The sequence below is a fragment of the Pelodiscus sinensis genome, chromosome 2, assembly GCF_052426305.1.
Source record: "Pelodiscus sinensis isolate ZL-2025 chromosome 2, ASM5242630v1, whole genome shotgun sequence".
NCBI classification, from domain to species: Eukaryota; Metazoa; Chordata; order Testudines; family Trionychidae; genus Pelodiscus; species Pelodiscus sinensis.
In genome coordinates, this window is record NC_143053.1 from 237,672,405 (window position 1) to 237,744,493 (window position 72,089).

Consider the following 72,089-nt stretch of genomic DNA (forward strand, 5'->3'; position numbering starts at 1 on the left):
TTTTTCTTTTCAATATTGTCAATTAAGTCATCATAATATTTTGTAGAGAGGCACTTTCAATGGTCAGTATTGCTGAACTTGTCAAATGTTCCTCCCTACTCTCTTGATCCTCTCACCGACCTCTCTTCAGAGGAACTGTCCTCCCCCAGACTGACCTTCCTGTGTGGGGGCAAGGAGGGGTGTTGTCAGACCCAGTGCTGGACTGCCCAGCCTGGTGGCTTCATGTCGTAGAGGGGACCCCATGTCAGGACACGGTATGTTTCATTGTAAATCTGCCCCTGCTTATGCAAGAGCCTAACTTTATGGGATTCCTCACATGCTTAAAGTTTGGCACAAAGAGGAAAAAGTAATTCATACCTAAAGTTGCATCAGTCAGCCTGCTAAGTTGTTCGAAATGCAAATGAAAAAGCTACAAAAGAAGACAAAAGCCATTGAATCTATAATCCAAGTTCATAGTCAGGCTTTATACAAAAAGCAATACAGCAGGTTAAACTTAAACTTTTTTCTAAGGAAACTTCAAGTTTCCTCCCTCTCTTTTGATATTGAATTTTTTAAAATAATGTCCACTTTAGCCTTTCTATGAACTGGAAAAGAACAAATGACTATAGAGCAGTAATTTGGGGGCCAATTTTCCTTAAATACATGTTCTGTTAGATATTGAACCGTTTTGATATTTGGAAGCTTCATGACTCAGTTCTCTGAAAGAAGCTGCATAAATTGAGGAATTCTGACAATACAGTTTGGCCTAATAGCTACTTGATCATGATTCCTCAGTGGATCACACTGTTCTGGCTGATTGGAATGCTCTCAGTTAGATACTGTATTACGGAGATGCCATTCAAACTGCCATGGTTAGGGTTGTGCATGCATTTTCATTATTAAACCCTATTGTCAGGGGCTTCATAATTTGGCTTTAAAATCACTCCAAGATGAGGCTTGGTATACAAGCCTGTGAGCACATTCACTTCTTTATTTTTACATAATTTTCAGAGTCTATTCATTTCTGCTGTCCTTTTTTCTTAAGGAGATCTCTTCTCAAAACTCAGTGTTCAAAGTGATTGGGAAGATTAGGTGACTTCGTAAACCAGTTCATTTCCCTCTCTGGATGCTGCAAAACTACCCCTCTCTGTGGTAGCTTTTATTCCCACCCTCTAAAAAAATTCTGAAGAATAACATGATTTTTTTTCTTTGTTATAAACTAGATGGTACCAAGTAGAAGGCATTTTCAAAACATTTCTGTGATGAAGGATGTCTGCAGCCATTTCATATAGGGTGTGTGTCTAGACTACAGGGTTTTTTAGAAAAAAGTGGCCTTTTTTCAAAAAAACTTCCCCTGCATCTAGACTGCCGCCATGTTCTTTTGAAAGTAAATCGAAAGAACACGGCAGTTTTTTTGATCACAGAAAACCTCATTTTACAAGGAATAAGGCCTTTTTTCAAAAGAACACTTTTGAAAAAAGGCATTATTGAACACAAACTATGCTTTTTCAACGGAGAGCATCCAGACTGCCTGGGTGTTCTCTTTTGAAAAAGCGGCTTGCTTTTTCGAAAGTATGGCTGTCCTCTAGATGCTCTCTTTCGAAAGAGGTTTTTTCAAAAGATTATTTCGAACAGCAGTTGTCATGGTCCCCTCCTCTGCAAATGCCTTAAGGACAAGTTGTTCCACTTGTGATCATGCTTAATCGTATCTTATTAATGACGTGATCGTGTTGAAATCAATGGGACTGTCTGCAGAATGTTACTCACCATGAATAAGGGTAGCACAAATGGGCCCTTAACTTGAACACTACTAACCATAAAGAAATTTGAATTTTTCCTAATTTTTTGTCAGTTGAAGCTGGTTTTGTTTTTTTTAAAGAAATTTTGCATCATTTTAGCTAGTTACTTTTGGTGTTGTTGCATAAAGAAAATTTCTGTTAACATTACCTGAGGCATGTGAGTTAGGGATGGGCTAAATTTGAAATAAAACTAAATACAAGTCATTTGTATTTTTCCTTGCCATTCACAGAGTGTCTTCCCCTCGTAGTATAATATTTTGGTCACTGCTTTATATTAAGGTTCCATTTATAAATATTTTACAAGGAGTTAATAAATAATTAACATATGGTTAAATATATAGTTAGTCTCTTGTTATACGTACCTAGAGTCCAACAAGTCACTATATTGCTTATAGTGATCTGTAGCACCTCTTTATAATGTTCTTGTACCCTTCTGAATAACACATACTGCCAATGTTTCCCCTAATTTTTTTCCACCCATGGGCAGAATCAATTTTGTTTTATGCACTGAGGCATGTGCAGATGTGTACCACCAGTAGAAATACATGTTGCTGGCTGTGGGCACTGTGGGAAGCATTTGAATCTCTCCTGAGTGCTGCAAAGCACACACCTTATAGAGAACATTGCCCTGTAACATGTTTATAACAGGAATTCATGTTTATGAAAGATTGATAAATGATTACCTTAATATAAAGTCTGACTACTTATTATTTTGAATTTGGATCTGCAGGTGCTAAGAAGGAAATCATGACCATTCCAATCTTAGGAGAGGTGGGGGAAGAAATCTCTGTATTCTGTACTCAAACATCTCCCCTTTATGGCTGACTATTTCATTATTCAAGAGCAACGTAGCTGCCACGGGAGGTCCTGGTCACAAAGATAGAGAAAGTGTTTCACTCAGCTGTCTTTATCTAGAAACATGAAAGACTTTGAATGTCAGGAACAAAACCATGGTTTGACTTTGACTTTATCAAAAGGGAGAGCCAATTCAAACAGTGATGTCCCAGGGTGTTTACATTGCTGCTTACGTGGGCTGCTGCTTTCTGACCCAACCTTACTGTCCTCTTTTTCAGTGTAGGCTTCTGAGAGCAGTAATTAATGTAGGAGGCTTTGTATGCCTGTGACAGTACGTTCTTTGCTTGCTTTGGTATGGAAGATATCTCCTATTAATAGAGAAAGACCATAGGTGAATTGTGGTAGCACTCAGGAGGTGCAATAACCCCTGTGCCTCTGCCAAAATTTTAATAGCAAAGTGTGGTGCTTCAACATGCCCCTCCCTGCCCCTTTGGGTGGCCATCCCTGTACCCCCTCCCAGACAGGCACCAGTTGCCTAAGAGTAAGATCATTCATAGAAGCTGCAACTATCCACTTTCTGATATCAACTCAGCTGACCTTTCTTCTCCTCCTTCAGTATAGATATACACACTCACATGAAAGAGCTCCTTCCAGCTACTACTTGCAGTCTCCACTCATGGCATCCCTAGCTCCACAGTTTGTTTTTGTAATACACGAGTTATGCAAAATGTTATGGGATATGTATTTTAGCAGGGAAATTATGTAGACTGTGTGTACATGATACAGCATAACTGGCGGTGCTTGGAGGACACAGCCTGAAATACCTGGCGTATTATTATACATCACATTCCTTACTGCTGGAACTGGGTGAGGGAATTCTTGCAACCCCTAGTTACAGACAATGATTTGCTTGTTAAATTCATTAATTTTAGAAGGCCAAAGATTCACAGAAATCTTCTCTCCAGTTTTTCAACAGGCCAATGTGCAGTAGTGAGGCTATGCGGCTAATTTAACTAAGATTATTTGAAAGGGGGAAAAAAGAATTAGATGCATAGGCTATTGTTCAATGATCCTGTTGGTAGGGTTTTCCCCAAATAGCTGTTTACTTTGACAAGGTGGAATCCTAATCCGGAGCTGATATCATTTTGTGACCATTCCCACTGAGGAAGTATTCCAGACCAATCAGTAAATTTACTTTCCATTTTTTCAGGATAGGCACAAAGGTCTTCCTGATTTATGGTATTTCCTAATAGGTCCTCTCTCCAGGCCATTTCTTCTCTCTCCAGCTGCTCACAGTCCTGTCTCTTTTCCTGCACAGGCTTCTTAGATGTTCACGTTTTCAATTTCACACTTCCTGCTGATACTGACTTTTCATGCAATGTGTATCTTCCAGGAGAAGAGTAGTGGTTTCTTCGTGGTGGTCTCAGCATGCTACATTAACTGTTCTGAGTGCATAGACCAGTGATGAAAATAGAAAGCAACACCAAGATGGCAGAAATTGGCTGAAAGTAAAACTTTGACTCCAAACCTAATTGAATGTTTAATGGATTTAAATTCACAGATCTAAACCTGACTTTACAGTTCCAGTTTATGGTTTCAGACCCTGAAGAAGCCTATTTTCAAGTTCTAGTTCAAATACAGTTAACATCTCTGGAAAGCTTCAGCTCTATTGACAAAAACAAATTCCAGACCATGTTTTACTTCAAACCTACATTTCAACCATACCCCTCTCAAACCTTCTCTGAACACACATTTACTGCTTCCTCAGCCCCTCACTATATAATACCCAAAATGGATGCCACACTTTCACAAAGAATTTCACTGGTATAACTTTATTTGCAACAGTTAGTAGCTGCCTGGGAGGAATGTGCTTTGACTGTGTCATTCCTCCTTGCATCCTCCCCCACCCTTGACCTCCCAGTCAGTTTTTACAGTGCTGGAATCTATACAAAATCTTTTTTAAAAAGTGTTCTACTAATCTGTGTAACTTACTTTTAGAAAGATTCCACTATCACAGAAATAGCTGATAGAAAGAACTAAAAGATACTGGTTATGTTATCAGACCAGGCTTGTAAAATGGCACTTAATAAAGTGTCACAAGAAGACTTACTAGAAAGTAAGGATTTATGAATTATATGGAAAAGGAGTGACTTAAAAATGCAACGAGAAGATGGACTGTGGAGATATGATTTGTCATTGTGACTGACAGTAAAAAAAAACCCAGTATTCCTGATTTTGGTAGAGTGCAGCGATGTCCCATGGAGATAATTTTTAAGGCTATTTATCTGTTATATTCAGTGCAGTGCATTGAAAAAAATATACGGGGATGAGGAACCTTGCAATAGGACAAAGGAATATTCTAAAGAAGGAGAGCAACCTACTGACTAACAAAATCTAGCTCCATATAATCTTGGTGGAAAATTCAGACAGCCTGGATAAATTCATCATCTTTTTCAGCAACACATTCATGAAGTCTTACATATCTACTGCCTTGTCGCAATACATCCAGTTTAAGCAGTGGCACCCATACACTGAAAAGGAAAATGATAGGATTAATGTCAAAAGAATTCCTTGCAATTAGAATCATGCTGTAGCAAAAGCTGCCTAACGGAAAATGTCAAAGAGCAAAATTCAGATGTAGGTGAAGCCAGTGGAATAGCATTTACTTATGCAATATTTGAATGAGATCCAGAATGTTCAGAAAATATAATAGTCAAAACCGAATAGAAGAAAACCTGATTAATGCTCATTTAATTTAAAACTAACTCTCTTTGGGTATGTCTACACTACCCTGCTAGTTCGAACTAGCGGGGTAATGTATGCATACCGAACTTGCTAATGAAGCCCGGGATTTGAATTTCCCGGGCTTCATTAGCATAAAGCCGGCGCCGCCATTTTTAAAAGGCGGCTAGTGCGAACCCCGTGCCGCGCGGCTACACGCGGCACGGGCTAGATAGTTCGAACTACGTAGCCATTCCGAACTATCTGTACTCCTCCTACTTCACAGCTATTGAAGCAGCTCGTTATTTTGAAATAGATTTCAAAATAATGGGCAGCTTATTCTGACACCCCGGTAACCCTCGTTCCATGAGAGCTAAGGGGAATTTTGGAATAGCGCATTATGTTGAAATTTGGCACTGGGTAGACAGTGCCAAATTACAAAATAAGCTATGTTGAAATACGTTGAAATATGTTGAAATTGAAATAAGCTACATGATGTGCATTGTGCAAATTGTATAACTTATTTTGAGCTAAGGGTGCTGTATAGACACACCCTAGCTGACCAATATACAGTTGTGTGTGTGACTTTTAAGATAAAAGAATGAGCAAAAGCATGAGAATTACTAGAACAAGGACTTAGGTATCTAGCTCCTTTTGGGCCTTTATCCTTTAAAAACATAGTCATGAGATGATACATTCTAGACATAGGGCCAGACTAAGGGGTGGGCTAGCTGGGCAGCAGCTCAGGGTGCCAACCTATGGGGGGTGCCTGGCTCCCAACGGGCTGCAGCGGCCGCCCGGGGCAGGAGCCGTGTTAACCCCTACAGAACCGGCCAGCAGCGCCCTTCCCCCTGCGGCCTCAGGGCTCTGCATGGGCAGGCGCAGCCCGTCCCGGGTGGCCCCGGGTTGCGTGCCATCGGTGGTGGCCGGGCCAACTGGGCAGTGCATGCGCCGTGCATCCGCCCACGTGCCCCAGGGGCGGGCCTGCGCATGCGTCGTGTGCCTGGAGGTGGGGCCGCATGCCCCAGGGGCGGTACCACATGCCTGGGGCCCGGAGTGCCAAAATGGCTTGGGTTGGTCCTGTCTAGACATTACCTTGCTTGCTGAAACTTGAGCCTGAGCATAACATTTTCTAATACATTTTTATAACATATGTTGGTTCCTTTCTTCTGTGAAAATGTGCATCAATAAAGTAAGGGATCTGTAAAATCTCTGATTGTACCTTCTTTTTCTTTTTCTTTTTCTTTTTCTTTTTCTTTTTCTTTTTCTTTTTCTTTTTCTTTACAGTACATATCGGCTACATCCTTTCCTTTGTCCCTCCCTCAATAAAGCCTTCCATTAATAGTGATATATGCCCCAACAGCTCAAATCTTTTTTATTTAACCTGAGTTTGAAAGCACTATTTTTAAAATATTTGATATTACCAAGATCTGCTCTTTTTGTTTGGTTAGCGTTCCTGTTGGCAAATAACTAAACAAGCTCAAGTCCCCACTCAGAAGCCTGGGAAAATCAAGTGCACCATGCTTTATTAGGTAGAACTTCACCATTCAGAAGCTGTTTACAAAAAGGAAATCTATACCAGGGAAAACGTGATAACATGGGAAAAACACAACAGCAGCATATATGGAAATAAATAGTAAAATGCCTACAACCTTCCAGCAACTTTGGCAGTAGTCCCTCTAACTCCTTTCTAATCTTCTTGTGAGGCTGTCCCAGTAGTGATAGTCAATTGTCTGCACCATTCGCCAAATCCCAGTCACAGTTTGGATGAGCAAATGGCAGTAGCTTGAAGGCGCTGTGTAGATCCGTCTACTATCTCAGGGGAGCTCCTTGCCAGGTCACCATCTAACCCCATTTGGAGATTCACCATTACTAAGGCACAGGTGCCCACTGGTGTCCATTCAGCTATGCTACTGTCCTTTACACCGTCTAAGAACAAAACCCTCAAAGAAGGGGAGCTAAGAACATAAAGGTTCCTCAAACACAACCCCAACTACTTGAATAAGCTTTTTACCATAATCTAAGAACACTTTTGCACTTTTTGAGCAGCTCTGGGATCCCACTTCTCCTAAAAATCCTGTTACATATGTCGTTATGGTGTCACTAGAGGAATTTTGGGTGGCTAGCCTATGCAAATGAAGCTTTCTATGGCAGCACTTTTGCCTTTTCAAAAACAAAGGAAGTAGAAAGATCTTGCAGGTTAGATAGACATCTATCAGGGATAGTCTAGACAGTACTGGGTCCTGCCATGAAGGCAGGGGACTAGACTCAATGGCCTCTCGAGGTCCCTTCCAGTTCTAGTGTTCTATGATTCTATGATACCCTTTGGAGCCTTTGCATAAGGCTTCCACATATATTCACAGACAGGTCAGTGGTTAAATCCTAACTTCCTTGAAATTAGCAACAGCTTTGCCACTGAAATATCTTTGGTGGGCCAAGATTTCACCCCAGATCTCTATCCATGCAGAAGTACACTGATATTTTAGTGCCCGATGAATTATTGCCTCTCCAACCATTGCATTGCTGAGAGATTGTCAGGCTAGAACAGTGGTTCCCAACCTTTCCAAGCATCTGGATCCCTTTTTGATCTATTAAAATTTCACAGGCTCCTCTTCCCTGGGGGGAAAAAGGAAGAGAAAAAAGAAAAGTAAGGATCAGGTCCACCTTAAACTTTCAAAGAAGCCCTGACAGTACTGTCTCCGATAACCAGAGGTCTGCAGACCACAGGTTGGGAACCACTGGGCTAGAAAACCACAACTTGTTGCCCAAAAAAGCTTTACCAGTTCAGTAAAGATTAGCAGGCAAAAAAGTAGCAATCATTGTAGGGAAGAGCAGTGATGTTGACAAAGAAATATTGTGAGCGTTTATGGCAGTTGTGGTAGCTGCACAGTATGTTCTAGTTAAATAGTGTTGTCAGCTGCTTTTCTTGTAACCATTGGCTATGCCATAGTCCTGTATAAACCTTTACAGGAGACAGAATTAGCCGTAATGAAATTTGAGTAGTTGGCATAATAGACAATGCAGTATATTGAAAGAAATGTGGCATGATATTTTTCCAAGGGACTGTTTTTCGACTGTGATCACTTTTTTCTCCTCACTATGCATGATGTCACCAAAGACTATAAGAAACTAATTATTCTGACATTGCTTATAAAACAAATAATTTAAGAGCATATGAAACTGTTTAGAGAAAGTGCTTTTTTCTCTATCATCTGGTACAAAGCACTGCAAGTGACAGCAATTAGCAAAGGTAGTGTGTCACAACTATTGTGCCACAAAGTTATACCCCATGGTCTCTCTCATTTTGACTGTGATAGGTTCAAAATTCTCAGTCCTAGAAAAGCCTTTTGAAAGAAACAGGGGTCATAAGATGACTGCTTCATATATATTGAATGATTGGGCAACAAAATGGCAAATTAAATTTAATGTGGATAAGTGTAAAAAGTGGAAAAAATAACCCCAACTATACGTACAGTATGATGGGGGCTAATCTGGCTACAACAAATCAGGAAAGGGATCTTGGAGTTATCATGGATAGTTCTCTGAAAACTTCCACATAGTGTGCAGTGGCAGTCAAAAAAGCAAATAGGATGCTAGTAATTATTAAGAAAGGGATAGAAAATAAGACACAGAATATCTTATTGCCCCTGTATAAAGCTATGGTATGCCCACATCTTGAATTCTGTGTACAGATGTGGTCTCTTCACCTCAAAAAAGATATTTTGGCCTTGGAAAGGGTTCAGAAAAGGGCAACTAAAATGATTAGGGGTTTGGAACAGGTCCCATATGAAGAGAGGCTAACGTGACTTGGGACTTTTCAGTTTAGAAAAGAGGATACTGAGGGGGGATGTGATAGAGGTATATAAAATCATGAGTGGTGTGGAGAGGGTGAATAAAGAAAAGTTATTTATTAGTTCCCATAATAGAAGAACTAGAGGACATCAAATAAAATTAATGGGTAGCAGGCTTAAAACTAATAAAAGAAAGTTTTTCTTCACACAGTACATAGTCAACCTGTGGAACTCCTTGCCACAGGAGTCTGTGAAGGCTAGAACTATAACAGAGTTTAAAGAGAAGCTAGATAATTTTATGGAGATTAGGCCCATAAAAGGCTATTAGCCAGGGGATAGAAATGGTGTCCCTGGCATCTGTTTGTCAGAGGCTGGAGATGAATGGCACGAGACAAATCGCTTGATCATTGTTTCCAGTCCACCCCCTCTGGGGCATCTGGTGATGGCCGCTGTCGGCAGACAGGCTACTGGGCTAGATGGACCTTTGGTCTGACCCAGTTTGGCCATTCTTATATTCTTAAGTTCTTATATTCAAGAAAATACCCATGAAAAAAACAGTCTTAAATAGCCTTGGGTTACCAAACTCACTTTCAGCCAAAGATCTTAAATTGTGCTCTCAAAAATGACTTCAGTTCCTAAAGGTCAGATTTTCACAGGTGTTAAAGCACCTAAAGATGCAGATATGTGCCTTGTAGAATTTTCAAAAGCTCCTAAACAGATTAGGGATTTAACTCCCATTTGAAGTCTGTGGGATTTAGGAGCATAGAAAGTGAGATGTAGGATCCAAGTCACATAGGCACTTGAGAATGTTATCTGCTGCTTATTGTGCATTTAATTTGATGTATTTGTCCAAGTTATATAAAAATGGAACTTAAAATTAGTTTCCTAAGTCTCCATGGATATGTCTACACTACAAAGTTAATTTGAACTAACAGCCGTTAATTCAAATTAACTTTCATAGGCGCTACACATACAAACTGCTAGTTGGAACTTAATTCGAACTAGCGGAGTGCTTAATTTGAACTAGGTAAACCACATTCTACGAGGACTAACGCCTAGTTCGAATTACATAATTCGAATTAAGGGCTGTGTAGCCACTTAATTCGAACTAGTGGGAGGCTAGCCCTTCCCAGCTTGCCCTGGTGGCCACTCTGGGCAAACCAGGGAAACTCTTCTGCCTCCCTCCCAGCCCCGGAGCCCTTAAAGGGCCACGGTCTGGCTACAGTGCTTGTGCCAGGTGCAAGCCTGCCAGCACCTAGCCAGCAGACCCTGCACCTGGCAAGGCATGAACGAGCCACCCACTGCCACCCAGCCCTCCGCCTCTTCCCAGGACCAGGCTGGTGGCTCCCAGGAGCCTGCCCAGGGCCACAAGAGGCAGGCGCCCGCCTGGTCTAGTGCGGAGATCGTGGACCTCATCCAGGTTTGGGGGGAGGCCTCTAACGTCCACGACCTCCGCACTAGGCACAGGAAAGTGGCTGTCTAGGGCAGGATAGCTGCCAGCCTGGCCACCAAAGGCCACATGTTAACCCAGGAGCAGGTTTGCATGAAAATCAAGTTGGTCCAGTGAGACCCCCGACCCTGAGCCCTGAGCTTAGAACATAAGAACGGCCGTACTGGGTCAGACCAAAGGTCCATCTAGCCCAGTAGCCTGTCTGCCGACAGCGGCCAACACCAGCTACCCCGGAGGGGATGGACTGAAGACAATGAACAAGCCATTTGTCTCGTGCCATCCATCTTCAGCCTTCCACAAACAGAGGCCTGGAACCCATTTCTACCCCCTGGCTAATACTACTCCATGGACCCAACCTCTATGACTTTATCTAATTTCTCTTTAAACTTTGTTATAGTTCTAGCCTTCACAGCCTCCTGTGGCAAAGAGTTCCACAGGTTGACTATTTGCTTTGTGAAGAAGAACTTTCTTTTATTAGTTTGAAGCCTGCTACCCATTCATTTCATTTGATGTCCTCTAGTCCTTCTATTATGGGAACTTAATGAAGAACTTTTTTTTATGCATCCTCTCCACACCACTCATGATTTTATAGATCTCTATCATATCCCCCCTCAGTCTCCTCTTTTCTAAGCTGAAAAGTCCCAGTCTTTTTAGCCTCTCTTCATATGGGACCTGTTCCAAACCCCTAATCATTTTAGTTGCCCTTTTCTGAACCCTTTCCAAGGCCAAAACATCTCTTTTGAGAAGTCTTGTACCTTCTTTCTGAGAAAGTAAGATGTTTTGCCTCTTCAATTTAGGGTATATTATGGGGCATGCTACTCTTAAACTCAGACAATTATGTCATAACACCTACACCTACAAACTGAGATTGTCATCAGATGCCAGGTTTGATCATTCTATTTTCAGGATTTAGACTGTCTGAACATTGTTGTTATCATTGGTATATGGCTTTTGTGGTAGCACCTGTCTCATCCCAATGTGCCAGATCCAGCACATTAAAATACCCACTATATATCTATATCTATATCTATATCTATATCTATATCTATATCTATATCTATATCTATATCTATATCTATATCTATATCTATATCTATATCTCTTAACTTCATACCATATTTCAACAAAGAAAGGAAAATCTTATATCTTATCTCTACTATATTTTGTATCTACCATATCATATCTTATCTCTACTGCCGAAGCTCACATCTTATGGGATAACATCCCCCTGCAGGCCTTGCATTATTGCTAAGATAGAATAGTGAAAAGTGAAAAGTTTATTAAAAATATATTGGTTTGCAAGAATGGTTAACAGGTGATGTTGGACTTATAGTCTACATAGCTCAGCACTATTTTGATGGACATAAGCTCTTTTTGAATTTCTATTCCGAAATACCTTATTCCAAAATAAGTGTGCAGTATAGCTGTACCCTTGAGAAATATTGTTTAGATCTAAAATGTGAAAGCTTTGAGATCTAAATAACCAATTTCTTGGATTTTTATAGGGATCCTATTCCACTGGGTTATATTTTTCTCTCATAAACACAGGTGCATTAAATAGGTGAGTTACAGACACTTATTTCATTGAATTCTGCCTCTGTTTCTTTTTCTATGTAATGAATTGCTCCAAATACAATCCCATCTAAGACACAGGTGCCTACTCATGGCAGCTAGCCTCTTCTGTCACTTTTCCTGCTGCGGCTGCACTCTGACTGAGTTTGTGCACTAAAAATAAAGCTAGCATGGGTATGACTCCTCCTCCTGGCTCTGGGAATTATATCCATAGCTCAAAGGACAAACCTACCCTAAGGCAGGACCCCAATTTTAAGCAGTTGGCTAATAACATAACATATGGATTTCATTGATTATGAAACTCTAAGAATGACAAAAGCTTTCCTCCTAGAACTCCCCCTAGATACATATGACCTAGCAGTGTGGGCCAATGAGTTGAGATTCTTGGTTCTGGTCAATCTCTGCTTGCCTCAGGACATGAGTAGAGGAAGTACAAGATTATGGTATGCCACTTTTACACAGTACAACACAGTAGAAATTCAGATACATTTGTAAACTCTGAAATATTCTCCCTCCAAGGGCTACGGCTAGACTACATGCCTCTGTCACCAGAGGCATGTAGATTAGGCTACCAGGCATAGGAAAATGAAGCGGCGATTTAAATAATCGCCGCTTCATTTAAATTTACATGGCTGCCGCGCTGAGCCGATCAGCTGTTTGTCGGCTCAGCGCGGTAGTCTGGATGCACGGGTGTCGACATCAAAGGCATTTGTCGACCACCCAGGTATGCCTCCTGGAATGATATGGGTGGTCAACAAATGCCTTTGATGTTGACACCCGCGCGTCCAGACTACCGCGCTGAGCCGACAAACAGCTGATTGGCTCAGCGCGGCAGCCATGTAAATTTAAATGAAGCGGCGATTATTTAAATTACTGCTTCATTTTCCTATGCCTGGTAGCCTAATCTACATGCCTCTGGCGACAGAGGCATGTAGTCTAGACATAAGTGAGATTATTGAACACTGTGGATGGAAAAAATTAAGTTTGTGGCAGGGAAGAAGAAACCTGCGCAAAGAACAATTTTATTTGGTCATGTAAAGATGCTGTGAAATAGTATTTGTTGGACAAAAAGGTGAAAACTGGAGATGACATGGCTGCTTTAGCTGATGATTTTGAGCAAACACAGACATCCATAACAAATAAACCACAAATTTTACCTTAGACCTTAGTCCAATGGCTCCCAACCTTTTTCAGCATATGGACCTTTTTTTCAATCTATTAAAATTTTTACAGACCCCCCCTCCCCAAACAATATAGATACTCCATCACTTGATAATAATTTGAAATGTATAATAGTTTGTGTTATCTAAAAACAAATATAGTAGTATTGAGATACTTAATGAGATGGCTGGTGCTGAGCGGATGACAATTTCTATTTTAAACATTCCACAGACCTCCTACAGTACTGTCATGGACCACTAGGGTCCGCAGACCACAGGTTGGGAACCACTGTCTTAGTCCACCCCATACTTTTCAGCACATTGGGCTACCCACATTCTCTGAGCTTGTTTATGAGCTGCCACGTGACCTAAGTTCTCCCATTTCAAATTATGTTTTTCTATGTTGTAGATAATTGTACATGACACTCTAGGTTTACCCCTTTTTCTTGGATTTTCTGGCTTGCTTGTGTATGAAACCTTGGTGGTCTGTTTATACTGTTTAACAGGGTGAGACACTTCTTAATTCAAATCCTATCTACTATATTGGGCTTAGGTTGTGTTTTTATTTATGTGCCAGATTATCTACTTTTATCTGTTTTCTATCATTTATAATCACTTAAAACATATTTTTGTAGTTAATAAATCTGTTTTTTATTTTACCTAAAACAGTATAGTTTGACTAAAGTGCTTGGGGGAAAATCTCAGCTCCAGAAGAAGAGTTGGTTCATGCTACTTCTCTTGGTAGATATGGATAATAATTTGTATCATGGTCTGGCTTTTGACCAGGGCAGGATGGTACAGCTCTGGGGTCCTAGGCTGGTGAGTGGAAGGTATTTAGGCTGGAGCCTCACTCTCTTGTTAGTTCTTGAGTGGCTTAGGAGAAGCATTTATGTAACTGCAGCTGGATGTGTCCTTGCTTGTGTGAATGTAGGATTGGGAGTGGTCTGCGTCTTATCTCAGGAGCACGGTGTGAAAGGGAGTCCAGATTGGTGAGACAGAGGATTTAGTGGTACCCAAATCTCAGGTTGCACCCTGGGGGGAACTGTCCCAAGCTGTAGGTATGTATTTTGCAGGTATCCTGGTCAGATACCCAATATTTCTAAATCTGGATGCTCTTTTTAAAACAGAATGAGTAGCACAAGCTGACTGTCTTAGCTTTAATTACAGAGGACTCATTCATTCAGCCATCCATGCTCTACAGTTCTTCTACAAGGATACAGCACATTGCAAGCTTCTCAGCAACACCTCACTGTGTAAGTCACCTTGCACCTTGCAGCAAATCACTACATTTTATCACATACGCATCCTGTTATTCTGCAAATAGCGGTCGAACTTGGGACTTGCATGGGGAACCCAAAGTTGTAGTTCTGCCATTTCAGCTCCAATAGCTTGAAGTATTGGTATTGCTTGCTGTTATCGGCTTTCAGGCCTTGAACTGTTAGAGGGCAGACTATCATACCGCTGAATAGCAATGTGCTTAGTCTGAGCAGTGCTATTATAATACACTAGAAGTCTTAGGGGAGATATTTTCTGCCCTACTTTGAAGTAAATAAGTCACAGCAGCAGTCCAAGGACAGGTGATGCAGTATTTTGTAGCAGAGTGTTGCTACCTTCATCTTATTCCAAACATAGATACTGTAGCGCCAGGATTTGCTTTAGCAACACTTGTGTAAAGCCCATGCAACCCCATTTATTAGAAAGGATGCTGCATTCAGTTCCTTAGCAACCCTAAAATGGCAATTGAAATCCATTGCACCAGGAACTCATTGGTAAGGGTTCATATACTGTCAAGTTAGCCGTCATTTATCTCTTTTCTTTTTTGGTTAAGGAGAGAGAATGTGGGAGCTAAACCCATGATTAATTGTTCACTACTAAATGCAGGGAATAAAAATTAAAGAGGCTGGGGAAGGAGAGCTGTTATAACCTTCGTAATAGAGAATTTAGAATAGTGAGCTACAGAATTATGCAATTTCTTACATGTCTATATGTGGCCACGAGTGACCGGAAACAAAAGGATGCATACAATTATTGCTAGTTAAGGAGATGCCTCATGGCTCAAGAGGCAGAGGCCTGTGGGTTTTGAAAGAGCTTAGATTTAGTTCTACAGCACTTACATACGTAATATGCAACTAACCCTATAATGGTTGTAAACAGGGTTCATGGCCAGGGATCAATTATAACAGTGTTCCCAGCTCTTACAATTAATTTGAATGAACAGAATTAGCCTTGAAATTCATATTTGTATATGATGATCCTCTAAGGAGTTTAAATATTTTAGTAAAAGGTTGATCCTTTAAAGTCATCCACATTTGGGAACTGTAGGTCTTTAAAATTTAGACCTAGAAAGGAACCATTTTAATTCTCTCTATGCAGATAGTCCTGTAATAACTGAATCTCAAGCTAGTTTGAAGACTGATGTGGATAAACTTTTTAAAATGAAAAACAGTTGAAAATGAACACATTGCAGAAATTACAGCTTTCAAGCTACCCAGAGCCTCAATTACACCATCCAATGGAAGCTATGTAAAAAAAAAATATTTTAATGTTAGTTCTCTTAAATCCTAGTGAAATTGTGATAGCAAAGAAAGACTTATGTTCTTTAGCTAGTTATCCCTACTATTGCAAATTTGAAATTGTGGGCTGAAACTGAGAGGAAATAGGAAATATGACTGGATCCTGAGAATCACTAAATTAACTTATAATTTCTCTACCTCTGCAGTAAGCCAGCTCTTACTTTCCCAAACTCTGTTCTTTTTCTTTCCTGTGCTTAATTCAGAACTTGTGGGATCAGAGTGGTGAGTGGTAACAGAACTACCTTGTTTGCAAAATAAATAATTTTGTGACTCATCCACCTTCCATGCACCTTTCCCATTGGCTTCTGGATGTGAATCTTATTAGCTGCTGTGGCAAGGGCTCCTCTTCCCCAAGCCACCACTGGGTAGGCCTCCTCCCCATAGCCCCCAAGTTTGGGTTTTTTTCAGCAGGTCTCAATGGTAGGGAGCCCGGCCAGGGGCCCACAGGCTCTCTCCCTAGCTGCCTTTACCTAATGCTGGTCAAAATTATTCTCTCCGATTTCTTCCTTTCTGTTTCTCTACCAACTTCCTTTCATCCTCTCACTCTCTCCCCCACCCCCAGCCTCCAACTGCTGAGGCTTTTAAAGGCCCTCAGACAGACAGCAGAGAAGTCAGCTGGCCCCAATTTGCATGAGCCAGCTCTCTCCCAGATGCATCTAATTGGGCTGCTGTTCTCCACTTCTTCTCAAAGGATTTTTCCTTTTTGGGCTGCCTTTTCCCTTCTCTGCAGCAGCTCCCTGGCATGACCCTGTCACACATCCCCCCCCTCTGCTCAACCCCATGGGGTTGGGTTACTTGGGTCAGACAACAATGCACCCTTGACAACCCGTCTGCATTCCCATGCTGGGTTCCTGATCTGTGTTGCACATGGAAGTGGAAGGGCTGCAGGGACAGGAACCACTGGGTAACCCTCAAATTTCTGTCCTTGTTTTGGTGCATCCACTGCAGAAGTGCATGATCGGTGACCAGGGTAAACTTCCGCCCAAGGAGGTAGTAGCGAAGGCTTTCCATGGCCCACTTTACCGCGAGACATTCCCTTTCTACTACAGCGTAGTTTTGTTCCCTTGGCAGAAGCTTCCTGCTGAGGTACAGGACTGGGTGCTCCTCTTCTCCAACCATTTAAGACAATACAGCCCCCAGTCCTACCTCAGAGGCATCGGTCTGCAGGATAAACTCCTTCTTATAATCAGGGGCTATGAGAACTGGATCGCCGCAGAGGGCATTCTTGAGATCTTTAAAAGCTTCTTCCGTCTCCGTGGTCCACTTTACAATGTCGGGATCACGAGCTCTAGTCAGGTTAGTCAGAGGGCAGGCCCTGGAGATGAAGTTGGGGATGAATCTGCGGTAAAATCCAACCAACCCTAAGAATGCCCTGACCTGCTTCTTTCGGGTTGGTCAGGGCCAATTCTGTATTGCATCCACTTTGTTGATCTGGGGCCTCACTACACCCCTTCCCACAATATACCCGAGATATTTGGCCTCGGCCAGCCCAATCGTATACTTTGCGGGGTTCGCCGTAAGTCCTGCTCTCCTTAATGTCTCCAACTCTGCCGCTACTTTTTCAAGGTGTGTGTCCCAGTCAGGACTGTGGACAACAACATCGTCCAAATAGGCAGCCGCGTACTTGGCATGGGGCTGCAACAGCTTGTCCATGAGCCTTTGAAACATTGCAGGAGCCCCAAGCAAACCAAAAGGGAGGACTGTGTATTGAAAGAGACCCTCTGGAATCAAAAAGGCTGTCTTTTCTTTCGCCCCCGGTGCTAGGGGGATCTGCCAGTAGCCCTTGGTCAAATCAAGGGTGAATAGAAATCGGGTCTTGCCCAGTTGGTCAATGAGTTCATCCACCCTTGGCATGGGATAGGCATTGAATTTGGATACTTCGTTTAACTTTCGAAAGTCATTGCAAAAGTGAAGGCTTCCATCTGGCTTGGACACCATAACAATAGGGCTAGACCACTTGCTATGGGACTCTTCAATGACTCCAAGCTTCATCATTTTCTCAACTTCACCTTGGACCTCTTTTCGTTTTGCCCCGGGTATCCAGTATGGCTTAATGTGCACCTTCACCCCGGGGTCTGTGATGATGTCATGGTAAACCTCCATAATTCTACCAGGTTCTGTCGAAAATTCATCCTGATTCCACTCAGTCATGTCGGCTGCTTCGGCCTGTTGGTCCGGAGTGAGCTCGGGAGATATTCCCACTTGCCTTGGTGGGTTTTCCCCTTGGGGTGGTGGCCCTAGTGCAACCAATGCCACTTCTCTGTCTTGCCAAGGTTTCAGCAGGTTGACATGATATACTTGCTCAGGCTTTCACCGTCCAGGCTGGCAAACCTTATAGTTTACCTCTCCCACTGCTTCTATTATTTCATATGGCCCCTGCCACTGGGCTAGGAGCTTACTTTCCACAGTCGGCACTAGCACCATCACCCGGTCTCCCACCTGGAACTTCCGGGAGGTTGCTCGCTGGTTGTAATAGACCTGTTGGGCCTCCTGTGCCTTTTCTAGGTGCTCCCGCACTACGGGGGTGACTCTGGTTATCCTGTCCCTCATTTGGAGCACATGATCAACTACATTTCTCCCCAGGTTGGGTTGTTCCTCCCAGGCCTCTTTAGCAACGTCTAATATGCCCAGTGGGTTACGCCCATACAAAAGTTCAAACGGGGAGAAGCCAGTTGAAGCTTGGGGAACTTCCCTTACCGCGAACATGAGGTAGGGCAGTAGCATATCCCAATCTCTGCCATCCTGGCTTACCACTTTCTTCAGCATACTTTTTAGGGTCCTGTTAAACCGATCAACTAGACCATCCGTTTGAGGATGGTATACCGAGGTCCTCAGGTCCCATATGCAGAGCATGGTACACAAGTCTTTCATGAGCTTGGACACAAAGGGGGTCCCTTGGTCCGTTCTTTAGGAATCCCTACCCTAGAAAAAATTTGAATTAGTTCCTTAGCGATGGTCTTGGATAGGGTGCTGCGTATGGGCACTGCTTCTGGGTATCGAGTAGCATAGTCCACTACAACTAGTATGGTCTGATGGCCCAGGGCAGACTTCTCTAGTGGGCCAACTATGTCCATAGCAATCCGTTCAAAGGGGACTTCAATGATTGGTAGGGGTACTAGTGGGGCCCTCAGGTGTGGTTGGGGCCCATGTAATTGGCACTTCGGGCAGGAAGCACAATACCTCTGGACTTCTACATATATCCCAGGCCAAAAGAACCTCTGAAGAATGCGGTCCAGGGTCTTATCCGCTCCTAGATGCCCTCCAAATAAATGACTGTGTGCCAATTCCAGTACTGCCCTCCAGTGCTTTCGGGGTACCAAGAGTTGTTCCACCTCTTGGCCCTGGATATGGGCTACCCTATATAGAAGATCCCCCTTGATTATATAGTAGGTTCCACTGCCTTTGTTCCTCCCCTCCATTGAGACCCCATTAACTTCAACCACCTCCTGACGGATATTCTGATATATTGGATCATTGGCTTGATCCTGCCCAAAGGTCTCATTTGGGGATCTCACCTGCTCAGGCTCCAGGGAACCTACCCCCCTTTCCTCCCCTGATGAGCTGGGTCCTGCTTCAGGTTCATCCTATCTCAGGGCTTCTGCCCTAGTAGTAGGGTAGGCCTCCCCCTCTACCAGTGCCTGCTTCCGACCTTGGGCCAAGATTCTTCTCCCCAATTTTTTTGCAGCTCTCCTCTCCTGTTGGGTTTTCTGGGGTTCCCCAGGCACCAAGAACAGGTCCTGGGAGAACTCATGGAAGGCCGAGAGGGAGCTATCTTCCTCCACCCAGTCCCGTGGTAGCAGGTCACTAAACCCGAGGAAGTCTCATCCAATGACCACCGGGTAGGGGCCTTGGGACCACCCCCACAGTTACCTCTGTGACCTGCCCTTGTACTTCTATTTCAACAGGGATAGTGGAGTAATAATTAGTATCCCCATGTACAAGAGATACCCCAGTGTATTTGGCTTGAGTCAGCTGGTCCTGCCCACTAGCTTCCCTGAGACCAATGTAACTGCGCTTCTGGAATCTACTAAGGCAGTGGTTTCCACCCCCATTAATTTTCACGGGCTGGGTATACTGATGGGGGCCCACTGCTACCCCTGCAAGGTTGACTAGGACACTTTGTAGGTTCCCCAGTGTGATGGGGCTGGCCTGCCCCGCACTGAACAGGGGGGAGGAGAGCCTATCTATTGGGGAGAATATGCCCCTCCCCCACATCCCTGCTGGGTATGCTCACAGTGCAGCCCCAGTATAAAAGGCTGCCGGGCTGCTCAGTTGGGGCTGACCTTTGGGGAGGAAGGAGCTCCGGCCCAAACCGTAGAGCCACAGCTGGACCTGCTTCTGGAACCAAAGCCGTTGCTGCTACCGTCCCTGGGTCGAGGACGCCCACAACGCCGACTCCGAGGGGCCCCCCGCCCCACTGAAGTGGACAACCCCTTCGCTGCTGCCCCAGACACGGACCTGCTGACATTGCTGCCGCCGCCGCCAGACCAGCGTCGCCAGGTGGGGTCTCCGTCGGCCACAGGGCTGGGGTAGGAAGCAACCCAGGGCAAGGGGCAGGAAACTCCCCAGTGGGCTCAGCGCGTTTTGGGAAGAACTCCCCGCCGAGCCGGTGGTGGGTACCACCCACCACTAATAGGGCCCTAGGTTGGGGTCCGGTGGAGAGGGAGGGCCCGTACCCCCGTACCCCATCCCCTCAGGGCACAGACTAGGCCTCAGGGCCTGTGAATTGTGCTGGACTAGGCCTCAGGGCCTGCTTTAACCACAGACTAGGCCTAAGGGCCCCGCCACACCCAGGTTGCATTGCATAGTCTCGTCTACATTGCGGCACTGAACCGCTATATGCCCTATCTCCCCACAGGCATAACACCTACAACCTGGACGGGACGGCCCCTTTCATTTTGGGCTGTTGGGTCTTGATCTCTGGCCCTCTCCAGGCCAGCCCCCAAGGTCTTTTGCCTGTTCTGGTCGTTCTTCTACCTCCTTTCTTCCTGTCTGGACTCGGTCAGAAACTTCAGGGGCACGGGTCCTCGGGGTGAAGGTGGACCTTCTGCTCCACTGCACCTCGACCCTGGGGATGCAGGAGAATCCCTTAGCAGTCAATCGTCTCTCGACGAGAGCCACTAGCTCATCAAATGTCATGGGGTCATTCTGGCCCACCCATTCCCTAAGGTCTGGGGGTAAATCCTTCATGTACCGGTCAAGGATGATCACCTCAATAATCTTTTCGGGGCTGTGGATGTCAGGCCGCAGCCACTTCCGGGCCAGATGGACCAGATCAAACAACTGTGTTCTGGGGCCCTGGTCATCTCAATATCTCCAGTCATGAAATCTCTGGGCTCTCACTGCGACCGTGACCCCAGCCCGTGCCAGGATCTCAGCTTTCAGCTGGGGGTAGTCGGATGCAGCCTCCTCTGCCATGTTGAGGTATGCCTTCTGGGCTTCCCCGCTCAGAAAAGGGGCCAAAATGCTGGCCCACTGAGCTTGAGGCCAGGCGTCCCGTAAAGCTGTCCTTTTGAAGGTCAAGAGATAGGCCTCAACCTCATCATCTCTTGTCATTTTGTGTAAGTAGAAATTGGCCCGTAAGGGTCGGGCCCCTTCTTGATCACGGACCTGGACTGTCAGGGCTTTCATCTGGTTCACCACCTCCTGCAGGGTGGCCCTGTCCTAGGCTACCTGGCTCATCAACAACTGGTTGGTTTCTTGTTGGATCCGCACTGTCTCCTGCTGGGCGGCTGCTTGCACCCAAGTAGCCTCTTGTTGGGCAGCTGTGGCCTGCACCAGTGCTTTTACCAGGTCCTCCATGGGTACTTTTCCTTTGCGAGGGGGCAACTTGGCTAGATTTAGGGTTGCTGCGAGGCCTCACAGCCATAGATCCCACTCCTGGCACCACATGTGGCAAGGGTCCCTCTTCCCCAAGCCACCACTGGGTAGGCTTCCTCCCCTTAGGAAGTTTGGGGGGTTTTCAGCAGGTCTCAATGGTATGGAGCCCAGCCAGGGGCCCACAGGCTCCCTGCCTAGCTACCTTTACCTGGTCAAAATTATTCTCTCCGATTTCTTCCTCTCTGTCTTTCCACCACCTTCCTTTTGTCCTCTCACTCTCCCCCCCAGCCTCCAACTGCTGAGGCTTTTAAAGGCCCTCAGACAGACAGCAGAGAAGTCAGCTGGCCCCAATTTTCCTGAGCCAGCTCCCTCCCAGCTGCATTGGGCTGCAGTTCTCTGCTTCTTCTCCCAGGCTATGTCTAGACTGCAAGCCTCTTTCGAAAGAGAGCGTCTAGACTGCACGCGGAATTTCGAAAAAGCAAGCCGCTTTTTCGAAAGAAAGCACCCAGTGAGTCTGGATGCTCTCTTTCTAAAAAGCCTGTTTGCTTTCAAGAACGCCTTCTTTCGAAAGAGCAATTTCGAAAGAAGGCGTTCTTCCTCGTGGAATTAGGTTTACCACCATCGAAAGAAAAGCCGCATTCTTTCGATTTAATTTCGAAAGAACGCGGCTGCAGTCTAGACGCAGGTGAAGTTTTTTCGAAAAAAGGCTACTTTTTTCGAAAAAACCCCTGAGTCTGGACACAGCCCCAGGGTTTTTCCCTTTTGGGCTGCCTTTTCCCTTCTCTGCAGCAGCTCCCTGGCCTGACCCTGTCACACTGGGCATTGCCCATTAAAACTGAAACTTCCACAAAAGTGCTGTACCCTGATCATGGGTATGAAGTTAATTTTCTTACGCCATTATGCACTTAGCCATAATCAACAACTTGGTCTCACCTAAATCCTACATTGTGAGGGCTGCTGATGCTAAATAACATTGCACTTTCTCTTCTTGTTGCAGAAAGATCCATTTTGTTGTCTTGCACTTTTTTAACGGTTGCACTTGTAAATGCTTTTCAAAATGTTTCTTTAAACAGTGATCTTACCACTCTTAATTGTAGCAGATTTATGCAAAGCATTCATCCTCCAGATCCCAAATTTCAGTCTGCTAGTAGTATGTTAGAAAACAAAACAACTATTCTAGTGGGGGAGGGAGAAGCAGCAGAGCAGCACGGAAAGAGCTTTGCGTTTGCAGCATGAGTAGGGCCATCCTTACCCACATGCAGAATATGCAACTGTGTAGGGTTTGGGGCACCCCTCAGGTCGTAATGTCCACCCACCTGCCTCTTCCTATCCCTGTTTTGTGGCTCTGTTTCCTATGGAGAGTGTTCAGTTAACATAAAAGTGAAAAAGTCTGCCAGAGCTATTAGCAGAACACTGAATCTGTGAAAGAGCATTCAAGCCATTTAACAGGCATTTGCAAACCCCAGATAGAGACTGACAATTTCTGAATTTACTGTGTTAGTCTACACAGGACCTTAGTTTACAATTTTCTATAAAAATGCATCATTAATGTGTTGCTGAAAATTATAAAATCACATCTCTGAAAAATCTCTGAAAAATCCTCCTCTTCCCCCACTCATGGGCATAGGGACACCAGTTTACTAGTATTACCCAGGGCCCCATAAATCCTAAGGAATTCCTTTAGTGTGGGTCTGGTCTTTCCCATGTATCCACAGAGTCTGTACAACTCAGAGGCAGTACCCCTTGTTTGTTTGTAATCTTCCAAGTCCATTTTATCAGAGTGGCATTTCCCTGGCCCTCATGGTATTTCCTGGCTCTATTCCCTCTGCCAGGAATTTCTTCACTATGGTTTTAAATAAGCTAGTGCCTAATAAAGTCTTGACCCAACTTCCACTGAAGTAAATGGGAAGTCAATGGGCATCTACGAGGCTCTCAGTATGGTGGACAAAGTATGGCTTGGAGGTTCTGGTTACCATAAGGCAAGGCAGTATGGAATACATAGATCTTTATAGCTTTCAACTACATTCCCAGATAGGAACACAATAGAATATCAATAATTCCCAAAACATCCAGTTATAAAGGGATCATCCCAATGCCTAAAGGTAAATCTGAAAAAGATAAAAAATGTAGAGATAAAAATAGAACCAAGATGATTTCTACAAATACAAAGTGACCTGTGAACTCACTGTGGAATTGTATCATTCATTGAGAACCAAGTTCAAAGATTGTAATAGCAAATAAGATTACCAGTGTTCAGCTTCATTTTTAATAAAGATAAATCTGTAATGGTGGCATAACCAAAGCCAAGGGATATGGCTTATTGTTCTTACTGTGGACGAGCTAATGGAGACAAGTAACAAAAAGTAAAAAAAACCCCCACTCTCTAACATCCCCCCAAAACAAACCTCCCAACTAGCAGCGTAGGCAGCTCAACATCATATGATCAAGAAAACCCATCCACAACCACACATCTTGAGTATGTCAGGGAAATGTTCTTACATACTGAGTGAAATCTCTTGGGAAGGTAATAAATCCTAAGCAACAAATTATATACTAACAGGTTCTTAGGGGAATTCAAATAAATCCTCACTACCGCTTAGTGGGTAATCTCCAGATCAGATTCCCATTCTTCTTTAGAGGAAAATAATATATTGCTTCTTATACTCTCGGTCAGCTAAATGCTATATATCAAAGATATGAATGTACTTGAAATATTGATCTTGAGCCAAAATGAAACTAAAGTTTAATATATTCCATTGTACATAAAAGAAGGAATGTGATGGAGAAAATATTGATAATACAGTGCAGCATTTAGTTAATGGCAACTAGGTGAGAAAGGAAAGTAAAACAGGAAATATACAAGACTCCCCATCCTATTTTAATATTCTTTGTCTACAACAAGGGTGGGCAATAAGCCAGATTTGTTTGATGCTTTGTTTACTTGCGCCTCTGCAGGTAGGCTGCTTGAAGTTTCCATTGGCTGTGGATCCCCCTTCCCAGCCACTGGCAGCTACAGGAAGCAGTGTCCCTGTTCATAATGCTTCCTGTAGCTCCCATTGGCTGGGAACAACAATCTGTGGCCAACAGCAGCGTCAAATGGCCATATCTTCAGAGGCAAAGGTAAATAAAGTGCCGGTGGCCCACCAGGGGGCTAACTCTGGTGAACGGCGCCAGGCCTGTAGGCCAGTTAATGTCCACCACTGTTCTACACCAAGCAAAAATGAAGAAACAAGGCTGCAAGCTAGTATTTTCCACACCAGGCAACAGCAAATAAGAATGAAAACTTTTAGAAGAGATTTCTACAAGGATAAAATAAGTTAATGCTGTGTACAAATGTGTATCATGAGGAATTTATTGCATAGCAAGATGGAAGACTACAAGTAAGTGGCTATTGTATAAGCTGGCAAAGACAAAAACTGACAGGGAGTAGTATAGACTCTGGAAGACAGGCTCCAAAAGGGACTGATGCAAGAGGAATTTCTGGTGAGTAAAGTTTGTTAGTTCAGCCAGAAGGAAAAACTTTCCTGTCAGAGTTTTTGGGGGAGGCATTTGAAGGTTCTACTACAAGTCTCAGATGCTGTGGTTTGCAGATAATACATGCATCCTTTAGACAGGCCATCCATTAATTGGCTAGGTCTGCCTACTGCTTTGTAGAGTCTGTGCCTGACTTTTACTTGCACTCCTGCACTCGAGCCTGGGGCAACAGAAGCATAAAGGTCTGCAAGCCACATCTGTGCTCCCTGCAATCTAGAGCTGTTCAGGGGCCTTACCCATAGTGCAAGTCAGATATCTGCTCTTCCATATCTCGTGCTTCCATTAATACCCTGCAAACTCTGGCAACCAGATAACTGTAGGGTTTGACACCATCTCACTTTCTCACCAGTGTTGGAGATTAGCCACATCCATTCTGGTTTAATTTAATTAGCTCTTTCTTTCTTTCTTTCTTTCTTTCTTTCTTTCTTTCTTTCTTTCTTTCTTTCTTTCTTTCTTTCTTTCTTTCTTTCTTTCTTTCTTTCTTTCTTTCTTTCTTTCTTTCTTTCTTTCTTTCTTTCTTCAGCAGAGAGCTGGAGCTCACAAAAGCTTATACTCTGATATCCTAATAAATGTATTAGTCTTAAAGTGCCACCGAACTCTTTGTTGTTCTTGTACAGATGGCTGGTCAGTAGCATTGACCTGTGACATTGGGGCAACTGGAGGGACACTAAATTAAAAATAAATAAATCTTTTTCTCAGCCATGGCAATTGTTCATACAATAAAGCCATTCATTCCTGTCATCATAGCTCAGATTTAAAAGCCCTAAAACCACTGAAACAGCATTTTTGTGATTAGGTTGATGGGTATTTGCAGTCCTTAATGAAACATTATATAGTCATTTGTGCAAAGCATGAGCATATTGCATTCCCAAGTTGTCACATAGCCAAGCTAAAATTATATTCAATACAGACAGCATCACAGCAGTGAGCCACTGTATGCAAAAAAAAAAAAAAAAAAAAAAAACTTTCAAAAGATCTAATGTCTTTATTTATTGTTTCTGTCATTCTCATTTGTCATATATAAACTTGTATAAAAATATTTTTTCAAGTGGTTTTTTCAGAGTAACCTTACATGGATTGATTTTTTTTCTCCATGCATGTGTAACGTGAGGAAAGCTGTAGTTTCATTCATAGCAATGCAAGTCTGTGATAGGTGTCAGTGTAGCTCCATATGAGGAGCTGCCCCATGGAAATAATGGTGCAGGGATAACAGATTTTTTTGGCTCCAGTCCTACAGTCTGATGTATCTGGGCAGAATCCATTTGGCCTCAGTGAGTACTCTGTGCATAACTGGAATCTGTGTCTCCATAATATGCGAAACTAGATTTTGTATTTGTATGGAATAAGTATTGAGTTTTATCCATTTGAATAGGTTGGGAGCTCTCTAGCTGGCTGCGCTATCTTCTGTTGAAAAATGAAATCTGGACAATATATACTCAAAATAAGAGGCATGTAAGTCTCCTTGGATATGACTGAGTTTTAAAAGCCCTCAAAAGTCACTGATTACTAAAAGCCTTTCAGTGTAATATCAAATCCTTTCCTAACCAATTGAAAATATCTTGGTGAAAAATACTGGACCAAATCCTTAGCCGATATGAGCTCAACTGATTGCAGTGGTGTTACATCAATTTACAATTGCTAAGGATGTAGTCCTCTATTCATGGCTATTGAGAGCTAACCTGGGAAGTAAGGCTAAAGCTTACCAGTTACCACATGCGTGTGGTTGAATGGTTTACGGCTTTTATGTTGCTTGAGGAGTTTTCTACTGAGCTAATTCCCAAATAGACTAAAGATTGGCAACAACAGCATTACTTAGAAAAATAACAACATTTAGTGCTCTGCTCCCTGAAGTAATTTTACCAGTCTGTAAGAACGGAGAGATGCCTCAGTAAAAGCTTTGCCAGGCCTTTAGTTTTGTAAGCACATCAGTGGCAAATTAAACCCACTGCTCCTCTACAGTGAGAGTGCTTCAGTGCTGCACTTTATGACTTGAACTGCCTGCTTAATGGGCTGTGAGATCCTTCCCATTTGCTCTGCACAAAAGAGAAAGAGAGAGAGAGAGAGAGACTGGTTCTAGTTAAATCCCTGGCTGCATTGAAAATTAAGAAATTTCTTAATCTATCTTTATGAATATGTAAAGGGAGCACACCCTGGCATTTCAGCTGAAGAGAGGCATCAGGACTGAAATGGTCGGCGCGCTCATTAGAAAACAATTCTTTTGCATCACTGCTTGTCTTATGGCTAGAGAAGGCATGCTCTGGCATTTCCATGGAAGAATTGCACAGAAGTGAAATTGTTTGACCTCTCATTAGAAAATAACCCTGTTGCATCATAGCCTGTCTTAGAGAAGACAAATGGAATTTAGAGTCTTGAGTGTAACACGGCTACATGACAGACTGACCTGCTCCCCAGTGAGTTTTTTTAAATGAAGGACAAGAAAAAGGGGAACTGGAAAAGTAGGAGGTTGATGAGGAATGTGAGGGAGCATGGCAGAGCCAAGCTAGAACAGCTAAACATGATGTTTTGTGTCTTCTAATGCATGAGGTGAAGTAAGCTGAAGGGAGCACGCCCACTAGACATTTCAACTGAGAATAACACCGTGCCATTGCCCAATACATTGTCATAAAAGACCCAGCAGTGGGTGATTTTTTTGTAGCATTTAATGGTCACTTTTGCCCAGAAATAAATGACAGTATGAGCATGAGGCAGTAGAATCAGGACCGTTTCCTTCTTAGACATATCAATGGCAGTATCTGGTCCCAGTTGCTGTCCAAGTGCTTTCCTTCTATGCTAGTTCTCAAGTACATTCTAATAAGCCAGGCAGCTATTGTATCTGAAAATTCTCTAAATGGCATTCTCTGCTCTAAATCAACCCCTCCCTGCTATGGAAGGGCTATGGAATGCCACTCGGGGGCAGTTAATTGCCATAGTTGTCCACTGAGCTATGTGGTCCTCTCCACTTTGTACTGGATGAGGCTTAAAGCTCAACCAGAAACTTTGACGATACCAGGGGATGCACAAGCAGCCAGGAATGCTGGGCTGGTAATGCAGAAGTTGTGATGAGGGGTTTTTTCCTCACTTGTAGCCAGCTAGGAAGGATTTGGTTGCTGCTGTCTCCCCTCATGCTTTACCCATTTGAGATTGGAATTTTTTGTGGGGGAGGGTTGGTTTTGTGGGGAGAGTGGGATTTCAAAGGCCTGATTCTGCATGACACTGAACACCAAATTCAAGGCAGTACATGTGCACCAGTTGAAGGTGCTGAGTACCTCATTGGAGACACTCAAGATCTCCCTGGACTGGGACCTCAACAGTATGGTACACATGGTCCTGAGGGCCATCTTCAAGACACAGGAACCCTCAATTCCTATTGAAATCAAGAGTTGTTGAGGGTACTTATAATGTTATAGTTTGTGCTTGGCTCACTGTAGGATCAGTCCTATGAGAGAACATGGGACATACAAAGGAATGATTCAGTCTGTTGAAAATCACCATGGGGAAAATGCAATTGGCAGAATGTGCAATATAACCGATAAGGCCTCTTTTTTTGACAAGTTTATTCATAGACATCCATCCTCACATTTGCAGCTGTATCATATGTCCTGGAGATCCACAGAATCTCTTTTGATTAAATATTTGAGGCAAAATCAAACGTCTTGCAACAGATTTAGTGGAGCATTCTGGGATAGCAAATTATATTTAATGGAAAATATTTAAAATAAATATTAACGTTAACACTATGGGGAATATGTATGCATATTTTTCATATATGAAAGAAGCTGAATTATCTATACATTCTAAAGATTTACTCTTTGTAAAGAACTAGGGTTTAACTTGGTAGCAAGCTGGACATAGTGAGCTGTGAGAAGTTCATAAGTGTTCAATTTCTCTGATTTTTAATTTTTAGAATGTGATTGCAGATTTTTCTTCCAAGGTCACCATTGTGAAGCACTATCAAAAAAATCATCACTTTAATTTTACACATTGAGTATGTCGACACTGCCGAGTTTTTCCAGAAAAATGGCTGGTTTTCCAGAAAAAGTACCGTTACATCCACACTACAATTGCGTTCTTTGACAGAAAGTCAAAAGAATGTGGGGGGTTTTCTGAGAGTGGTAAATCACTTTCTACAAGAACGAAACCTTTTTCTGAAAGAGCTCTTTTGGAAAAAGGCATGTGTGGAAGAAGAAGAGTGGTTTTTTTTTCGAAAGAAGAGGCCTCCAGGAAAAAGCACGGGTGCTCTGGTGGCCACTCTGTCTATAGTAATCACAACTTAAATTCAAGATAGTGTCCTATCAATATGGATGCTATCTTTCGAAAAAGCAGATCACTTTTTTGATGCGCTTTTGTGTGTGGACATTCTCTTTTGAAAGAAGCTTTTCCAGAAGATCTCTTCCAGAAAAGCTTCTTCCAAAAGAAGCCTGCAGTCTAGACATAGCCATTGTATTTATTAGCGAAATGTTGTTTTCACTATGAATTCACCAATAAAAGTTTCCAGACTTTTGAATGTATAAGTATCTCAAAATTTAACTAAGCATCACAACACCCCTTTTGGGTAGGTTAATATTACAGATGTCCTAAATCAAGGCTGTGGTTTTTGGGAAACATTTAGATCAATAAGACAGTCTGTCACTTCCTACTCTGTAACTTTGAAGCTCCATGCAGCTATGATTCAGATGCCTGACACCAGCTGCTACAAGCCTAAGGTACCTCAGTGTTACAGGGCAAATGACAACAGAACCTATTAACTGTCTGGGTGGTTCCCAAAATGTCACAGTGCCATAGTCATTACAGAAACGGCACCCCCTTCCAGTACCAGCAAAATGAGATTCATACTCCAAACATTTGTGAAGCTGACCTGAATGGATTCTAAAGTGAGGGAGCAAAGTCCAAGCTCATGGTGTGTTATTTCTTCTGTTCCTTTATTTTGGGTAAGGAAACAGAAAAAATAAAAAGATAGTTTAAGATGAAGAAAGCTGCAGAAAAGGCTGGCTGAGCAAAGAAATGTATGCTAAGCTCCCCAAGAAGCCGTTAGAACAGCAATGAGCACAGCAAGGGCAGAAGAAGAAACTGGAGAGCTGATCAGAAGAAATTGGAGTGCTCATGTACCATGAAGCAGAATGGGACTTTTGTTCCAAGTGGGGAAGGGAGGCAGCAGGATCATTTTTTCTTCTACCAGGTACTCAGGTGACCTAGCAAAAGGGTCTCCAGGTAATTAGCAGCAATAGCGGTGAAGTCAAGAGGTCCAGAGCTATGGAGAGTGGAGTAGAATAACCAGAGTGTGTAAGAGAGAAAGGTGCAGCCAGCGCAGTAGAAGCTTGCTGATTATAACAAATGAGGCAGCTGGAGGAGAAGAGGGTCAAGCCACACACATGGCACTCAGGAAAAAGGACATAGGGGTATGCTTGGTTAGGGGCTGGCAGAGAAACAGCTTGTGGGTATGTCAGACCCCATCATTCTGTCTGTAACCTGAGTCATTATGAACACTACAGCTTATTCTGAAATTTTGACTGACTACGTGGGCAGTTATTTTTCTTCGTATGTTATTTTTTGTAATGATACAACAGGGTTTCACACCTGAGGCATATGATAAGGAACATAAGAGTGGCCACAATGGATCAAATCAGTCGTCCATCTATCCCACTATGCTGTCTTCTGACAGTGACCTGTGCCAGATGCTTCAGAGAGAAAGAAAAGAACGGCAATTTTGAGTGATTAATCCTCTGCTGTCCAGTCCTAGCTTCACTCAGGTGAAAGTCCAGGGACATCCCTAACATGGGGCTGCAACCCCAATTATTAGATTTGCCAGACACCATGTTTTCAATAGAAATGCCTGGTTGAAAAGGAACCCTGCTGACTGGGCCCTTAAAAGTCTGGTTGCCAGGGCTATGGAGCTAAGGCAGACTAATCCCTACCTGTTGTGGCTCCTCATTGCATCCCAGAAGTGGCCAGCAGGTCTTTCTCCTAGAAAAGGCCCTAAGGGCTTCACATGTGGCCCCTGCCAGAGCACTGGCTCCAGGATTTCACTGCCCAGGAAGCTTGGCCAATGGAAGATCTGTGGGTGGTGCCGGCTCACAAGAACAACACGCAGAGTCTCCTGCCCCCCTGACTAGGTATCAAACCTGTTGGCTGCTTCCAGGCCACAGCATGGAGCCAGGACAGACAAGAAACCTGCTTCAGTCCCACTATGACACTGTATGGGAGCCACCCAAGGTAAGCCTGTATCCCAAACCTCGCCCCTGTTCCATCCACATAATCATTTTATTGAACTTCTTTGTACCTTATCCGACTTTAATATATCTGATTTGAGATGGGGTGACCAGAACTCCATGTAGCATTCACGTTATGGGCATACCATGGATTTATATAGTGGTGTTGTGATACTTCCCATTGCACTAGTTGTCCCTTTCCTAATGGTTCTCAGTATTCTGTTAGTTCTGTTGATTGCCAGTTCACATGGAACCAATGCAAGCAATTCTTTTTTCTTCTGTGCATCAACCTTATCTTCCCTGAGTGCTCTTTTAGTACCTGGATTGTAAAGTGGCCCCACTGGTTGTTTGGGAGGCTTCTGGTTTGCGGTGTACTTAACAGTTTTCTGCTGTTAGTTTTTGTGTCCTTAGCTGCTTGGTCCTCAAATTATTTCTTGGCTTGCCTCTTTATACTTTTATACTTGATTTGCCAGAATTTCTTTTTTTCTCTTCTCCTTACTTGGATTTGACTTCTAATTTTTAAAGACGCTTCCCCCCACCACCCATCTAACTGACTCTTTCTAATGTTTTGTCATCCTGACATATTTTGATCCTCTCACTGGGTTTTTTTTTCCACTTGGGGTATACATTTAGTATAAGCCTCCTATTGTGTTTTTAATAGTTTCCTTGAATTTTGCAAGTACTTCACCCTTGTGACTGTAACTTGTAATTTCCATTTAATTACCCTCCTCATTTTTCTGTACTCTAGTATCCCAAAATAGCATTGCAGTGTAGACATACCCCTAGACTTCTATTTTTTAACCCCTAGACTTGCATTGCAGTGTAGACATACCCCTAGACTTCTATTTTATGCAAGTACCATAAGCCCAAGTCAGTTGGCCTAGGCTCTGAGGCTGCCACAGATCTTTTTATTTTCTGTGTAGACAGACAGACAGAGGCACACACACACATTCACACACAAACAGAGTCAGCAAAAGGCAGGTTTTTAGCCTGATGTGGATGTAGTAGAACTACCCTACATGAAAATTGCCCTCTCAAAAAGAATAATAAAAATGTCAAGTTTTGCTGTTTTTAAAAAAATCTTTCACAGCAATAGAAGAGAATATTTCCATTGTAGGAAAATATATAACCTGGTGTACATTTGAGTCAAACAAGGATACACTAATCTGCCATCTGGTAAGAACACTTTTTATGATACTATTCAATAAGACTCCATGATCTGTGGCAGTTAAAAAATGCTGATCTAGCCAGTTTTTTCAGCAGCCCTTCACAGGGTGTCTTAATAGGCTATTTCGTGTTTCCTGGTTGTTCTATATGTTGACCACAACATTTTAGAGTACCCCATTTGTCATTGTATTAATCACTGATTTTATTTAAGTTTAAAGTCATTCTGAGAGTTGACATCAGCTTTTTTTCAGCAGATAAATTAAAGGAATGGAGACATAGCCATGTGTAGTATCCTCCTTATGGTAGAGTAATATCTAAAAAGCAAAAGAAAATGGATTCTACTGCAGGATGATATCAAAGTTCAACCACTTGGATACCTTTATATTGGTTAGGGAAAAGTAGTTCAAAATCACATTTGTAATATTTAGTGAAGTTCTTGAAACTGCCTTTCATTAGAACTAGTATTAACGATTTTCAGATGTATTTGAAAAAAAATCATAGCAGAGTTGTTGGAGGATCATGGTGGTCTGCCAGCCTATCTGGACAACATTATAGTTTGCAGTCCTTGAAGAACACAAGTCCATCAGGTACTTAAGAAGCTAGAGATGAAGGACTGTGTTTCAATCAGGGCAAGCGTGAGCTCAGAATGGCTAAAATCAGGCTCTCGGGGAATGTGTCAGACTTGACAGCTCAAAAATAGAAATAATTATGTAAATCTTGGCTCAAAACCAGAAAGCGCATGAGTTGAAAATGTTGTTAAGTATGGTCACATACTTCAGCAAATTAATTCAATTGCCTGTCACAGATTAAAGCCCCCTTATGAAGCTGCTAAGCAGACAGAGTATTGCATGACAATATGGGCTGAGCAAACCCAGGTTATCCATGAACTGGAAAAAGGATCTGACAAAATATCCAGTTCCAAATTGATGTGCACCTGGACAGACAATTAAAATATCTGTAAATCATCCAGAACAGAGCTTGGAGCGCCACCGGTCGAACCCTGCAGTCTGGATGCATAGAAATCTTCCATTTAAAATCAGCTCATGTTGTGCATGAAAAAGGAGTGAATAAATTGGATTGGGCTTTGGGGGAATTGTGGAGGCATATGTCAGTTTCTTTTCTTCTGTAGCATTCACTAAATACTGTCAGGTAACCTTTTCATGTGCAAGTGTAAGAGGAGAAAAAATCTGTAGACATATAAAGAACTGGCAAACTGTCTTGAGCTCTTATCAAATCTACACAATAATCCATGTTTAAAAACATTTTTCAGAAAGATCCTTTAATTTGGCATATCTCAATTTCCCAGCCCTCAATCTTTGTTTGGTAAAGGGAATGCTGGACAATTGGCCTCCGTAAAGGTGTAGCGTGAAAGTTGTGTCATGTGCTCTGTGGAACATAGGAACTGAAGAATGGGTCAGTCCCATGTTCCATCTAATCTAGTGTCCTGTCTCTGGGGTATGTCTACACTACAGCACTAATTCGAACTAACTTAATTCGAATTAGTTAATTCGAACTAAACTAATTCGAATTAGTGCATCTAGACCTAAAAACTAATTCGAATTAGCATTTTGCTAATTCAAAATAGCATGTCCACCCTGAGTGGACCCTGAACCGAAGTTAAGGCTGGCTGGAACCAGTGCCAGCAGGGCATCAGGTTAGGACTTAGAGTGTGGAGCTGCTGCCTCGGGCTAGCTGAGGGCTGTGCTTAAAGGGACCCGACCCCCACCCCGGACAGACAGTTCTCAGGGTTCCCCGCTTGCTTGTCTAAATCAATGAGGGACAGCAAAGCAGTCCTGTCTTGGAATGCCTCGAGTGTCCACACTTAGCACATCACAGCACTCGGCCATCAGCCTGGCTGCACTTGCCGCAGGCTGCCATCTGGGGAGGGAGTCAATCGGGGGGCTGTCAGGAGAGCTTCTACCCCTGCAGGAGAGCTTCTACCCCGAGGAGCCCACAGAGCCACCCCAGTCCTCCCCATTGGGGGCTTGTGCCCCATTCCTCCCTCACCTCTTTCTACTTACCCCTTCCTAGCCCCCCTTCCTATGTAAAAAGTAAAGGACACGTGTGTTCAAAAATAGAAACTCTCTTTATTTAACAAAACTGGGGGAGGGGAGAGGGATTAACCTCTGGGGAGACTGGGAAAAGGAGGTGGGAGAGGGGAAGAGGATGGGAGAGGGGAGGGGGAAACCTGGGAGGAGGGAGCTGGAAGGGGGAAGCCAGGGGAAGAAGGAGGAGGGGAAGTATAAAACTATGGTACCCCATATCTTCAGTATTGTGTACAGATGTGGTGTCCTCACCTCTAAAAAGATATTTCGGCCTTGGAAAGGGTTCAGAAAGGGGCAATTACAATGATTAGGGGTTTGGAACAGGTCCCATATGAAGAGACGCTAAAGAGACTGGGACTTTTCAGCTTAGAAAAGAGGAGACTGAGGGGGAATATGATAGAGGTCTATAAAATCATGAGTGGTGGGGGGAGGGTGAGTAAAGAAAAGTTCTTCATTAGTTTCCATAATAAAAGGACTAGAGGACACCAAACGAAATGAAGGGACAGCAGGTTTAAAACTAATAAGCGAAAGTTCTTCTTCACACAGCACATAGTCAACCTGTGGAACTCCTTGCCACTGGAGGCCGTGAAGGCTAGTACTATAACAGAGTTTAAAGAGAAGTTAGATAAATTCATGGAGGTTGGGTCCATGGAGTCCTATTAGCCAGAAAGTAGGAACAGTGTCCCTAGCCTCTGTTTGTGGAAGGCTGGAGATGGATGACACGAGACAAATCACTTGGTCATTGTCTTCGGTCCATCCCCTCCGGGGTACCTGGTGCTGGCTGCTGTCAGCAGACAGGCTACTGGGCTAGAGGGACCTTTGGTCTGACCCAGTATGGCTATTCTTATGTTCTTATGTTCTAAGCTCAGGGCTCAGGGTCGGGGATCTCACTGGACCAACTTGATTTTCATGCAAACCTGCTCCTGGGTTCGCATGTGGCCTTTGGTGGCCAGGCTGGCAGCTATCCTGCCCTAGACGGCTGCATTCCTGTGCCTATTGCAGAGGTCGTGGATGTTGGAGGCCTCCCCCCAAACCTCGATGAGGTCCACGATCTCTGCACTAGACCAGGCGGGCGCCCGCCTCTTGTGGCCCCGGTCAGGCTCCTGGGAGCCACCAGCCTGGTCCCGGGAAGAGGTGGAGGGCTGGGTGGCATTGGTTGGCTCGCTCATGCCGTGCCAGGTGCAGAGTCTGCTGGCTGGGTGCTGGCAGGCTTGCAGCTGGCACAAGCACTGTAGCCAGACCGTGGCCCTTTAAGGGTTCCGGGGCCGGGAGGGGGGAAGAAAAGTTTTCCTGGTTTGGCCCAGAGTGGCCACCAGGGCAAGTTGGGAAGGGCTAGCCTCCAACTAGTTTGAATTAAGTGGCTACACAGCCCTTAATTCGAACTACTTAATTTGAACTAGGCGTTAGTCCTCGTAGAATGAGATTTACCTAGTTCGAATTAAGTGCTCCGCTAGTTCTAATTAAGTTTGAACTAGCGGTTTGCATGTATAGACACTATGAAAGTTAATTCGAACTAACAACTGTTAGTTCGAATTAACTTTGTAGTGTTGACATACCCATAGCGCTTGGTGGTAAGAGATGTAGGATGGTGTCTGTGACATTGGTAATGTGCATGCCTGTATGTAATTCCCTTGCTTTTGTTTTTTTCATGTGAAATAGGTTATGTGATTAGAGTTTACTGAATATTTTTTGCAAGAAAAGAAGTCCTGTTAGGAAATGTGATTTGGCAAAATTGACATTTTCTGTGGGATGATGTAGTTTCAACAACACTATTTTGTTTTCATTGTGAAAATACAAAATGAAAAACACTATTTTGAACTGACATTTTAAAATGAAATATATATTTCATTTCAACCTTGAGTGCTTTTATTTGTTTTAATTTAAATTATTTTGGGAAGCCAAAATGTACAGTTTTTCCTTTGGATTTGTTTCCCTCCATCACCTCTTTTTTTTTTTTTTTTTTTAAACTTCCTCATTTTTTTTCCCCATGGGAGTACTCAAAATGTATAAAAGTTTGGACATAACCCATTTTTACATATTTTATTGTTTACCAACAAAATGTAGCCAAATCAAATTGTGCAAAATGTATTTCCCCACATTTTCATGTACTGCTTGGTTGTTTTCCAACTTTTTCTGATTGTAAAGCATTTAAAAATATAAAGGTTTTGTGTGTGTGTGCGCGCGTGTGTGTTTATTGAGGATGGTGTTCTCAATTTAACACATTTTTTTCCTTTTCACCCTCTTTTCCAGTACAAAATAAGAAGAGAAAAAATCAGAAGAAGTAAAAAATCCAAAACTGAAAATAGAAAACTGAAAATTTTGGTTATTAAAAGAACAAAATTAAATTACATTTTAAGTCTGGATGAACCACATTTTTTGTTCTATTTTCACATTTTCAAATGCATATTTTGTGTTTCAAAATGTCCTATCAAACTGATGTCACATGAACATTTTAATTGCAATTCTAAACACAAATTCCTGCATAAACACAATATTTTTTTTCTGAGGGAAATATACGGGTTTCCTAATCTGCTCTACTTATGGTATGTTACATATATTGTGACCCAAAAATTTGATAAAGTTTTTTTGCCTTGCTGACTAGTTATCAAATAATTTTATACTACCATATTGACCTATCATTACATATAAAATTGCCTTCTACATAAAAATCAATAACAATACTGAATCCTCCATTGAACTTCATGATGTCTGTAGCACTTCTCACTTTTGGGGGGGGGGGGTCATAATTTTGTTAAGGGCAGGATTTTTTTATAAGGGGTTTAAGAGACAAAGGGGAGATTTATTTAAATCTAAGTAACGCAATGAACCCTCTCAGTATCCTTTGTTTCTTCTGGAATGATGTTCCCAGGGTATCTTCACTGCCATCTTCTTCACCAACAGCAAAGTCCCCTTTAAATAAATTAGTAACCAAAAATGAGATGCTGAAGATTCTCAAGTCTTTGCTTCTGGATGCTTGTTTCTTTTTAGGAATCTGAAACCCTCCAAAGGCCTCTTCCCAGAAGAGGTGTGCTACAGTCTCATGTGATAGCTGGCATTGGTAGAGAATACTCAAACCCCACGATTCCCGTTCATCTTTCCTGACAATGGAGATTTTATTCAGCTGGGCAAAATTCTCATCTAGGACTACCAAGACAGAAGTACACACCCGTCTCCTGTGCTACCACTGTCTAGAACACAGCTGTAAGATTTTTATTTCTGTATATTCCATTATGTTCTGTAGCCGTTTTCAGCTCTGGCAAATCAGTGGAAGGCTAGAAGATTCTTCCAAAGAAGGACTTTGTCCCATTTTGGCTCAGAAGGTATTGCAGACCCTCACAAGCTTCCAAGGCTTTCTCTGGTGGGACTTCAACAAATAAAAATATCACTAGCCACGACATGCCTCTACTGCAGGACCCAAAAGCATCTACCAATGCATTGATCAGTCATATGTGACGTTCTCAAAGACAAAGGAATGCTCCTTGGAAGTGGAATATTTATGCATGAGGCAGTATATTTACTACTACCAGATAAGTAGCATTTGTTTCCAAAAGCCTAGTAAGTAGTGACCATCAAGCTAATGGGAAATTATTACTTGAAGCTGCATTAACTACAGAGAAATGAAATAACATAGTCTGACCTTTTTGCACTGTTAAGAGATCAATGAGGTCATGAGCAAATGTCTCCTGTTCTAATGTGTCAGAATAAAGCATCTAGAAAACCTTATAAGATTACTTGATAGACGTACTGATTGTGGTAAGACCAACAGATAATAACACTATGTTTAATAGAAATATATATGGTGTGGGTAACATGTTTTTTCTTCAGGGGGTGGCCGAGTTCTTGTGCAAAATGTCTCAATAACTCACTGTTGGATTTACCTCTTATTATGCCCTCACCATAAAAAAGTCTTTAGTTCTTACAGTATTATCATGTCGCAAACCCTGGGCACATAACTTGTCTCAACCCATGGGTGCATACCTATGCCTAATCCAATAGGAGTCAGATGCCACTATCCCTGCAAGGGTCAGCCAGATGTTCCAAATCAGAATAGAAAGCGTGTTAACAAGGAGACTCCCTGTTCCGACTGAGAACAGACCTATTTAAATAGGAACAGGACTCTGAGAGGAGATTGGAAACTGCCAAAGGCCATGTCTATACTACCGATAAGATTGAAGCTGCTGTAGATGATCTTCCAAAGTTTGTATTAGTGGGTCTAGTGAAGGCATGCTAATTTGAACTGAGAGGACACTCTCATCAATGCTTCCATGAGAAGTAAGGGAAGTCAAAGGGAGAGTGTATTCCCTTTGACTTCCACATAGTGGATGGTGCCAAAATTGGATTTAAGATAATTTGGCTTAAGCTACAGAATTAACATAGCTGAAGTTGCATATCTTAACTCAAACTTATCACTTACTAGAGACCAAGGGTAGTGCCCATGTGTAATGCCAGCAGGTGGAGCGGAACCAGAGACCTCTGGAGCTTAATGCACAAGACTCTGCAGCTTGAACTGAAAGCCAGTTGATGCTCAGCTAAGGCTGTAAAGTAAACTCGTTCTTTTTTCTATAAGTAGCCTTAGTGCCACTACATGGGACAGTGAACCACGCCCAGTAGGTATGTGGGTTACATATGCAGTTCTGAGGACCAAAGAATTTGGACTTTAATTGGGAAGTGTTGAACCAGGGTCATGAGCTAAGGGCCTTTGAAATGTTATTCCAGCTGCTGCCTCCATGAGGTATCATAAAAAGAGACCTATTATTGGTATTAGTTTATTTTCACTTTTCATTGCCTTAATCAGTGCAAGGAATTGATTGACACCCAGGTGGGGAAAAATGAGGAGAGAGGCTTACCTGCAATGCAAGTGCAATGCCACATGGGAGGATCTAACCACAATAAACCATAAGAAACCAACAACTCTTATTTGTATATTACAGACCTTTCATCAAAGCTACAAGTATTAACCAACAAGTAAATGCGGGCATATGGTGATATTCATTACGTGGTGAGAAGCCTCCATCTGTGATGCTGAAGTCTGGGAAAAGTTGTCTGATGGGATAGCACCTGCCACATGGTTGGCTAAAGCTTTGTCCCTGGTAATTGCTACTAGGAACAGCTTCTCTCCTCTCCTTCCATGGGTATTTTTCTGATGCCTGGTGCCCCCACACAAGGTGACTCCGCACAGTGCCTGAGTCACGAGGGGTATTGCACTAGGGACAAGGAATAATGCTATTAACAGGCAGGGAGCACACAACCCAAGACACAAAAAACAATGAAATATATCAATTCAGGTCCCAGGAACAGAGAGATGCACTCAAACTTCAAATCAAAGGGTGACTTTATTGGAGTTTAGGAAAATAGGATTTGGGGAAGGAAAAGAATAAGCTTAATTAATACATACTACACATTAATAAATCAAGCAAATTCCTGCCTCCTAGCTTTCACGCTTCCACCTTCTCAGGCAAATGCCATATGGATGATGAGTCCAGCGGTGTATTCTGCAGTGCTATGAATACTGAGCTGCTTTAATATTACTGGGGCAGAATCCTCTACTTGCTCGCTGACCGGAGTGCAATGGACACTGGTCTAAGGTAATGGGTAATGAATGAACCAACTAGCAATTATGGCTCTCAGCCAGAAAATTGAACAAGAAAGAAGGGTAGGGCTAGGATGGCTTGGAAGCATACAATTATCAATGACATCAAAAAATTTAATTTGAAATGGGAAGGCACGTGGCAGCTGATAAGCAAGCATGGAGAATGTGGGTTGCCCAAAGTGCTGAGAAAGCATGGGAGGAACTAACATATCTTCAGAACTGCGGTGTCTGACCTATGCTCGAGATCCCACAGCAGTTCAAAGACCCCCACCCTTTCTGGAGAGGGGAAGTTAATCATAGATCTCCCACTTCTTTCTTATCTCCCAGACTCAAAACTATAAGGAGATCATTTGTTTCTGAGTCCGACTGTCCCCACTGCTGAGGGGTCTGAGCAGCTCTGGCTCCTCATTAATCCAGAAAACTGCTTGGGTATATTATCCCATGCAGACCCCAAAGGGCCTTATTGGCCCCAGCAGGATTGTCTGGGTTAAGTCCATTCTGTCTCCACCCCTCACTCCAAGCATGTTGGGAAATGGTCTTAGAGTGTTCTGGTAGCCATCAGTGTTGTAGCCTCCTGGGTAGGCCTCCTATTAGCTGGCAAAATGCAAGTGTGCATTATATAGGCAAATATGAGAAATATTTCAAGTAATCCCTTCTCACGGATGCCATTTCATTTGTTATGCTTACAAACAGAAGCAACCATGGGGCAGTTGTTCAGCTTCTGGAAGACATTCGATTTGCTGGAGTCCCAAAACAATGCACTACATCCACCTCCATCTGAATAGGATGTCGCCTCTCTCTCTCCCCCCCTCCTCCAGAAATGCTGAAAATACCCATTAAGAAAAAAAAAAGACTTTAAAAATTCTATTTAAGCTTATTTTGCCTCTCTCTCACAGGATATAGCGATAATGTTTTTTTAAGTACCAGTCCCAGACAAACTAAATTGGCCCTCCGGTTCATACAGATTAAAGGTAAAGCAGGATGAATTGCTTTGGCCATAATCCTACTATATGCAGAACCAGATGCTCAGAAAAGAACAATTTCTGTTTCAGGTCTTGGTCAGAAAAACCTAAGCAGAAAATCACTTCTGCGGGGTAAATCTGTTTGCATCACCTATCAGGAAATATATAGAACTGAAAATCATCTTAGTAGGCCAGTTTTTAATGATTGATTAATTAGTTGAACACAAGCTGTGTAATGGTGTTTCACAGAAGAGGTATGAAGACAGAGGGCCAGATCCTCAGAGGTATTTAAGAACTTAAATCCCATTGACAACAAAGTACCCCAAACCTTGCCCCAAGGATCCATGTGTTCTAGTGTGAGGCTGTGGCCTTCTTCTCACAGGTCTCATGCATTCAGCGCTGTTCTCCCCTACTTTTTCTCTCTCAATCTCTTCCCCCACCAGCAGCTTTTCCCTGATGGAGTCAGAATAGCAAAGATTACAAAAGGGGTGCTCCGTGGGTAAAGGTAATACAGCAATTAGCTTTCCTAGGAAGTCTGTGTTGTGGCTGTGGTGGGGCTGATGATGTGCACCATTCCTATGCTGAAGCTGTGACCCATTGAAGGGCCATTCACCCATGGCATCCTTATTCCACTCAGTCACCAAACCTTTCCTTTGTGCATGACCCCACCACAAGGAGTGATGTTCCACAGAGCCTTGGATGGAAGCCACAGTGCCAGGTGTTAAGTGTGCTCTCTGAGACCAAACCTTGCAGGGGAGGACACGATCTAGCCTCTGCATAATTTTCTCTTGTTTGTTTTAAACCTCTTATGATCAGCTGGCTGCAAACATGAGAACTGCTACTTAGACTCTTTATTCAAATTGATTTTTTATGTTGCTGTCTTTAAAGTTATTCAGGATAACAAAAGTAGTACGAGAAGGTGGGGGCTGAACAGCAACAGCTATATGTTCCTGCTTTGAGTGGATGAATGTTGGCATCATGTCTAATGTACTTAAGGTACAGATTCCTTAGAAGCAGCCTGAGGCCTGACACCTGGACTGGTGCCTCAAGAAGCCAGCTGCCTTTTACAATTTGGTGCGTTTGTCAGGTTTATTTTTCATATTTATAAATAATAATAATAAAAGAGCCCTAAGAAAAGTTTATTTGTCTAATATAACTACTGTGAGATCCCAGAAAGAGCATAACAGGGCTACTTGGCTATTTCATAACAGGAGTTCAAGAGAAAACTTACTAATTTCTAATATATTTGAAAATCTTATTAAGCACTTCATCACAGTGATTCCTTTCATCAATGAGTTCCACAGGTTTATTGTGCAAAAGTTGTGAAAAATTATTTATTTTGTTCTGTTTTAAGTTTTGCCTTTTAGGTTCTTTGCCTTGTTATTTTTATATTACAAGAATTGGCAAATAAGAGTGACTAATTTATCTTTGTTTTTGTAACTTTATCAGGTTGGTGCTCTGAACTGAACGGCTCAATCTTCCATCTAGCCACATACAGAACTTTCTCCCGGCCCTTAATCATTTTTGTTGTCCAGCTCTGAACATCCTTTATTTATCTTACTCCTTTTTTTCCAAAGCTTGAGGATGTAGCTAAGTTAGTCTGTACAGGATAAACATAAAAAAACAATAAACAGTCTGGAAGCACTTTAAAGACGAAGAAAACATGTAGATGGTATCATCAGCTTTCGTGAGCACAGCCCATGGCTGACCAGCACCCAACACAAAATTACACTTGAGGCACATCATCCATTTAGATCTTGGCAAGATATTTTCTATATTGCCTTCTCTCTCAGTTGTTTTATATCTTGGCATTTTGTTTGCTTCTTAGAAATTGAATAGAATCATAGAACATAGAACATTAGAACTGGATTCTTTAATTGTTTTATAGTTAATTTAAGATCCTGCACTGGGAATAAGAGCTTTAAATTATTTTATTCAATATGCGTACTTTTGCATTTGTCAACACTGAATTTCATCTGCCAGTGTGCTGACCCATGCACATGATTTTGTCAGATTCCTCTGAAGTCTTCAGTCTTCCCTAGTCTTCACTAAGGCTGTGTCCAGACTCCATGCCTCCGTCGACGGAGGCATGTAGATTAGCCAGATCGGAAGAGGGAAATGAAGCCGCGATTAAAATAATCGCGGCTTCATTTAAATTTAAATGGCTGCCCCGATCTGCCGATCAGCTGTTTGTCGGCAGATCGGGAGAGTCTGGACGCGATGCCCCGACAAAGAAGCCTTTCTTCATCGACACAGGTAAGCCTCGTGAAACCAGGTTTACCTGTGTCGATGAAGAAAGGCTTCTTTGTCGGGGCATCGCGTCCAGACTCTCCCGATCTGCCGACAAACAGCTGATCGGCAGATCGGGGCAGCCATTTAAATTTAAATGAAGCCGCGATTATTTTAATCGCGGCTTCATTTCCCTCTTCCGATCTGGCTAATCTACATGCCTCCGTCGACGGAGGCATGGAGTCTGGACACAGCCTAAGTGAAATAATTTTGTATCTTCTATGCATTCTTTTAACACTCTTTAACCTTTTCCCCAGATTATTAGTGTTTCCCAGATCATTACTGTACTTAACACTAGTCTTAATATGTAATATCACCTCATGGGCACTGTCTGCCATACTGGAAATTGACTGTTTATCCCAATGTTTCTTTTTTATGTGTCCATTCAAGATTAAAGGAGGGTGCTGAGGGAGTTGGCTAATATTATTGCAGAGACATTGACCATTATCTCTGAAAACTTGTGATGGTCAGGGGAAGTTCTGGACAATTGGGAAAAAGGGAAGAAGGAAAATCCAGGGAACTACAGACCGGTCATCCTCCCATCAGTCTCCCTAGAAGTTTTTAAGTCCCAGCTTGACAAAGCCCTGGCTGGGATGATTTAGTTGGGTTTGGTCCTGCTTTTAGCAGAGGGTTGGAATCAGTGACCTCTTGTGGTCTCTTCCAACACTATGATTCTATGATTTGCCTTTATAGTTTTACAGTCTGTTCTCATTTACACTGGTGTTAATCTAGATTGGCTTCAAATGTTGTTTTAGATTTGCTCTGGGTCAGTTAAGATTCACTCCCTCTCTCACTTTCTCTTTTATGAAACTCCCATCATTATAGTATTCAAGTGTTTAATGTTGCCTGTATAACTTACTAGAGGATTTCTCCAGCATTGATCAGGTCATTAATGGAAATAATTTTTGTTTTTCTTCATTTAAATCATTGTTCTGGTGTGGAGCTGTGGATGAGGGATTCAGAATGCAGGCTGCCCTGGAAAGAGAAAAATCCCCCAGCCCTCTGTTACTGTATCAGCTTGGGGTCAGATGAGAAGTGCCTATCCATAGCTGCTGCTGTTGCAAGAGGCTCAACGGGGATAGCAGTGCATGTCCTCTGGTTGGGGGACAAGCAGACACACAAACAGAGAAACTCTCTCAAATATATAGCAGATAGCTGTCTCTTTCTCCACCTCTGCTCCCTGCTGTAGATAGCTGTCCTGCTCTGCATCTCTGGCCCTCATTGCCCCTAATAAAACTGTCCCTGCTAGCAGACCCCATTCCAGGCTCATCCCATTGTCCTAGTATGATGGATAAGAGGAGTGTTGGCCAGGATCTGGTGACTAAGGGGTTAAACTCAGGTAGCTAGAAAGGGTGTTGGCATGGGGCCAGAAGAACCAATGGGGATACAGTGCTGAAATCTGAATTGTATAAGATACCTTGACTGTTTTTTTTTGTGTGGGGAAGTTAAGCCAGGAGTTGAAAGACACAGAATGATTTAAACCCAGGGAGTACTGCCATGCCTCCAAAGAATTTGGGGAATGAAAGTGGACTGAACCAGGAAGGGATCATGAGTAAATAAAGGAAAAATGTGTATTTAGTTGCAATCAGGGCATTTTTCTTTGTTTTGGTTGTTTAGTTAAATTTCTCTGTGTGAATCTATGCCATCCCTCCCCCATTCACTATCTAAGGGTACGTCTAGATTACAGAGCTTTTCTGGGATACCAGAGGTATCCTGGAAAAGCTCTGCCATGTCCAAGAAATGCATTCGCTTTTCTGAAAAAAAGTTGGAAAAGTGGACATGATTTGTTGGCATCCCTGTAAACCTCATTTTATGAGGAAGAAGGGATGTTCTGAAAGAGGGATTTTTTTTCCAACATTTGGCCCCGTGTGAATGGGCCAAATGGCAGAGAAGCCTCTTTCAGAAGAAAAGCAGAAAAAATGTGTAAATTGCGGTTTGAAATTTGCGTATCTTTTTCCGACTTTTCTTTGTAATGTAGACATAGCCTAAAAGAGTACCCAGAAATGTTCTCTGTGTTTTGTTTTACTCGTTGTTCTGTAACATCTAGCAACCAAGTACATTTTATCAAGTATATCTTTTGTTTGTTAATAAAAATTACTTGTTTTAAGGTGATGATTTGATTCTTGTGTCCTGGAAAGTCAAAGGGGGTCTCTGTGTGTATTTGCCTTCCTAAGACTGAGTGGTCAGCTATCAGAGACCACCCCTTTACTTTTTTCAAGGGGCAAAAGAGTTTGGGGTACCCCGGGAAAGGAATTCAAATGTTCCCTCCTATTTTTTAGGGTGAAATCACTTGATGGTGGAAGCTTTTTGGGGGTTTTTCTCAGAGCCGGTGAAAATGTATTTTTGTTAGCAGAGCCTATAAAGGCAAGGTATTTAAGGTCTTTGCACGCCTCTATCTTCTGCATTGGGAATGCCAGAACAGAGAACAGCGCCGACACCTGGTACAACCAAACATTCATCTTGCTTTAAGTTATGATGAGAGGAAGCTACACACTGAATTTGGACCTAGTGCTTACCATTCAGGAGGAGTTCTTGAATACACTCACAGACAGATGGAGGAACAGACAAACAGACACACAAAAACTTTCAAATATATAGTAAATAAGCAACTGGGCAAATATTTTGGAAAGTTTGTAGGAAATAATTCTTCTATGTCTGGAAACCATCTTGTATGAAAAAGAAAATATCTTCATTGCTTAAGAAGCTATGCTACTACTTCATAAAGACTGTAGAGTCCAGCATTCAGTCCAGAGCACATTCTTGTGGGTGAATGATGGAACAAAAATGCTGACATGGTCTTATATAGAAGGTGCTGCTGGGTGTCATTGTAAATAAAAACTGGATCTCAGTCATTTGAACATATGAGCCAGGAGAGAAAAATGGTCAGCAATGAAGCAAGGGATATTTGTTTTCATGACCTACACTCTGAGGCCTGAGGGAAGAAGGACAAAGGAGAGAAAATGTGTCTTTTTTACAGAAGGTACAAAGATGCATTACAGAAAGATTTGGGGTTTTTTTCCCCCTAGAAATAGTAAATTATAGCTAGGGAGTCACAGTAACTGTTATTTAAATCGTCAAGAGTTACTGCACAATATTTTGCAGTATTAGAGTATGTACCAGTAACACATGTTTTCCTTTGCTGCAGTTAGGGAATTTTCCTCTCAGTGCGAGATTGGTGTAGAACATGGTGCATGCTATGATAATAACATGCAGTATTGACCATTAAAACCCACTTAACTTAGGAAAACTGTTCCCTTTTATGGGGTGTCAGGACCCCGTTTTCCTCTAACTAACTTCCGAAGGCTGAGGTGGGAGATTAATGATTAACTAGTCAATATGCACCAGGACCCAATAAAAATTAATCAAGCTCAATGTGGGAAGATACTTCTAAGGAGATAAAGCTTCATGAGGAAAGAAGATGGGAGGGGGGGTGGGGAGGAGAGATGAATGAGTCAAGAAGCTACTCTTAGGCATGTCTCCCTTGAAAGCAGAGGCTCAAGGACAGAGGAACAAGCCCGAGGAGCGACTATTCCCCAGGCAAGGGACTAGAGAAGCCCAGGAGAATGAAAGTCAGTATGGTTACCCCCTGCCAGGCTGCCAGTGTTTTAGTTACCTGAGCCATCACAAGTATGGCTGCCTGAAGCTCCAGTTTGATGTGGATCGCTGTTCTCACCCAATGGCAGCTGCAGGAAGTGGTGCAGACCATTGTCTGGAAACAGTGATCTGCATCCAACAGGTCCTTCAAGCAGCCATACCTGAAGAGGCACATGTAAATAAAGTGCCATCAAACCCCCCCCCCCCCGGGGGTAAACCCTGGCACGCTGCATACAGTTTTTTTTGTCCACTCCTCTACTAGAGATATGCTTAGCAAAGAGATGCATTCAGACAAATGCTTAGAATATGCCCAGGTTCCAGGCAGCAAATATAGCCTGAAAGTGGTCTGTGAATGGTGGGCCAAGATGTAAGACAGATCAAAGAGTTTCCCATGAAGCAGTGGAAACAAGCTATCATTTATGAGTTTTGTGCTGTCTTTTTCTGTTATATAAATAAGACCCTCTGAAAAGCTTGCCCTGGAAATACTAGAAAGCCTACTTGAACTTGGTTATACTTTGGGTTAAGGGTAATGGAGTTAGAAGCTTATCTGTGGCACCACCTAAAGAAAGAGGATGCGGTGAGTTATTCTCTTTGATGTTACATACCAAAGCTCAACAATGGACCCTGATTATGTTACCCTTATTCAGGATAAAGCAGTAGCCAACGTACGTATAGGTAGCAGAATGGGGGCTTACAGTGACAGATCTTAACACATTGATACAAATAGAAGTCTTGCTTCTACTGCTATTAAAATCAATAGCAAAACTCCAGTTGAGTTCAGCAGTACAGGATCAAGCCAACAGAGAGATGGGAGGAAGAGGAGGTGGGCAGAGACAAGGTGTGAAATCCCGGCTTCAATGAAAAATGGGAGGTTTGCCATTGACTTCACTGGAGTCAGGATTTCACCTAACTAGCTGTACAACTTGCAGTGGCTACCAGTTGGCTCCATACTGAATATGAAATGCTAGGTTTGATCTCTAAAGTTTACAATAGCTGGGAAGTACCAACAGAAGAGCCCACCTCTCTCCCTGTGGCACATTGCTGCAGTGCCATTCAGCAGCCATGCCTGAGCTGAAATTCATTTGGTATAAGAGAGTGGGCTTTCTGCATTGAGGCCCCTGACCTTTGGGAGTGTCTGAGTTTTGTATGAGTGCATTCAAAAGCCAAATAAAGAAGTTAAATAACTCACTTATTTAAAGTGAGTTACAGGGAAAGTCAATGGAAATACGGTGACGTAAACACACAGTGAGATCAGAATCAGGCCTAAGATGATTGTTCTTTTTGCCATGTATTTTTTTTTCTGCTGCAACTATAATAAACTACCCTGTGCCAAATACACTGTGGTTGTCCATAGCTTTAGGGTATGAGAGACATCTTAAGCAATAATTCTGAAGCTCACAACCTAATTTTACAAAGGTATCTAAACAATGACAAGACAGCAGTACAGGACTGCTGCTCTGAGTGCTTTCATGCCCTGTGGTTATTGCTGCCTGTAAATTCTTGCTGCAGTAAGCATGTCTGGCTCTATTTTTTTTTTATCTTTTCTTTCAGGGAGTTAACTTTGTATTCTCTAGAGTGAGAGAAGATGTAAACAATGATTAAAATTCCAAAACCAATTGAGATACACCCAAGACCTGAAGAAGAAAAGTAATAAAGCCCCTGTGATTGGGAACCCTTTTATGAAGTGTCCTGGAACAGCCAGAACTAGGAAAGTCCCCACTGTTCATTAGGACCATATTGCCAGGAAACAGATGGACACTTGGGACAATTTGGAGACAAGAACAATTTGGTAAAATGTCCACAAGGGAATCTTTGTGGAGACTTCCTGCTCCTGAATCTCCTGCAGCACTCTCCCAACACTCCTGCATACTAGATCCTTTTAGACCTACTGGTAATATGGCTCAAACACTAATAAGAAAATAAAAAGTTTCACAATGGCAGAAAATCTAGGTGGCTGATAAAAGGGAAAAGAATGATCCTGAATGTTAAAGCACAATGCTGCAGTGAATTAATGAATCTGTTCTAAGATGTTATATTCATTTAATTAAGAACATGGGGCTAGATGCAGATTTAAATTGTAACAATGTAAATCTGGATTAATTGGTTTGCATTGGTATAACTGGTTATTTCATCTATCTGATGTTTCAAGTATTTTAAAGAAGTTGGAGATGTCTTCTGAATAACACTTGTTTGGGAGAAAGATCTCTCTGTCTGCAAAGCAGAAAAGAAACATAGAATAGATTATTTCTAATATACTTTAAAATACCACCAATAATGTTTGTTTTCTAGGGAGATTTATATAATGTCTCAGTATTTCTAATCCCTGGGAGTTGAAGGTACTCAAACCTTCCAGGAGGGATTTGGTATCTGACAAGGACGGACCTTCGTTCTTAAGGGGTAAGACAAAAAGCTCTCAATACCCATTCATAGAACTGAGCAACACTGATGGTAAACCTAGGCTGGTCCTTGAGATAGATGAAGGAGGCCAGGGATTTATAAATAAAATCCAAGCCCATGCCAAACCCTCTCAATCTAGTCTTTTTCATTTAAATAACATAGAAAAATATTGCTAATGAGGTGCCAAATTAGAGCAGCAAGTGCTCATGTACATCCTGGGCAGCTGATTATCTCTCATCAAGGTGTCTAAGTAATACAGTCCTCATAATGAACTAATGGATTTGCAGGTCCAGTTAACACAAAAGTTCAACCTCAGACAAGTTAAAGTTAATCAAGTACAAAAAGGATTAAATTAGTACATTTAAATTCAATGGACAGAGGCATTGGAACTGTGCCACACTCCCTCCTTTTTGCTTTGGCGCGAGCTGGTGAGAAAAGAATTGCTGCTGAAGTAGCCTGCTCTTTGGGGACTTCATGCTTCAGTACTTTACCACCCATGCATATGGAGTTGCTAATGACAGAGGTTACCCATCAGGGAATGCAATTCCACATAGACATTTTCACCAAAATGGATTATTTCAGCCTCGTTGGTCACAGATTCTGTAGTTTTCCAGTGATTCATCTTACTATTAATAATGTCAGAGAATTTTAGGCCCTTGAATTAAATAATGATAAATAGGAGCCACTGAGCGAGCTAGGCTGAGGCAGTGCTGTTTATTTCAGTGTGAAGCTCTGTCAGGCCTGATAAATCGGATCCCTGAAATAGTTTATAAAGTACTGAATTGATGTGGCGGTTGGTGAGGGAGAGAATTAATGTTACGAAATAGGCCTGCAACCTAGATTTGATGAAAGCTGAGGAAAGCCTTTTATATAAATTCTGTGTCTGTGTAGGAAATGGTTGCAGCAAAAGGTGAAAGAGCTGCACAGGGAAATAATGCGCTTCTATAATCTCTGTGGGCTACAGGTCAGTGGAAGAGGAGCACTGCGGACGCTAGTGGTACAGGAGCTCTGCAGTGCTACATTAGAGCTCTGCAGATTGAAGGGGTGGTCACAGACTGCTCATTTATAATACAAAACAGTGGGGACACATTGCACAAAAGAAAAAAATGAAAGCCTGTTTAAAGATGTAGTAGAAGCTTTCAAGTTCCACATGGCTGTCTTTACCAGGCTGCTACGGAAGAAGAGAATCCTTGATGGCACATCAAGTAGTAAAGTCACTATTGCTAATCTCTCTGCCTGAATTAATAGCTTCCTCTTCAGATCACTTCTTAAAAGCTACTGGGAAATTCAGGGGGGAAATACCATATCTAGTTCCACAGTTTCCCTCTTTGGAAATGCATACATGGAATGTTTTCATTTGGAATGGCTACCTGTAAAGTAAAACTTGTGAGTCCCATCTATAGTCTATGTGAAATGTGAGATAGCACAGCTTTTACATCAGTGTGGAAAGGGAAAGATGGACACACAAAGACAAACATTTCAATCCTAGTTACTGGATTTGGATATCCATTTGCTGCATAAATTAATAAGCCCGGGGCATCCAGATCCCCATAGTCAGTGTTTCTCAAGTTGTTTTTATAAAGTACCCCTTAAAAAAAGGTATAAGTACCCCAATTCCTACAGTTTTCAGACACACACATTTTTTTCTACCATTGCAACATATTTGTTTAAACGACTTAATCGTAGCCGGGGGGTGATGAAATGTTTGGGTGTAAAAAGTACAAAAATAATAAACACTGTAAAACTTAAAACAAAAATACAGTTTTCTCCAAATTTCAGTTGTGTTGATATACCTTCCCCCTGCCAGAGACTTCTCTCAAATACCCCTAAGGGTACTCGTACCACTGGTTGAGAAACACCGCCCTAGGTGACTTGAAAATCTCAGCCATATATTTTAAATATCATTCAGCGTTTATTTTATTTAAGTCTTAAATACCCTGCCTGGATACTGATCTGTGGAAGATGCAGATTCATGAGATAAAAGAAGAAAAATAAAATCCTGAAAATGGAGGCTAGATGGCCTGACACCACCTCCTCCTCAGAATCTAGAGACTGAAGCTTTCCCTCAGTACCAGGCTAGGAGACAAGGGCACCAGGGAGTGATTTTACAGATCAGGTTTCTCTGATGTCTCAGTCTCACCTCATCTAAGTGACAGCCAGAGAAACTGAATCATCCATGCAACCCACAGCCTGCTGAGCTTGCAACTACAAAATGGAGCTAACAGAAAGGCAAGGATAGTTTCATCAGGGTCAAAGGAGGTAAGGTAATAAAAAGAGGGAAAAGAGGCACAGACCTCCTGCCCTCCCAAATCCCACATCCCATCTGCAGTCATTGTGTTCGTATCTATTTGTTCCAGTTAGGGTGTGTTAATTTTCTACACAAATGGTGCATTGCACATCTCTGGCCCTGGGGAAGCCCCAGTGTGCAAGAAATCTGAAAACAAAAACCCAGTCTTCTGTTCTGTGGCTGACCTAGATGAAAATCTGAACAGACTGGGCGGGCGAGGGGTTAGCAGAGGTGGGAAGCACGATATATGCACAATCTGAACCTTTAAAAATGATTAGATTTTATTCAGTGTGCTTGGACTGAGGTATGGGCAGGTTCTTGTATTCTTTTTCCATCAGGTTCATCCCATCCCTGCTAACAACCATAAAATTACTCTGTAAATTGCATAAGCACATGCAGTAAAAAACAATGAGAAACACCATGAGCAAATATTTTATTCCTTTAAATGTATTATTTGCAAGTAAAGTGCATGGAAATGTCTGAGAGTGTGTTTTTTCTTTCCACCATCTTGTGTATTCCTTTGATCTCTGTAGAGTAGAGGACCTGATTACAAGTGCCATCTTCTGTAAATATGAGGAATGTAACAGACTAGATTAAACAGGCTTTCTGCCTATGATAATTTACTTCGTATAAACAGCTTAACCTGAGAAATGCTTTACATATTCATTTTGAGAGTGGGAGGGACACACCACCACCACCAAACAAACAAGAAACAAAGAAAACATAATGGGGAAGGTCCACTTCAAATTGACGGAAATCAGGTAATTCAACAGCAAAACATCCTTTTAAGAACATGACACCTGCCACAGTGGGTCAGACCAATGGCTCATCTAGCTCAGGATCCTTGTTGCAACAGTGGCCATTAGTAGAGCTCTGGAGGGAATGTACGGAAAAGGACCAATTTGGAGAAGTTACCCCTTTCTTCCCCTCCTGGCTTCTGGCTTTGAGAGTTTTGTGTTCACCATGATCATGGGTTTGCAACCTTGATCACTCTGGCTAATAGCCACTAAAGGACTGATCCTCCATGAACATATCTAGTTTTACCAAAAAAACAACAAATAATATGGTAGCACTTTATTGACTAACAAAACATGTAGATAGTATTATGAGCTTTCGTGGACACAGCCCACTTCTTCAGATGACCAGAGTCTTAGCTGTCTAGGACCAAAATAAATAGGGGAGATGGAATGGGAGATGGAAGAAGGGAAAATTGGGAGGGGGGAACAAGAAAAGGCAGTGGGTAAAAAATATATCAAGGAAAAGCTGAGTCTATAAGCACCTAAAGACTAGATAGTCAAAGGAGGAAGATAAGAACCATTTATTAGCAAACAACAAAAAGTCAGGAAACACTGAAAGACTGATGAAACATCTAGATGGTATCATGAGATTCTTTAAAGACAAAAAACCATTGTCGCTCTCATTGTTTGATAGGAAGGTAATGACCTAACCATCCAGTATCTTTGTTTAATTGAGAGGTGTGAGAATTGAACTCGCAAATGAGCTGAAGCTCCAGTCCTTCCCTGTGTATTTGGCTCCTGTAATTGGTTTGTAACAAAACAACCACTTGAAGATCTGTTAATGCATGCCCAGGGAACTGGCTTTTGTATGTTCCCTTTACGGATAGCTGTAATTCTTTCACTGAGGGACTGTCTAGTCTGTTCAATATATATTGCAGTGGGGCATTGCTGGCATTTGATGGCATAGATTAAATTACTAGATATGCAATTGAATGAGCCTCTGATTTGGTGGCTTATGTGGTTGGCTCCAGTAATGAGTTTGCTTGTATAGCTATGTAGGGAGAGTTGGCACCATGGCTGATTGCAGGGATAGGTTCCTGGATGTTTATGATGTAGCTGTGTAGCATGGTTATTAGAAAGAATACATTTCATGTTGAGGGGTTGTCTGTACAGAACTCTGTGACTGTGTCCTCACCAACAACTACTTCCAATTTGGAGACAATTTGTATCTCCAAGTCAGCGGCACAGCCATAGGCACCCGCATGGCACCACAATATGCCAACATCTTTATGGCTGACCTTGAACAATGTTTCCTCAGCTCTTATGTTTCTTCCCCTTATTACAATCGGTTGGATGTCCCTGGTTTGGCACCCTCAGGACCTGACTGGTTCTAGATGAGGGATTTTGTGGGACCAGGGGATATCTTTTCTGTCCTCCCTGATGAGCTATGTACTAGGATTCCCAGCACCCACCTCCCTACCCCCAGCAGTGCGACAGTTTCCTGCCTCCTGGTCCCATAGGCAGCCCAGCTGTGCTGCGTGCTGGGCTCCCACCTCCTCCCCTCCTGCATCACGACAGACTCCCAGGTCCTCCCCATCCCCCACAGTGCACAGGGCTCCAGAGCCACCTTACCCTCTGCAGAGTCTCAGACCAAGGATGTTGCCGGATCAGACAGTCCCGATTTACAGGAGTGCAACCTATATTTTGGTTCTTCTTGTTTGTATTGCTAATTGAACAAGCTTTCTATTAAACAAGTAGGAGTGGAGGGAAGAGACCTATTTTTAAGACAATACTTAAGCAAAATATAATATTTCTAAAGCATCTTTTTGGGCTAAATTCTCAAAATGCTATTGTGCCACGTTATTCTGGATTACCACCTACTTAATAGCACATCTCATTAACCTCCTAGTCTAGTCATGTCTTATCCAATGAGCTCCCCTTTTGAAAGGGAATGTTCGAGAAGTTGGATTCTTCGGAGAAGTTCACTTTGACCTGATAAGACATATATGAAAATAAAGGGTGATACGGGATATAGAAAGAGTGTTCTATGGTTAACAGGAACTTAATGTCTCCAATTCTTTCCTACCATATCCTCTAATTCTGTGAATCACAGACAGTAACTCACTTTCAGGGAAAGAAGACCAATAGTTTCCTTTTTGGTGAAACTTGTAGCATATATAAAAACTTATAATTCTTCCTCTAATGAAAAAAAAAAAAGCATCAGCCATGTACCTTCTCTTAAATGATGGAGATTCCACAACCTCCCCAGGCAATTTATTCCAGTGTTTAACCACCCTGACCGTTAGGAACTTTTTCCTAATGTCCAAACTACACCTCCCTTGCTGCAGTTTAAGCCCATTGCTTCTTGTCCTATCATCAGAGGCCAAGGAGAACAATGTTTGACAGATCAGGTACTGAATGATACACATGAAATATAGCCAGTTGATAGAGTGCAGGAGCTAAGATGAACAAAATCAAATCAAACACAGAATTCCCCCTATTCACTACCTATGCAACATGTTTGCATCACTGTTACCCGGTCCTCCCTTCATCAGCTACATATTTCTTTTACCCACCTGTTGTGTCCTACATTAATCTAAGCTCCCTGGAACAGATAATTTAGCTGTACATTTTTACAGCTCTTACTGATATAGTGAACTGAGCTGGTGGAGTCCTCTGAGTACCATTTTAATCTAAAACCATGGTTCCTAGATGCAGATTATATGTTCATTGGGCCGAATCCTCAGATTGGGTAAACTGATGTTGTTCCATTAAAGCTAATGGAGCTATGCCAGTTGAAACTACTGCCTGTTAAATGTTTTATTGTCTGAACTCACACATGCTTTACTAGAGTGGATAACTGGCTCTACCTCACCTACTGCTTCAATGGGTATGGCAGGTCCCCCAAATTAACAAGACTGTAGTGGATAACACAGCTTAAGCCTAATTTTTATCTACCTCTTCAACAAAGAAAAATAGACAGTGCTGCAAAGCAAATTCTGATCAAGAAAATATGATTTCACTGGGCCAATAATTCTTGGAATAATGGAGCTTTGCAAGATGCTGGTAGGGAGGGGAAGGAAGGATCTCAACATTTGAAGTGTTTTCCATGGCCAAGAAGTCAAAGAAATACATGAATAAAAATAGTACAAAACACTCATGCTGGTAAACACACTCAGGAGACACAGTCTGTGAGGTGGAATTCCTTCCTGGCTTTTCCTTCCCCCAGCCAAACCCTTACACTTGAACAGGTCAGATGTGAAAAGCTATCAAGTTACAGTATAGGTATAACACCAACAGGTGGAACCAAACCTGGGACCTTCGGAGCTTAGTATATGAGCCCCTACCATTTGAGGTAAAAGCCAGATGACTCTCAGCTATGACTGTAGAGCAGTCGCATTCTTTCTCTCTGTTAGGGTATGTCTACACTAGCTCGTTAGTTCGAGTTAGGTAGGCAAATGAGGGCAACCAGAGTTGCAAATGAAGCCCGGGATTTAAATATCCTGGGCTTCATTTGCATGTTCCCGGGCACTGGCATTTTAAAATCCCCTTTAGTCCGAACTAACTGCCCACGCCTAAAAGCGGCAGTTAAACGTTAATTTGAACTAACTCCTTAGTTCAAATTAACTGTTACTCCTCATGGAGTATGAAATACTCATGGAGTATGAGGAGTAACAGTTAATTCGAACTAAGGAGTTAGTTCGAATTAACGTTTAACTGCCTCTTTTAGGTGCGGGCAGTTAGTTCGGACTAAAGGGGATTTAAAAATGGCGGCGCCCGGGAACATGCAAATGAAGCCCAGGATATTTAAATCCCGGGCTTCATTTGCAACTCCGGTTGCCCTCATTTGCCTACCTAGCTCGAACTAACGAGCTAGTGTAGACATACCCTTAGTGATCTAAGTACCACTACATGGGACAGTACACCACACCCAGAAGGTATGTGGGTTACAGAGGCACCTTCAGGCAGAGTCTGTTAAAGTATCAGGGAAGTCTAGTTGTAAGAAGCATAGCCAACATTCATTATAGCTGCTTTTTCTTATTTTAGGGTTTGACTAGCTCTTCTTTCTCTAGATTTGGGTCACATCCTAAGTTCCCTAGTCATGTGCGACCCCACTTTGAGGCGCTAAAAGTTTCACTGACACCTGGACAAGAGTGATTGCAATGTTACATTTTTGTATAGCAGGATTTAGATTCTTCCAGGTTGAGTCTCAGGTCAATTCAACCATGTGGATCAGTCCATGGTGGCCTTTGCTTTAGAGAATGACCTCTTGGTAATTCATCACAATAGGTGGTGTTTGAATAGCACTCATGACACTTTAACTGGAATAAAGGACACAAAGTAGAAATAATCTCTCTCCCTGCCTCACCTCTGCACATTTCCCAGTCCCCAGGGCAAGAAGTATGTTCAGAAAAGGAAGTATAGCTGTTGGGAGTATTCCTTTTCCCCTGTGAGACATAATTCCCTGGGGGGCAATAGGTTATCACTGAGCCCTCTGTCTCACCAATCTGGGCTTCCTTTGCTGTTACAAGCTGCAGACCACTCCAAATCCCTTCCCACTCCTCAAGGCTTCTCCCTACTCCTCAGCCTCTGCACCGAACTAAGTTCTGGCACAGGCACAATTTGGGAATGTCTACACAGCCACATTATTTCAAAATAACTAGCGTTATTTCAAAATAACTTAGTCTGCGTCTACACAGCAAGTAGTTATTTCGAAATAATGTCAAAATACTATCAAGCTGGAGGACTTCTTACTCGGACTCCTGTAACTCTCATTGTATGAGGAATAAGGGAAGTTGGAGGAAGAGTGCTCTATTTCAAAATAAGTGTTGTGTAGAAACTCCCCATTTTGAAATAAGCTATTTCGAAATAAGCTTCGCAATTGAGGTAGCTCAATTTGCAAAGCTTATTTTGAGCTAAACCCTGAAGTGTAGATGCATCCTTTGTGTACTAAGGGTTTACTCTCAGATCCTCTTAATTATGTAAAGAGTACTCCTGCATCTTAGCTTTACCATCCCATCCCTGTCCCTTGCTAATTTGTCTGATGTCATTCACTTTATGCCATATCTGAATATACTTATTCTGTTGAGTAGCAGAAGCTCCAGTAATTGTCTTAAATCTGTGGAAGACATTACTGTGCATTACGGGTAAAAATATCAGTGTCCAGCCCATTGCTAGGTGAACTGAAGTAAGGGTCAATGAGATATATTGGGTGTGTGAGTGTAAAATAAGTGTACGCTTCTTACAAAGCAATCGGAACACAATATACATGAAAATAGCACAATACCTCTCAAAAGTCATTTTTCAGAATAAGTTAATTGTAATCAAGGGAAGAACAGACCTCTAAAGGCAAATCTACACAGCAGCACATGAGCACTGACGTTATTCCGAAATAACATAGTGCACGTCTACACTACAAGCCTTTACTTCGAAATAATGTCGAGCTGGAGGACTTCTTACTCCGATTTCTGAAACCTTCATTTTATGAGGAGTAATGGAAGTCAAAGAAAGAGTGGTCTTCCTTTGTCTTCTTGCTATGTAGACAGCATCAAAAGTCGAGTTAAACTATTTCGACTTAAGCTATGCAATTGACGTAGCTGAAGTTACGTAGGTTAATTCAACTTTAGCCCTGCTGTGTAGACCATGCCCTAGGAGGAGCACAGAGTAGAAGACTTTTCAATTTAATAATAATTACCTGGGGGAATAAATACAAATGTAAATGCAGTTTGTTACCAATCTTCATATTTTAGTGTTGCACACTAGTAAGGGCTGCCATACGATTTTAAATGGTAAATTATAAAGGTTAATATGCCCAGTTTAGTTTTTATAAATAGCTTTCAGAAAGAACCTTTGCACACAGCAGAAAGGTTAATCCAACTTATTAAGCAATGTTTTTAACAGGAAAGCTTCCCTTTTAATATTTTTTCTTTCCCTTTTTCACTGTCCAGAATCTATCCTCAGAATCCTTAAATCCTCATCTTATTCTCATCACCATAGAAACACCTGCAGTTAAAATCAGTGTCAATCAATAGCAAGATATCCCACTCCTTTCTTTGGCCAGCAAAGCAGCCCTAGCCTCCAGTTTGTATATATGGAATGAAGAGATCAGCAATGAACAACATTCAAACATGTTTTTCTCCCTCCAGTGGTATCTCATTTCTTCATTAGGGAAGTTCGTCCTCTGAGGGACTTAGTCATTGCTAATTATGCCTGGCATCAGAGAACAAAGTTCTCCCATAACTAGTTAGGTTTAAGCTTTAAAATAAGTTCTTCAGAAAAGCTACTGAAGAACACAGTATTCAGCTGTAGAGCTGAACTAATCGTATGCAGGGAATTGTATACTTGCCTCTTTTTATGATTGCAAATTGTCCTTGAACAGCTTATGCTTGTCTTGAAGATATCTGTTGTTCAAAAGTATTTGCTGGATCATTTCTACAAATATTTGTTGCTATGAACATATGAGGTTTGTTGTAAAAATTCAGTATTGAAAATTTAAGCTATTTTGATTCGCAATAAAGGTCACGTGGTAAGTTTTTGTTCCCTGATTGGAGAAATCAGGTATCTGTGTTGGAATCTGTTTTCTGGTGGAAAAGTGTATTTACTTTCTGTCAATATTCTATAATACGCACTAAGAATTTTTTTCTATCTACATTCCTGCCCATAAATTCATTTGCTAAACTATTCAAGGGAAGCAGAAGCTAAAAAGGACAGATAGTATAAGCTGTACCCGCAGATATGGGTATATGCACTGTTGCATTGACTGAGAAATATTTTGCCAAATTTTCAATAAAAGTGGTATCTAAGAACAAACTAACAACAACTGGACTTCTGCCTGAATATATATTGCAGTATCAAGGCAAAATGGTGTAAAGGATGTGAAAATATTGTGAACTACCTTGACACCCATTTTAAATCCTGATTTCTAATCTAACAAGAAGTTAGATGTATTATCCATACTAATTCTAACAGCACTTTAAGGGACTGACAATCTAATTCCCATTGTCCTAAGGGCATAGACTTATCTCTCTATGGCACCCATTACAGTGTTCGTGCTTTATATAAATATTTATACATGCAACCCTCACCCAATATATTAAAATATTATTAAGTTAGTATATGAGTGCTTCACAAATATTAATTAATTTAATTTGACAACAACCCTGTGAAATGAGGGGGCATTTTATCATCATTTTACAGGTAGGGAACTGAGACACAAGAAGACACAGGTCAGAAGTATCTACTAATTTTGAATGCCTGATTTGAGAAACCTAGGACCTGATGTTTTGGAGCATGTAGCAATATATATCACTTAATATATTCAAAGCACAGCTCCCTTTGACTTTGGTTGCAGATGTGATTGCTCGGCACTTCTGCAAATCAGAGCCTAGTCAGGCATCCAAAGAATGAAAGAAGCACAATTGGTGGCCACATATGAAAAGGTTTTTTAGGTGACTTGTCCAGCATTTTTGTCAGTGACAGAGTAAGAATCCAATATTCTAAGGCAGTATTCAACTGCTTTAATCATGATACTATCTCTCTCTTCCTGTTATTCCCTACATCATTTACCACACACCTTCCAACTTTTGTAACAAAAGAAACAGGAGTCCTATGGGGAGAAAAAACAGTGCTTCATCATATAATTTAAAGACTGTATCCAAATGCATATGGCAAGAGGACTAAATTAAGGTTGCACAGATTATTTTAATTTTGACTTCTAACTCTTGAGAGGTTGCTCTGTGTGTGTGTGTGTGTGTGTGTGTGTGTGTGTGTGAGTGAGTGAGGGTATGTCTACACTACCCCGCTAGTTCGAACTAGCTGGGTAATGTAGGCATACTGCACTTGCAAATGAAGCCCGGGATTTGAATTTCCCGGGCTTCATTTGCATAAGCGGGGAGCCGCCATTTTTAAAACCCCACTGGTTCGAACCCCGTGCAGCGCGGCTACACGGGGCTCGAACTAGGTGTACCGGTAGTTCGGAATAGGAATCCTAGTTCGAACTGCCTAGTTCGAGCCCCGTGTAGCCACGCTGCACGGGGTTCGAACCAGCGGGGTTTTAAAAATGGCGGCTCCCCGCTTATGCAAATGAAGCTCAGGAAATTCAAATCCCAGGCTTCATTTGCAAGTGCGGTATGCCTACATTACCCTCCTAGTTTGAACTAGGAGGGTAGTGTAGACATACCCTGAGAGACAGACAGACAGACAGACAGACAGAGACAGAGAGTATGGCTAGCCTACAAGAGTTTTTCTGGGAATATCCCAGAAAAACTCTTTCATATCCAGGGATGCGTTTGCTCTTCCATTTTTTTCCAGAAGAGCACAGGAAAATAGAGCATGGAAGAGATAGGCCCAATGTTGGAAAAGACTCTTCCAACAAAAGGATCGAAAAAAGCTATGCAAAATGCAAAGCACATTTTGCATAGCTTTTTTTGAAAAAAAAAAAAAAAAAGCAGTGTAGCCATACCCAGTGAGAAAGATTTGCCAGGTTTAAAAAAAAAACTGAAAAAAATTCCATCATCTGACATTCCACATCCACATCATTCATCAGCAGGGCTGGAACTTTCTGATCCACCACAAAGGACTCTGTCACTTGAGCTAAGAAGAAAAATTGGTAGCAGTAGTAAGAGTAGGTTGTTATCTTCTATGTTGACTACATGGGTATGAGATACTTTGCCAGTAGGGTTTTACAGATGTTTGCCAACAGCAATGGAATGGTACTGTTCAAGATTCTTGGGTTCCATTCCAAGCTCAGAAAGAAAGCATTCTAGCAGACACAGACTCTTCTGCCCTCTCCCTTCCCTCATAGCCCCCAATTTTCCCTGTCTTCTCTCTTCTCCGCCCCTCACTTCTTGTCCTGGTTCCATTCTCCTGGACTACTGTAATGGATAGGAAGAATGCTGACCAGCACCTAGTGACTAAGGGATTAAACTCAGGTAGCAAGACTGTTGGCCAGGGGCCAGAAGAACCAATTGAGATAGACGAATCTGAATTGGATATAGAAACCTTGCCTGCTTTCTATGTGGGGGAGAGTTAAACCAGGAGTTGAGAAAGATAAAATGATTTAAACCCAGACAGGATTATCATGCCTCCAAGGAATTCGGGGTATGGAATGGACTGAACCAAGAAAAGATTGGAAGTAAGTAAAGGGAAAAAGTGAATCTAGTCATGATTTCTTTATTTGGTGGTTTGGTTTGAACTGCTCTGTGTGACTCTATTCCTCCCCTCCCCATTTACCATCTAAGCATTGTTCCCAGAGATTTTCTCTGTTTTAATTTGTTTTCCTTAATTGCTCTGTAACATCTAGCAACCAAGTACGCTTTATCAAGTATAGCTTTTGTTTTATAATAAAAATCACATTTTTAAGGTGATGATTTGATTCTTGTTTCCTGGAACGTACAGGAGGTCTGTCTGTCTGTGTGTCTGCATGCCTCAGATTGAGAGGTGAGCCACTACCCAGTCCCAATCTGCACTACTCTGGATTCTCATCCCAGTCCCTTCACCCAGCCAATCCTTGTCTTTTGCTCTGGACTCCATGTCCCAGTTTCCCTACCACCACTCCCAGTCTTTCCTCCCACTGCAAATCTCCACATTCTGGTGCAGTAATTCCCAGTTTCCGCTCCATCCTCGCTGATTCTTTGTCTCCAATCAATTAGCCCATCCAGTCCCATTTCTGGCACCTCATCTGATCTTTTACTCTCCCCTTTTCCTAGCCTTTGTAGCACCTTTCCTGTACCACTGGCTCCCAATCTCCCTGTCTGGTCTTCACAACCCATCTAAGTTCTCCATCCGAGCTTTTTGTCCCAGTGTCAAAGTAAAGTTTGCCAGAATTTTTAAATATGAGCAAACCAATATATTTTCCGTAGTCTCATTCTCAGAATCAGTTGGGCCATTCTGGCTGGTATTTATACAAACACACACACAATAAAATCTGTTTTAGGTAGATATTTGGTAAGGAAAATTTCAGCCCACATGGTTAAAGTTTAGCAAAGTTACGAGCAACTAAAAATAGTGCCATATTACATTGAACAGCCTTAATATTAGGTAAAGCCACTAGCCCCACTTGTAATTCATAGAACTAAAAGAAACTGTTTCAGTGGTAACTAGAATGACTGTGTTTCCTCAGAGTGGAACTGAAGCAAATCAATCTGAGCCCAGTGGAGCCAATCCAATTAAAAAGGAGCTAATCTCTTTTTCAGTAAGGAAGCATGGCCTACAAGAAGTACACTTTCCCAGACAAGGGAAACATGTAGATAATCAAAACAAGGTAAATAATTTTGATTATTTCACTCATAATTTCTGCACATTTCCCATGGTAAATTCCAAATTGTTCCTTTAAAAACTATTTTTTTTGTACAAATCAACAGAATGGATGTGATCTATAATATCACTTGTATGTATAGTATATCTGACTGGAAGATAAACTCCCCAGGATAAACACTTATTTTCAGCCCACAGTCTATTAGTTCACACTGCCTCTCTAATTCTAACTATTCATTATCAAGTATGGAGACCAACATAATTTACTATAATGTGTCTACATAAAATTTATAAATTAAAAAAGAAAACCATTAAAATATATGGTTACCACTTTCTATGTATTTATAATTGTTCTGTGGTGTCATTCATAAATGGTTTGTTTTGGAAATTTTCAATAGTCTTAATTAGTGATACAGTAGACTTCCGGTAATCTGGCACCTTTTGGACCTACGTGGTGCTGGATTATCAGATATGAGGGTGAATCAGGAGGTCCGGTACAGCTGCACGGCTTAACAGCTGGCCAGGACACAATCTCCTCTCTCTCCCCTCCCCTTTCCTTTTTGCATCTTCTCCATGCTGTAACCTGATCCTCCTCCCGCTCCCTTCCCCTTTCCTCTTCCAGTCTCTCTCTTCCCTTCTGTAACCTGATCCTCCTCGCCCTCTCCTCCCCTTTCCCCTTCACTGAAGCAAAACGCTCTTCTCCATTCTGTAACACGATCACACTCCTTCCCTCTCTTCCCTAACCTTATGCTCCCTCTGGTTACAGCCAGCACGTGTGCTGAGCAGCAGGCTTTTTAATCAGCTGGTCAGAAGCGCTTGGCAGTTTGATGCCGGAGTATCGGGAGTGCTGAACAGTTGGATGCCAGACTATCGGAGTTTTACTGTATATCAATATCTAGGTATATGCAAAAAAAAAAAAAAAAAAAGATTGTTATGACTTTTAGTCATTATCATCCACAGATATTATCATATCACCATTATCAGTAGAGCTGAGTAAGAAACAACTTTCCCTTTCTTTGATTATTTCTGAGTGTTTGACATTTTCCTCCACCTCGGATCAGGTAAAAAATCAAAATTTCAAAAACATTTGAAAAATCAAGAATACGTTTTTTCATTTCATATTAATTGAAACATCTTGTTTTCATAATATCAAAACATTTCATGTGGACTTTGAACTTTTTTCTGTTTTCAATTTTTTTTTTCAATCAGATTACCTTGACTATTAAAGCAAAAACATTTTTTTTGCATTGGAAAATGAGAAATTTTCATTTTGATAATTTCAGACTTTTTTTGCTAACATGTTTCAAAGTTGAAAAATTCATTTAATCCAACCCTATTTTGTGAACACTTTGTTTGGATGAATCAGCATTTTCCTACCAAAAATGATTCAGTGAAAAATTCCCAATCTTCTTGATTATCCCATACAATCAAGAAACTGCATCAGGCAATGCAACTGAAAAGTCTGAGAGGTGGAAGAGGGCAAAAGGGATGAAAGATTTCATTTTATTTCACCACATTTTCTAGTTCATATCATTCCAAACTAGTTTTTAGGAGTGGTGATATAGAATTTCAGTTGCCTTCAACAGGCATTGAATAGCTGAGAGAAAGCAAAATATCCAAATCCCTTGAGTCTGCAAATCTCTAGAGCGCAAATCTTTGCTCATGCTGCTGTGGGAGCTTTGACCCCATATGGAATCTGGATTTGAGAAAACAACTCATGGAAAATTCAGAGCCTTAAAAAAAAAAAGTTCAGTTCTGAAAATGGGTAAAGGTTCACAGGGGCAGTGAGTGGAGTTAGATTTGTGCCTAAAGTACAGCACAGGGATTCAGAATATCTAATTTCCATTCTTAGATCTGTCTTGGATTTATTTTGTGAATTTGAACAAGTCTCTTAGCCACTCTCTCGTTCACTTGCCTTATCTGTGAAATAGAGTATAATAGCACCCTCCCATGCCAGAGTATATGGAAGCTTAATTATGCAATGTCTAGACACCATGATTCACTACAAGTAGACAGAAATCTAAAATGGATAGATGGAGAGATAGAACATATGGACTGAGAAAGAGAGAGCGAGAGTGAGAGAGAGATTAATGTTTGCTAAATGCTTTGAATTCCTTGGATGTACAGTACTATATAAATGAAATAAATTATTCTTTTGGTATTTTTTTCCAAACAGATTTACTCATCCACTGTCTGGAGGATTTTAAAGATAGTCCAACTTTCCTCCAGGTAACTCTTCTCTTGGGGTTTTGAAGCTGAAAAAGGACTGAATATTTAGACTTAATACTGTTAATACCTTTTTTTTCTGTTAAGAGGAAATTGATAGACACTTTCCCATGAGACTCACTATAGATGTGGTTACTTCCCTAATGATTATTCCATATCAAGCCCACTCTACTAAAGAGGTGCTAAATTAAAAGGCTGCTGTTTGAAGCAAAAGCTACAAACTGAATTTCAAACACCTAATAAGATACTGAAAATTACCTCAAGCTTTCAAATGTCACATACTTTAAAAATACAAATTAGACTGGAAGTGCAGCCCAGCCATAATTAACACTATGATGTGTTCAAATAATCAAACATTATCCTCAGAGGAATCTATTGAAGGAGCGATAGTTCACTAATCATTATGTGACAACTATTTTTTATGTCATTGATCTAGACTGCCTTGTCTATTTTGTCAGTGTCGCTAGGCATCTTTTTTTAAAAAAAGGTGATATTTTCCCCCACACAGAGACAGCTCGTCCTACAGCTCCAATTGATGTCAACCTTTGCTCACAGTTATCATCTGCACACAGCCAGGCTTCATTTTAAATCAGAGAAGCGGGGATAAATAAAACTGGATGGCTTTCAGTTCCAATCACGTCCTGTTTTACCTCATGCCAGCCAATAAGTTATCATGAAATAATGGATTTTTATCTGTGAAAGTGAAAGAGCAGGTTTAAGATTTTCAAATTAAAAAAAATTCTCATGCATCTCTTATATGGCGTAAAGAAAGAGTTCTTATTGCAAGGAAGGATTGAAAAGTTTGAGGAGTTTTATTTATTTATTTTTTTAACAATAGAAAAGAATTATTTTGGAAAGAAATGAAAATGAGACACTCTCTGCATATTTTGCATTGATAAAGAGTCATTGCAGACCCCAGATTTTGCCAGTCTTGGAAATTGAATTTTGCAGCATTATGTCCCACCTACACCCTAGAAAAATTCTCTCCAGTTCATAAAGCACGACACAGACGTAAATTCCAGAGAGAGCTCAGGGTAGCAGTCCCCCTCAATCTTTCCCTTTCTATCAAACATCTGGGTAAGATAAGCAACTTCAGCAATCTGACCTCTGTTTTAAAATATGTATTTCTTTAATACATATCTCCAAACACAACAACATAAAACAGAGTAAAAATTATTGCTCACCCTTCAGGGGTTTTTAATCTAATTCTTAAAAAATTAAACAAAAAAACATGAATAAGAACTAGATCTACCCAAGCATGTAATATGTTGCACTAGTAACATTCACTAGAGTGAATATCATTGATGATTTAGCTTTCAGAACATACAAGCTATTGAAGGAAACACACAAACTATGGAAATCCACATACAGTATGCCATGAGAACCAAGCCCCATGTTAGCCTGGAACTCAAAATGAACTAATCCAGAATGGTATCCAAGATTGAGTAAAGTTTCACATGACTTTCTAAAAGAATTTTTAGTTTCACATGTGCATCTACTCTTCCTAGTTTTACCAGGACCAAAAAAAGATTATGCAAAAATATCATGTGACGGAGGCTGTTCTCACAAGAATTTAAGTCCATTTGTTCTTACCCAAGAAATTCAGACAAATTTTTCCAAGCTAAGATAAATAACAGCTTTGAGGTCCCGCAATTCTGAAGGCAGTGTGTTGATCATTGTAGACAGCTGTGCCACCAAGAGATGATGCAGTATACAGCATCTTCAATGTTATGTTGTTTTATCTTGTGCTGGGATGGGAAGTGGGTGAGATAAGAGCAAGTTAAGTCCCCTCTGTGGTGCTGGAGTTGTTCCTTGAAGCACTACAGTACATTCCTGTGATTTTGATAAGCATTACAATAAAAAGGATGGGGAATCCTGTGACATGTTGAAGACTCAGGGCATGTCTACACAGAGGTGTCTTTTTCAAAATAACTCACGTTATTTCAAAATAACAAAGTGAGCGTCTACACAAGAAACCCCTTATTTTGAAATAATTTCAAAATAAAGGATGTCTTATTCTGGATTTTGTAACCATCATTTCACAAGGAAAAATGCCTATTTCCAAATAATTATTTCAAAACAGGGCATGTGTAGACAGCGCAGTTGTGACTATTTCAAAATAAGTGGCCTCCAAGGCTTCCCACTGGCGCCCTACTGGCCACTCTGTTCACACTCATCAGGACTCTATAGTTCCCTTCCCTTGCAGGCTTTAAAGCTGCAGCCTCAGGGGAAACAGTGTGTGGCACACAGGACCACAGTGCTACCCTACTGCTATGGCAGACCACAGTGCTAAAGATGAGCTATCCACATCTGCCAGCACAGCTCCAGCCAGCTCCCAAGCCCCTGCTTATTGGTGGAGGAGGTGGGCCCCATCCTGGACTTGTGTGGAGATCCTGGATCTCACAGAAATCTAGAGAAATTAGGCCAACCTTCAGGATCTCCTCACCAGGTACAGGAATGCTGATCTCTATGGGCAGATGGCCAAGAGCCTGAGCCAGAAGAGACACAGCTGCACCCAGGAACAGGTGCAGATGAAGGTGAAGGAGCTCAGGCAGGCCTGTACCAAGGCCAGAGAGAGCAGCTGCTACTCAGGGGTGGCAAACCTCCCAGTACTTTGACCAACTCCACTGCAGGAGGGGGGTCATTCCCTCCCCCACTTGTTGTAGATTCCCATTGTCACGCTCCTGGAGGACAGGCCTGCAGCAGAGGAGCAGGAGCAGGAGCAGGAGCAGGAGCAGGAGCAGGAGCAGGATTAGGTCATGGATTCCACAATGCCTGCCAGCCAGGATTTCACCCTGTCTTTGGAGTCAGTACCATCCTCCTAGAATGTCGCCCAGGGATCAGATGACACAAAGGAAGGCCTATCAAGTGAGTTCCATAACTGTTCCTAGACACACACAGGAGGAGACAGTGAGTGGTTAGGGGCTGCTTGCTCCTCGCTTGGCCTTCTTGGCCTGGGCATCATGTAACAGCCTGTGCACATGGGTGCACATGGAGCACCAGTCCAGAGCACACTGCCCCAATGAGGCTGCCTCAGAGGACCCTTGTGCTTCTACTCTCATGGTTTCTGAAGAGGTTTGCCTTACTCCCAACTCTGTGCTGGGACACACCACTAAGGAGGATGGGGTCAGAGATATACACACACAACACATGGTCAGGGCCACACTCAGGGCAGCATCCACTGTCAGGCAAGCATGGCAAGGTGGAGAACACTGAGCCCCTGCTAGGGGAGCCTGCTGGTAAAGGAAGAAAGTGGAGGGGACCCCAGTAGCACCCTTCCCAGCAAGCAGTGTCTGCTGCTCACACACACCTCCCCCCAATACCCTCCCCCACATCTCCTCCAGTAGGCAGGGTTAGAAATTCTCACCCTTCAGGATGGCACCACTGCCAGTCCCAGTATGTGCATGGGACAGAGGGAAGACAAGCCTCCCCATCACCTCCTTCCAGCCTGCAGGCTCCAGGCCTGGCCAGCACCTTCCCATACCTGCTCGTCCCCAGGACTTGGGGGTAGCGGGCCTCCTCCTGGGGACTTCTGTGCCCCTGCAAGAAGGGGCTCACTGTGTAAGCCATAGATGGCCTTGCTCCAAGCACATTTGCTTTATTGGACCGAAACCTTTTGGTGTTGGCTTAGAGATGATGGCTAGGTTTCAGGCACCCTGTCTCTTGGAATGACTGCCCTTCTCTTTGATCTTCAGAGCTGGACCAGCTGGGAGAGAGGCACCTGCAATACTTCCTGTGCCAGCCTCCTAACCCCATGGATGCTGCCACTGCAGATGAGAGCATAAGAGCCTTAAGTGGCAACATGTCGCCTACCTGTGTGGCCTCCAGCACTCTCTGGACCAGCAGGACCAGCAGTGGAAAGCAGAACAGGAGCTGCATCGCACACCGGGTTGGAGCTGGCCCAAGAGGCTTGCAGCATGCATGTGGCATACACAGTTGCTGTGGACCTCATTGTCTCTGCATAGAGCAGCACCCCCCACTCCTGCTCCTGCTCCTGCTCCCCCTCCTACTCCAGCCCCCACTCCCGCTCCTGCTCCTCCAGCTTCTCCCCATGATCCTCTGGCTTCTCCCCCTAACCTCCACCCCCGGGCTTCTGAGGGCCCTTCACAAGAGCCAGTGGAACTGCCTGAGGCAGGTACCACTCCCAGACGCATCTCTGAGCATCTCCTCCCCCTCCTCAGACTTCCATTTTCCTGCTTCCCCCTCTCAGGTTCTTTCCCCAGTCCCTCTCCAGTTACATTTACCTTAAATGAAAAATACAGTAGATTCTTTGAAAACGAAAGGTTTGGTTTATTTTATCAGAGTGGGAGGGTTCAACAAAGGGGGAAAATAGAGGAGTGGGGAGGGGAGGAGAGGCAGGAGGAGAAAAGGCACAGAGGGGCACTTCAGAGACCCCTTGTGGGGAGGCCCGGAGGAGAGTCTCACAGCTGGTCCTGGCTGAAACTCTTTTGCAAGGCCTCCTGGATGTGTATAGCCCCCCAATGGGCCTGCCAGATGGCAGCCATGCTCGGCTGCTCAAAGGCCCTAGTGAGCTACTCATCCTCTGCCCACCAACCTGGAAGGAACATGTCTCCTTTACTTTCATAAATATTGTCCCACCTGTGCGATGTTTCACATGCCTAGGTCTAGGCAGGTGAGGATGCAGCAGAAGCTATCTTTGGGTATGTCTACACTACCACCCTAGTTCGAACTAGGGTGGTAATGTAGTCAACCGGAGTTGCAAATGAAGCCCGGGATTTGAATTTCCCGGGTTTCATTTGCATGTTGTCAGGCGCCGCCATTTTTAAATGTCCACTAGTTCGGACTCCATGCCCGCGGCTACACGTGGCACGAACTAGGTAGTTCGGACTAGGCTTTCTATTCCGAACTACCGTTACTCCTCGTTCCAATAGGAAGCCTAATCCGAACTACCTAGTTCGTACCGTGTGTAGCCGCGGGGCACGGAGTCCAAACTAGCGGACATTTAAAAATGGCGGCGCCCAGCAACATGCAAATGAAGTCCGGGAAATTCAAATCCCGGGCTTCATTTGCAACTCCGGTTGACTACATTACCACCCTAGTTCGAACTAGGGTGGTAGTGTAGACATACCCTTTGAGACACTTGAAAATGCCCTGCACCCCAATGCAGGCCCTGCCAAACCTGCCATTGAAACATTCCTGTGTGAGTCCGGGTGTCCAATGTAGGGCTTCATAAGCCATGGGAGCAAGGGATAGGCAGCGTCCTTCACTACGCACATCAGCATGTCCATGTCCTTGAACCTGATGGTGCGGTCAGGGAAAAATGTGCTGGTGTGCATCTTCTGGAACAGGTTGGAGTTTTGGAAGATGCAGGCATTGTGCGCCTTCCCTGATTGCCTGACATTAATGTCCATGAAACAGCCCTGGTGGTCCACGATGTCCTGCAGGACCATAGAAAAGTACCCCTTCTAGTTGATAAAGTCCGATGTCCAGTAGTCAGGGGTTTGGATGTGGACATGGGTGTCATCAATGGCCCCTCTGCAGTTGGGAAAGCCAATGGCAGCAAAGCTGCTGACAATGGGGTCCATGTTACCCAGGAAGATCAGCCAGCACACCAGGATGGTATTGGTGTCCATCACCACCTATAGAAGGAGACAAACAGGGCATCACTGGGTTACCAGGGCCCTCAGGATGTCCCTGAGCCCCGCCCTCCTTCCTCCTTACACCAGGCCCAACCCCAGCTAACCCCCAACCTCTGGCAGGGCATTGTGAATCTGGGAATAAAAACCTTCTGGGGAGGGAGCTTTCACCACCCTCTCCTCGCCTAAGAAACCCCATTCCAGAATTTCACCACCCTCCCAATAACATAGCAAGAGAGTCACACTGTATGACCATGACCATGATGGTTGATCCCCCCCATACCAAACTGGTTCCCGATGCAGTGGTAGCTGTCTGGCATGGTCAGCTTCCACAATGTGATGACTACCTGCTTCTGTATGGGGATGGCGGGTCTCACGCTGGTGTACCATCGCCTGAGGGCAGGGGCAAGCCACTCGAACAGATACAGGAAGCTGTCTTTCTGCATGTGGAAGTTCTTCAGCCACTGCTGGTCATCCCTCCACTCCATGATGATTCGGTCCCACCAGTCAGAACTGGTGTCCAGTCGGCAGAAGCAGCAAATGCACAGTGTGCATGAAAAGGCAGGAAGGGCTGCAGTGCATGAGCAGCACATGTGAGGAAGTGCCCCGGCTTCTTACACTATGTCTGTAGAGAACTGAGTGCAAAGAATCAAATTTATAGGAGCCAATATGCTGAGTGATGAGTATCCAAAAATAGCTGCTAAGAATTGCCAAGGAGAGGAGACCTAAGCATGGCTGGCCTCTTGAAGTTAGGTGGCCAATTCTGCTCTGGACTGAAGTGCCTATTTCTCCTCGGGGATTTACAGTCATGCACTCTCTGTTACTTTGCACTCTCTTGGAGTTAGTTTCCTTAGTCAGATCATCCCTTTTTTTCTCTCACACACAAAGCCTAGCAAGAGATCTGCCTCCCAAGAAGCTCAGCGATCCAGGCACCTCCACTGGGGGGGAGGAGGGAGACCTTTTTTAAATTTTGTGCCCTGCCTACTTTGGGGCAGGGATTAGAAGTCAGGAAACCTTGTGGCAGTGCCCATACCACCAGGCTATGGAATCGATTTCTAGCTTTCTCTCTCTTGCCCAAAGAATATTTAATACCGAGTGGAACAGTTTTCACACGAGAGCTTGAAAGAAGCTAACCATAGCACATCCAATAGCCAAGGGATTTCACTCCTCTGGAGGTATGGCTAGACTACATCTCTTTGTCGGAAAAAGCTACACAAAATGCGCTTCACCTTTTGCGTAGCTTTTTCCAATACTTTTGTTGGAAGAGGCCCATCTAGACTGACCCAAATGTCAGAAAAAAACCCTCTTTCAAAAGCCCCTTTCTTCCTTGTCGAACACTGAATACAGGGACTTCCAAAAGAGTGTGTTTGCAAAAGAGTGTTCTGCAAAAAAAGCAGAAGAGCAAACGTGTTCCTTGGACACAGCGGAGTTTTTTTGGGATACCTCCGGTATTCCAAACCCTCCCCCCACAGTCTAGGTGTACTCTGGGATGTGGGATGTCCAAGTTCAAGTCCCTGCTCTTAATTATCCTGGGAGAATGCTGT